Genomic DNA, 72,089 nt, shown 5'->3' on the forward strand with positions numbered 1-72,089 from the left:
TGGGGAATTCTTTACATAAGATTATACAGGGATAACTCCTATCTTCCGGTGAGACCCCCGCCCTCTCCCTCATGTCACCAAGTTCAAGGACGGGGTGTCAAGGGGAGACCACAACCTGTGAAATCACTAGATCTCCCCCAGCCGTGATCAAACCCTCCACAGTACTTATTAGAAGCGAGCCCGCTTTTCAGCAGCACTCACCCTATTAAATTAATGCATAGCCCCCAAAACACCAATTGGCATCCCTGCGCGCCAGATGTTACTCCTACTATAACATATATCATTATTAACTCTTGCTGTCTTGGTTCCCCATGGTTAATGCGATCCTCATCCACATATATCAAATGTCCACTAAATCAAAAGACATACAAATATACGCCTGAAAAGGTGGTATGCAGAAGCAAACTCGCTGCACATTTATTGATACAGTAAAAAATTACAATTAATCATAAGATCCATATCACTAATCTTTATTGAAATATCTTTGAGACACAGGTATAGCGTGATGTATTGAATCCTCCCTCCTTCATCATCATCATTTTTGAACCAAAAAATCTGAAAAAGATTAATAAAAAAGAAAACAATAAATGTCAAATCATATATAACATACATTTCACAAGAACTGTGTATTAATCCCAATGTTTCAGATAGAGGCCAGTGTACCTCAAGCGTCAGTAGGGGGACCTATCGGACCTGCCAGTCAACATCAATGTCTCCATTATTTGATCTATATGTATCCAAATTAAACTTGTTGACCAGACTACTCTATAAAAAAGCCATTATACCACATTAAATTCCACATTCACTCCCTCTGGACGTAATGAATTTAATTGATAGATCCACCACATCTCTCTTCTTTTGAGAGTGGCCAATCTATCCCCCCCCCCCCTTTTGGGCATCGGTACATGATCCAAGGCCATGAACCTCAGATATCATGCTCCGTGTAGCCAGTCTCACAAAAATATTTGGAGACTGGCAGGTCCATTTTTCTCTTCCTAATACTATATCTGTGGTTATTCACCCTTGTTTTAAGGCTCCAAGTAGTCTGACCAACATAAAGTAGTTTGCAAGGACACATAAGTACGTATATGACCCATACTTAATCACATGTTAAGAAGTGTTTTATCTCATATATCTTGTTGTTACCAGGGGTGTTACGCCGAGCGCTCCGGGTCCCCGTTCCTCCCCGGAGCGCTCGCCTCATCCTCGTTGCTGCAGCGCCCCGGTCAGATCCACTGACCGGGTGCGCTGCGGTACCGCCTCCAGCCGGGATGCGATTCGCGATGCGGGTGGCGCCCGCTCGCGATGCGCACCCCGGTCCCCGTACCTGACTCACTCTCCGTCGGTCCTGTCCCGGCACGCGCGGCCCCGCTCCCTAGGGCGCGCGCGCGCCGGGTCTCTGCGATTTAAAGGGCCACTGCGCCGCTGATTGGCGCAGTGGTTCTAATTAGTGTGTTCACCTGTGCACTCCTTATATATACCTCACTTCCCCTGCACTCCCTTGCCGGATCTTGTTGCCCTTGTGCCTAGTGAAAGCGTTCCCTTGTTTGTTCCTAGCCCGTGTTCCAGACCTCCTGCCGTTGCCCCTGACTACGATCCTTGCTGCCTGCCCCGACCTTCTGCTACGTCCGACCTTGCCTTTGTCTACTCCCTTGTACCGCGCCTATCTTCAGCAGTCAGAGAGGTTGAGCCGTTGCTAGTGGATACGACCTGGTCACTACCGCCGCAGCAAGACCATCCCGCTTTGCGGCGGGCTCTGGTGAAAACCTGTAGTGACTTAGAACCGGTCCACTAGCACGGTCCTCGCCAATCCCTCTCTGGCACAGAGGATCCACCTCCTACCAGCCGGGATCGTGACAGTAGATCCGGCCATGGATTCCGCTGAGGTGCCGCTGTCAAGTCTTGCCGACATTTTCACGATGATCACCCAACAAAATCACCAGCTGGCATACTTGTCCTCCGTGAAACAGCAACTGAAGTCACAGTTACAGCAGCTGCTGCCACTGACACAGCAGCTGCAACTGCAACAACCATCTCCTCCGCCGTCTCCTGCAACTCCTCCGCAGCGTCCGGCCATGGATTCCGCTGAGGTGCCGCTGTCAAGTCTTGCCGACATTTCCACGATGATCACCCAACAAAATCACCAGCTGGCATACTTGTCCACCGTGACACAGCAACTGAAGTCACAGTTACAGCAGCTGCAACTGCAACAACCATCTCCTCCGCCGGCTCCTGCAACTCCTCCGCAGCAACCGGCCGCTCCTAACCCCTGCTTGTCCCTGCCGGACAAATTTGATGAGGACTCTAGACTCTGCCGTGGTCTCCTTTCTGGAAAGGCCTTGTCTGGGGCCACACCACTCTGGGACCGCAATGATCCTGCCACAGCCACAGTCCAGTTGTCACGATGCCGGCTGGCAGGTAGTGGACCCTCTGTGCCAGAGAGGGATTGGCGTGGACCGTGCTAGTGGACCGGTTCTAAGCCACTACTGGTTTTCACCAGAGCCCGCCGCAAAGCGGGATGGTCTTGCTGCGGCGGTAGTGACCAGGTCGTATCCACTAGCAACGGCTCACCTCTCTGGCTGCTGAAGATAGGCGCGGTACAAGGGAGTAGGCAGAAGCAAGGTCGGACGTAGCAGAAGGTCGGGGCAGGCAGCAAGGATCGTAGTCAGGGGCAACGGCAGAAGGTCTGGAAACACAGGCAAGGAACACACAAGGAACGCTTTCACTGGCACTAAGGCAACAAGATCCGGCAAGGGAGTGCAAGGGAAGTGAGGTAATATAGGGAAGTGCACAGGTGAAAACCCTAATTGGAACCACTGCGCCAATCAGCGGCGCAGTGGCCCTTTAAATCGCAGAGACCCGGCGCGCGCGCGCCCTAGGGAGCGGGGCCGCGCGCGCCGGGACAGAACAGACGGGGAGCGAGTCAGGTAGGGGAGCCGGGGTGCGCATCGCGAGCGGGCGCTACCCGCATCGCGAATCGCATCCCGGCTGGCAGCGGGATCGCAGCGCCCCGGGTCAGAGGACGTGACCGGAGCGCTGCAGCGGAGGGAGTGAAGCGAGCGCTCCGGGGAGGAGCGGGGACCCGGAGCGCTCGGCGTAACAGTACCCCCCCCCTTGGGTCTCCCCCTCTTCTTGGAGCCTGAGAACCTGAGGAGCAGACTTTTGTCAAGGATGTTGTCCTCAGGTTCCCAGGATCTCTCTTCAGGACCACAACCCTCCCAGTCTACTAAAAAAAAATTTTTCCCTCTGACCTTTTTGGCAGCCAAAATTTCCTTGACCGAGAAGACGTCCGAGGAGCCGGAAACAGGAGTGGGAGGAACAGATTTGGGAGAAAAACGGTTGAGGATGAGTGGTTTGAGAAGAGAGACGTGAAAGGCATTAGGGATACGAAGAGAAGGAGGAAGAAGAAGTTTATAAGAGACAGGATTAATTTGACACAAAATTTTGAAAGGACCAAGATAGCGTGGTCCCAACTTGTAGCTAGGGACACGGAAGCGGACATATTTAGCGGAGAGCCATACCTTGTCTCCAGGGGAAAAAACGGGGGGAGCTCTTCTTTTCTTATCCGCGAACCTCTTCATGCGTGAAGAAGCCTGTAAGAGAGAATTTTGGGTCTCTCTCCATATAATGGAAAGGTCACGAGAAATTTCATCCACAGCGGGCAGACCAGAGGGCAAGGGGGTAGGGAGGGGGGGAAGAGGGTGACGGCCGTACACCACGAAAAATGGGGATTTGGAGGAAGATTCAGAGACCCTGAAGTTATACGAGAATTCGGCCCATGGAAGGAGATCTGCCCAGTCATCCTGGCGGGAGGAAACAAAATGTCGCAAATAATCACCCAGGATCTGGTTAATTCTTTCTACTTGTCCATTGGACTAGGGATGATATGCAGAGGAAAAATTTAATTTAATCTTGAGTTGTTTACAGAGAGCCCTCCAGAATTTAGACACGAATTGGACCCCTCTATCCGAGACAATCTGCGTAGGCAACCCGTGAAGACGAAAAATGTGTACAAAAAATTGTTTAGCCAACTGAGGCGCAGAAGGAAGACCAGGAAGAGGGATGAAATGTGCCATTTTGGAGAATCGATCAACGACCACCCAAATAACGGTGTTGCCACGGGAAGGGGGTAAATCAGTAATAAAATCCATACCAATCAGGGACCAAGGCTGTTCGGGGACAGGCAGAGGATGAAGAAAACCAGCGGGCTTCTGGCGAGGAGTCTTATCCCGGGCACAGATAGTGCAGGCTCGCACAAAGTCCCCAACATCCGTCTCCAGAGTCGGCCACCAATAGAAGCGGGAGATGAGTTGCACAGATTTCTTGATGCCCGCATGACCTGCGAGATGGGAGGAGTGACCCCATTTGAGGATTCCGAGGCGTTGGCGTGGAGAAACAAAGGTCTTTCCTGGAGGAGTCTGCCTGATGGAGGCAGGAGAAGTGGAGATCAGGCAGTCAGGTGGAATGATGTGTTGCGGAGGGAGATCAACTTCTGAGGCATCCGAGGAACGAGAGAGAGCATCGGCCCTAATGTTCTTATCGGCAGGACGAAAGTGAATCTCAAAATTAAATCGGGCAAAGAACAGAGACCACCGGGCCTGGCGAGGATTCAGCCGTTGGGCAGACTGGAGGTAGGAGAGGTTCTTGTGGTCGGTGTAGATAATAACAGGAAATCTTGATCCCTCCAGCAGATGCCTCCATTCCTCAAGTGCTAATTTAATGGCTAGAAGCTCTCGATCCCCGATGGAGTAGTTCCTCTCCGCTGGAGAGAAGGTCCTAGAGAAAAAACCACAAGTGACAGCATGCCCGGAAGAATTTTTTTGTAGAAGAACAGCTCCAGCTCCCACTGAGGAGGCATCAACCTCCAATAGGAAGGGTTTGGAAGGGTCAGGTCTGGAGAGCACGGGAGCCGAAGAAAAGGCAGACTTGAGTCGTTTAAAGGAGTCTTCTGCTTGAGGAGGCCAGGACTTGGGATCAGCATTTTTTTTGGTTAAAGCCACGATAGGAGCCACAATGGTAGAAAAATGTGGAATAAATTGCCTGTAATAATTGGCGAACCCCAAAAAGCGTTGGATAGCACGGAGTCCGGAGGGGCGTGGCCAATCTAAGACGGCAGAGAGTTTGTCTGGATCCATCTGTAGTCCCTGGCCAGAGACCAAATATCCTAGAAAAGGAAGAGATTGGCATTCAAACAGACATTTCTCAATTTTGGCATAGAGTTGGTTGTCACGAAGTCTCTGAAGAACCATACGGACATGCTGGCGGTGTTCTTCTAGATTGGCAGAAAAAATTAGGATATCGTCCAGATATACAACAACACAGGAGTATAACAGATCACGAAAAATTTCATTGACAAAGTCTTGGAAGACGGCAGGGGCATTGCACAGTCCAAAGGGCATGACCAGATACTCAAAGTGTCCATCTCTGGTGTTAAATGCCGTTTTCCACTCGTCCCCCTCTCTGATGCGGATGAGGTTATAGGCGCCTCTTAAGTCCAATTTAGTGAAGATGTGGGCACCTTGGAGGCGATCAAAGAGTTCAGAGATGAGGGGTAAGGGGTAGCGGTTCTTAACCGTGATTTTATTAAGACCGCGGTAGTCAATGCAAGGACGTAGGGAGCCATCTTTTTTGGACACAAAGAAAAATCCGGCTCCGGCAGGAGAGGAGGATTTACGGATAAAGCCCTTTTTTAGATTCTCCTGGACGTATTCGGACATGGCAAGAGTCTCTGGGGCAGAGAGAGGATAAATTCTGCCCCGGGGTGGAGTAGTACCCGGGAGGAGGTCGATAGGGCAATCATAAGGCCTGTGAGGAGGTAGAGTCTCAGCTTGTTTTTTGCAGAAAACATCCGCGAAGTCCATATAGGCCTTAGGGAGACCGGTTACTGGAGGAACCACAGAGTTACGGCAAGGGTTACTGGGAACCGGTTTTAGACAGTTCTTGGAACAAGAGGACCCCCAACTCTTGATCTCCCCAGTGGACCAATCCAGGGTTGGGGAATGAAGTTGAAGCCAGGGAAGTCCAAGGAGAATCTCCGAGGTGCAATTGGGGAGGACCAAAAGTTCAATCCTCTCATGATGAGATCCGATGCTCATAAGAAGGGGCTCCGTGCGGAAACGTATGGTACAGTCCAATCTTTCATTATTTACACAATTGATGTAGAGGGGTCTGGCGAGACTGGTCACCGGGATGTTGAACCTGTTGACGAGAGAGGCCAAAATAAAATTTCCTGCAGATCCAGAGTCCAAGAAGGCCACTGTAGAGAAGGAGAAGGCAGAGGCAGACATCCGCACAGGCACAGTAAGACGTGGAGAAGCAGAGTAGACATCAAGGACTGTCTCACCTTTGTGCGGAGTCAGCGTACGTCTTTCCAGGCGAGGAGGACGGATAGGACAATCCCTCAGGAAGTGTTCGGTACTAGCACAGTACAGGCAGAGGTTCTCCATACGGCGTCGTGTCCTCTCTTGAGGTGTCAGGCGAGACCGGTCGACCTGCATAGCCTCCACGGCGGGAGGCACAGGAACAGATTGCAGGGGACCAGAGGAGAGAGGAGCCGAGGAGACGAAACGCCTCGTGCGAACAGAGTCCATATCTTGGCGGAGTTCCTGACGCCTTTCAGAAAAACGCATGTCAATGCGAGTGGCTAGGTGAATAAGTTCATGTAGATTAGCAGGAATTTCTCGTGCGGCCAGAACATCTTTAATGTTGCTGGATAGGCCTTTTTTGAAGGTCGCGCAGAGGGCCTCATTATTCCAGGACAATTCTGAAGCAAGTGTACGGAATTGTACGGCATACTCGCCAACGGAAGAATTACCCTGGACCAGGTTCAACAGGGCAGTCTCAGCAGAAGAGGCTCGGGCAGGTTCCTCAAAGACACTTCGGATTTCCGAGAAGAAGGAGTGTACAGAGGCAGTGACGGGGTCATTGCGGTCCCAGAGCGGTGTGGCCCATGACAGGGCTTTTCCGGACAGAAGACTGACTACGAAAGCCACCTTAGACCTTTCAGTGGGAAACAGGTCCGACATCATCTCCAGATGCAGGGAACATTGGGAAAGAAAGCCACGGCAAAACTTAGAGTCCCCATCAAATTTATCCGGCAAGGATAAGCGTATCCCAGGAGCGGCCACTCGCTGCGGAGGAGGTGCAGGAGCTGGCGGAGGAGATGACTGCTGAAGCTGTGGTAGCAACTGTTGTAGCATAACGGTCAGTTGAGACAGCTGTTGGCCTTGTTGCGCTATCTGTTGTGACTGCTGGGCGACCACCGTGGTGAGGTCAGCGACAACTGGCAGAGGAACTTCAGCGGGATCCATGGCCGGATCTACTGTCACGATGCCAGCTGGCAGGTAGTGGACCCTCTGTGCCAGAGAGGGATTGGCGTGGACCGTGCTAGTGGACCGGTTCTAAGCCACTACTGGTTTTCACCAGAGCCCGCCGCAAAGCGGGATGGTCTTGCTGCGGCGGTAGTGACCAGGTCGTATCCACTAGCAACGGCTCACCTCTCTGGCTGCTGAAGATAGGCGCGGTACAAGGGAGTAGGCAGAAGCAAGGTCGGACGTAGCAGAAGGTCGGGGCAGGCAGCAAGGATCGTAGTCAGGGGCAACGGCAGAAGGTCTGGAAACACAGGCAAGGAACACACAAGGAACGCTTTCACTGGCACTAAGGCAACAAGATCCGGCAAGGGAGTGCAAGGGAAGTGAGGTAATATAGGGAAGTGCACAGGTGAAAACCCTAATTGGAACCACTGCGCCAATCAGCGGCGCAGTGGCCCTTTAAATCGCAGAGACCCGGCGCGCGCGCGCCCTAGGGAGCGGGGCCGCGAGCGCCGGGACAGAACAGACGGGGAGCGAGTCAGGTAGGGGAGCCGGGGTGCGCATCGCGAGCGGGCGCTACCCGCATCGCGAATCGCATCCCGGCTGGCAGCGGGATCGCAGCGCCCCGGGTCAGAGGACGTGACCGGAGCGCTGCAGCGGAGGGAGTGAAGCGAGCGCTCCGGGGAGGAGCGGGGACCCGGAGCGCTCGGCGTAACACCAGTCCTTCTTCGCTGAGGTCCGTGGTGTCTTCGAGGAGCCTGCCCGAGCTTCTTCTGCCGAGACTGCCCTGCTGAACCTGGCCCAGGGTGTTTCTTCCGTTGGCGAATACGCCATTCAGTTCCGTGCTCTTGCTTCCAAGTTGTCCTGGAATAGTGAGGCTCTCTGCGCGACCTTTAAAAAAGGCCTATCCAGCAACATTAAAGATGTTCTGGCCGCACGAGAAACTCCTGCTAACCTACATGAACTCATTCATCTTGCCACTCGCATTGACATGCGTTTTTCCGGATGGCGTCTGGAGCTCCGCCTGGATATGGACTTTGTTCGCACGAGGCGTTTTTTCTCCCCGGCTCCTCTCTCCTCTGGTCCTCTGCAAACCGTTCCTGTGCCTCCCGCCGTGGAGGCTATGCAAGTTGACCGGTCTCGCTTGACACCTCAAGAGAGGACACGACGCCGCATGGAGAATCTTTGCCTGTACTATGCCGGTACCGAACACTTCCTGAAGGATTGTCCTATCCGTCCTCCCCGCCTGGAAAGACGTACGCTGACTCCGCACAAAGGTGACACAGTTCTTGATGTCAACTCTGCTTCTCCACGCCTTACTGTGCCTGTGCGGATATCTTCCTCTACCTTCTCCTTCTCTACTACGGCCTTCTTGGATTCCGGATCTGCAGGAAATTTTTTTTTGGCCTCTCTTATCAACAGGTTCAACGTCCCTGTGACCAGTCTCGCCGGACCCCTCTACATCAATTGTGTTGACAATGAAAGATTGGACTGTGCCGTGTGTTACCGCACGGAACCCCTCCTAATGTGCATCGGACCTCATCACAAAAAAATTGAGTTTTTTTTCCTCAGGTTCTTTGGCCCCAAGAAGAGGGGGAGACCCAAGGGGGGGGGGTACTGTTACGCCGAGCGCTCCGGGTCCCCGTTCCTCCCCGGAGCGCTCGCCTCATCCTCGTTGCTGCAGCGCCCCGGTCAGATCCACTGACCGGGTGCGCTGCAGTACCGCCTCCAGCCGGGATGCGATTCGCGATGCGGGTGGCGCCCGCTCGCGATGCGCACCCCGGTCCCCGTACCTGACTCACTCTCCGTCGGTCCTGTCCCGGCACGCGCGGCCCCGCTCCCTAGGGCGCGCGCGCGCCGGGTCTCTGCGATTTAAAGGGCCACTGCGCCGCTGATTGGCGCAGTGGTTCTAATTAGTGTGTTCACCTGTGCACTCCTTATATATACCTCACTTCCCCTGCACTCCCTTGCCGGATCTTGTTGCCCTTGTGCCTAGTGAAAGCGTTCCCTTGTTTGTTCCTAGCCCGTGTTCCAGACCTCCTGCCGTTGCCCCTGACTACGATCCTTGCTGCCTGCCCCGACCTTCTGCTACGTCCGACCTTGCCTTTGTCTACTCCCTTGTACCGCGCCTATCTTCAGCAGTCAGAGAGGTTGAGCCGTTGCTAGTGGATACGACCTGGTCACTACCGCCGCAGCAAGACCATCCCGCTTTGCGGCGGGCTCTGGTGAAAACCTGTAGTGACTTAGAACCGGTCCACTAGCACGGTCCTCGCCAATCCCTCTCTGGCACAGAGGATCCACCTCCTACCAGCCGGGATCGTGACAAGGGGGTATAAATTGTGTGCCTTTCATCATTTTGTTACAGTTCACACAAGATAGACATGGGAATGAACCTAATTTTTTAGCGCCCAAAAATGTTAGAGGTTCTATCCTCTCACTGTGTACTTCTGTTTTTACAAGCCTATCCTTTAAGTTTCTACATCTTCTGTAGGACATCAAAGGATTTAGTGCAAACTCCTGAATATTAGGAAAACGTTGTTTCATAATGTACCAATGTTTGTTAAGTACTTTAGAAATTAGGTTGCTATATTGGTTGTATGTAGATACAAACGATATTCTCATCTGTGTTGTTTTAACCTTAGTGGTAAGTGTAGCTTTCCTGTCTAGGGCTTCTACCTTGGATCTATGTTCCTCAATGATATTTCTAGGATATCCTCTCTTTAAGAAATTGTCTGTCATATGACCTAATGTCAAAGTCATAGCACTATCATCATCTACCACCCACCTAACCCTCAACATTTGGTTATAGGGAAGAGAATTAGTCATTCTTCTCGGGTGACAACTATGCAACAGCGTATTACTGTCTTTCGGTTTGGTGTATAAACTGATGTATAGTTTTTGATCCCTTTTGGTTATATTTACATGGTAAAGGATAGGTCATGTCATGGTAAAGGATATTTTGGAGACTATATTGTTAAGGAAATCATAAAAAGTAGCAACTCTTCAAATGTACTGGTCAAAAGGAGGAAGATGTCGTTGATATATCTCCACCAGCCCAGACAATGTACATGGGCGCCACATTTGTCCCCATGGCGGTTCCAACCAACTGTAAATAATATTTATTTCAAAAACAGAATAATTGTTAGTAAGAATCAAATGTAAAAGTTGTAAAAATGAATCTTGAACCGCCATGGGGAACTATGATGTAGATAGGACCTTTTGTACTGCTGCTATACCCCGATTATGGTCTAGAGAGGTATATAAGCTAGTAATGTCAAATGACACTAGAATGGTGTGGTTTGGTAAATCCCCGATTTTAACTAAAAAGGTCACTAGTGTCTCTAATGTAAGATTTTGCTGAAAAAACAAAAGGTCGCAAAACCTTGCCCGGCAGGATAGAGGTATTGCTCAGAATCGAGTTCCTCCCCGAAACAATGGGTCTGCCCGGAGGGCTGGACAAGGATTTGTGAATTTTTGGCAAGATGTATATAGCTGGTGTAACTGGATATTTGACAACAAGAAACTCTCTCAACTGTTCATCTATTGTTTTTGTAATCAGGTGTATCCATGACCATGACAGCACCACCCTTAAGGCTGGTTTGATGGTGAGGTCGCGGTTATGGACCATGTGTTCCAAAGCTTATTTCTCAGAAAGTGTAAGGTTATGCGTCAAAGTCATACCTTTGAAGTTAGTCTCTCTAAGAATATCAAGGTCCCGCCGGACTAGAGACATATATGTCTTTAGTGGATGCACAGAGATAACAGGATTAACTATACTCTTGTTACATAAATCCAAATCTTTAAGACATAATATACTAGATCTAAATTGTGTTGACTGCAAATCACCCGTTTCTTGGGTATCAAACCATACCTAAAAAATGCTTGAATGTTACATCCCACATTAAACCAATTGATAGAGACTAATGGACAAAATGTTAAGCCTTTCGCTAACACAGATAACTGCATATCAGACAAGGTATATGAGGAAATATTTACCACTGTGTTTTTTGAGTCTTTTTCTTTATCCTCTGTGGTTATCCCTGAGGGAACCACTTCTGACTTCTGGTTTTTCCTTGTTCTGTTCCTTTTTAGTCCACCCCTTCTTGATGGCTTTCTGTAGGGGTGTGTGGAGGCAGCCCTTGTTCAAAAAATCTTTATTGGGTAAAGAAAATTTATCAACATTAGAAGTTTGCTTATTCCTCTTAACTCATCTGGAGTTTTCACCCTGGTACATAAACTTATTCCAGGTATACACTTTGACTTTAGTATAATCATTGAAGTCCCGAAACCATTTTTTCTTTTTAACATCCATAATTTCCTTTCTAAACTTCTCCAAAAATGTCTTGTTTCTATCCATTTAGCTAGCAAATTTCTCCGCCAGCAGCATAGTATTAAAGGGGTACTCCGGCGCTTAGACATTTTATCCCCTATCCAAAGGATAGGGGATAAGATGCCTAATCGCGGGGGTCCCGCCGATGGGGACCCCCGTGATCTTGCAAGCCGCACCCCGTTAGAATCAGTCCCCGAAGCGTGTCGATCACAGGGACGGATCATTGTGACATCACGGCTCCGCCCTTGTGTGGCGTCATACTACGCCCCCCTCAATGCAAGCCTATAAGGGGGCGGAGCATGATGTCAGTTGTCACGCCCCCTCCCATAGGATTGCATTAAGGGGGTGGAGCATGATGTCACACGGGGCGGAGCCGTGACGTCCTAATGCTCTGTCACCTTGATCGACAGTAATCAGACCCGGAGCGAACACGCTGCGGGGACCGATTCTAACGGGGTGCAGCGTGCAAGATCACGGGGGTCCCCAGCAGTGGGACCCCAGCGATCAGGCATATTATCCCCTATCTTTTGGATATGGGATAAGATGTCTAAGCGCCGAAGTACCCCTTTAAGGCTCAATTCCAACTCAGACAGTCTATTCTTAACACAGACAATTTTTTGTTGTAAGTAATCTAGTATTGTAGTATGAGTTGGCGTTGTGCAGTTACAGTTCCGTTTTTCATATTTAGAGATTTAAAGTTAGCGTCGGTGGTTGTCATGAAGCTGCTTATACGTGACCGCTGCAGAACAGGCAATGTTTGCCATGTGACCATTGCGATCCACGTGATTTGCATCATGTGACCTTCCACAACAGGTAGCTTTTACTACACAGGCGCAGTAACATTGTTACACGCCGACGCCACCATGACATATGTATGCAAGCGGTAAGAATCCTCCTCTCGTATATTGGCAATATGTTAATGTGATTATAACATTCAGTTGTATACAACAAGTGTTATAAATTACCAAATTACAAATTAATGTAAAGGGTTGTTTTCAAGCACTTTATTAATTATGCAGAAATGAATTTGTTTGCACTGGGAAAATATATGTATTGATTATTGTATGTGTTTTATATTATATTATGAGATGATTGATTGTATAACATGATGATGATTATTGTATCACCTGTTTTGGGTATATATACCCCTTCTTGCACTGTGTATCACCAGCTTGAAAAAGGCTCTTTGTGATCTGAAACGTTGGTGCTGTTTTTCTGCCATGAGTGAATAAATCACCATTGTTTTTTGCATCATATATATATTTTTTTTATTTAGGAAGTTTAACTGGGCAAATGGAAGTAAACAGCAGTCTGAGACAAGGATACAGATCAAATGCAGGGCTTCTCATGCTCTTTATTTTTAATCACAAAATTAATAAAACACTATATCAGTGGCTTACAACTGGCCACCCAACAAAACAAACTTTAAATGTGTAAACTGTCAATTATCCTAAAGTCTGCTTTTTGAGGCAGTTTTCTTCTAACCTCTCTAGACAGACTGACTCTGAACTATTATTATTGCCCAATGAAGAACAGTCTACTGCACCTGTTCTGCTTTGGCCTTGTCTTAAAGGGGTACACCACATTTTTTTTTTAAATCAACTGGTGCCAGAAAATAACCTGATTTGTAAAGTACATCTATTAAAATATCTTAATCCTTCCAGTAGTTATCAGCTGCTGTATGATCCACAGGAAGTTCTTATATTTTAGAATTTCTTTTCTGTCTGATCACAGTGCTCTCTGCTGACACCTCTGTCCATTTTAGGAACTTCCAGAGTAGGAGCAAATCCCCATAGAAAACCTATCTTACTCTGGATAGTTCCCGACCTGGACAGAGGTGTCAGCAAAGAGCACTGTGGTCAGAAAGAAAGGAAATTCAAAAAGAAAAGAACTTCCTGTGGATCATACAGCAGCTTATAAGTACTGGAAGGGTTAAGATTTTTTAATAGAAGTAATTTACAAATCTGTTTACATTTCTGGCACAGTTGATTTCCAATGGAGGACCCCTTTAAATTGTCTTAAACCTAGAGTGCTCCTGGAAGCGGAATGAAAGGACCCACTACCGATTTTGCTTTCCATTTCATAAAAAATCCAGTGCCAAAAGTAGGATATTTAGATAAATAAATTATATATATATATATATATATATATATATATATTATATATATATATATATAGTTATGTTGGCAATTTGTCAGCTGTATTTGTTGCTAAGAGCTCCAGACACTGTTGGATAGCTCCCCCTTGATTAATGTACAGGACTTTATGATGAAGACAACAAACTTGTCCCAAGCGCACGGTAATCTCCACAGGAAACAGACAATGAAAGAGCAGGAACCTGCGCTGGAATGTCTTCAGATTTACTGGAGGTTAAAAACACAGGAATGGATAAGCACACATACCGACATGGAATGGATAAGCACACATCCCCGCGTGTCGGTATGTGTGCTTATCCATTCCTGTGTTTTTAACCTTCAATAAATCTGAAGACATTCCAGCGCAGGTTCCTGCTCTTTCATTGTCTACAGGACTTTATGTCAGTCAAGTAGGTGCTGGGAGTTTGGAAGTGTGTCAGGATGTGGCACTTGATCAGCTTGGCACTACCTCTTTGACACTTTACCACCATCATCTTCAGGAAAGGTATAGTTTATCTTTCCACCTGAACTCCCATTCAATTGTGTCTTAGCAGCAAATAAAGCAGACAGATTCCCTTTAACCCCTTAAAGACCAAGCCCATTTTCACCTTAAATGGGCACTGTCAGATACAAAAACTTTTGATTTGTTATAAAGCATGCAAAAACAATAGGCATACTGGCAACAGCATACTGAGGGAGGGGGCGGAGACCTGCACAGTGAGGCCACGCCCCTCCCTTTGAGAGGAATTCAGACTAATGAGCTAAATTAAAAGTGTAATAAAAAAACAAATAAAGGTTCTAGACACATAAAAATTAGATGTACATGGTTAGGTACTGATATATTTAAAAAAAAATTTTTGTTGGATCTGATGGCTACATTTTAAAGGGGTTATCCAGGAAAAAACTTTTTTTTATATATCAACTGGCTCCAGAAAGTTAAACAGATTTGTAAATTACTTCTATTAAAAAATCTTAATCCTTTCAGTACTTATGAGCTTCTGAAGTTAAGGTTGTTCTTTTCTGTCTAAGTAATCTCTGATGACACGTGTCTCGGGAACCACCCAGTTTAGAAGAGGTTTGCTATGCGAATTTGCTTCTAAACTGGGCGTTTCCCGAGACACGTGTCATCAGAGATTACTTAGACAGAAAAGAACAACCTTAACTTCAGAAGCTCATAAGTACTGAAAGGATTAAGATTTTTTAATAGAAGTAATTTACAAATCTGTTTAACTTTCTGGAACCAGTTGATATATATAAAAAAAAAAAGTTTTTTCCTGGAATACCCCTTTAACCCCTTAAGGACACATGACGTTCTCATACGTCTCCATTTTCGAGTCCTTAAGGACACATGACGTATGAGAACGTCATGTGTTTTACCGGCCCCCCGCAACCATCTGGAGCGGAGCCGGTGCCCGATGCCTGCTGAAATCGTTCAGCAGGCATCGGGGCATATCGCCCAGGGGGGTCATTATGACCCCCCATGTCGGCGATGGCCGCAGATCGCTGGACAATTCAGTCCAGCGATCTGCGGCAGATTCCGGGTCAATCGGGTCTCCAGTGACCCGGTCACCCGGAATTATTGGCTAATCGGGGCCATCAGAGACGGCCCCGAACAGCCAGAGGCAGCAGGGGTGAGGTGGCACTGGTGCCACCTCACGATCGCCCTGATTCGTCGGCCGGATTACCGGCCGACCAATCAGGGCGCCTGCTGCGGGTGTCACTCCCGCAACCCGCTCCGCCCCTCTTCCGGAGGACGTGAGCGGGTGCGGGACGTGCACCACGGGTGCTGGGGACCCCGATCCCCGGCGCCCCTGTTGGGATCGGGGCCCCAGGAGCAGCGGCGGCGGCGGAGACGACGAGGGACTGACCTGGTGCAGCGAGGATCGTTGGAGGTGAGTGACAGCCTCCTGCTGCAAAAAGGGCATGCTGGGAGCTGTAGTTATGCAACAGCAGGAGGCAGACCACCACAACTCCCAGCATGCCCTTATGGGCATGCTGGGACTTGTAGTTTTGCAACAGCTGGAGGCACATTCTTTCTATGGAAAAGTGTACCTTCAGCTGTTGTGTAACTACAACTCCCAGCTTGCACGATCAGCTAAAGTGCATGCTGGGAGTTGTAGTGGTGCATCTGGTGGTTGCATAACTACAACTCCCAGCATGCCCGTTGGCTGTCGGTGACTGCTGAGAGTTGTAGTTTTGCAACAGCTGAAGGCACACTGAGTTAAGTAGCAAACCAGTGTGTCTCCAGCTGTTGCATAACTACAATCCCCAGCATCCCCAGCCAAAGTAGTATGCCTCCAGCTGTTGCATAACTACAACACCCAGCATGCCCTTCCGCTGTCCGTACATGCTGGGGGTTGTAGCTTTTGCAACAGCTGAAGGCACACTGGTTGCAAAACACTGAGTTTGTTACCAAACTCGGTGTTTCACAACCAGTGTGCCTCCAGCTGTTGCAAAACTACAACTCCCAGCATGCACTGATAGACCGTACATGCTGGGAGTTGTAGTTTTGCAACAGCTGGATGTTCCCCCCCCCCCCAATGTGAACGTACAGGGTACACTCACATGGGCGGAGGATTACAGTAAGTATCCGGCTGCAAGTTTGAGGTGCGGGAAAATTTCTGCCGCAGCTCAAACTGCCAGCGAGAAACTACTGTGAACCCCCTGCCCGTGTGACTGTACCCTAAAAACACTACACTACACTAACACACAATAAAATAAAAAGTAAAAAACACTACATATACACATACCCCTACACAGCCCCCCTCCCCTCCCCAATAAAAATGAAAAACGTCTGGTACGCCACTGTTACCAAAACGGAGCCTCCAGCGGTTGCAAAACTACAACTCCCAGCATGCACTGATAGACCGTACATGCTGGGAGTTGTAGTTTTGCAACAGCTGGATTTCCCCCCCCCCCCCCCCAATGTAAACGTACAGGGTACACTCACATGGGCGGAGGATTACAGTAAGTATCCGGCTGCAAGTTTGAGCTGCGTCAAATTTTCTGCCGTAGCTCAAACTGCCAGCGAGAAATTACTGTGAACCCCCGCCCGTGCGACTGCACCATAAAAACACTACACTACACTAACACAAAATAAAATAAAAAGTAAAAAACACTACATATACACATACCCCTATACAACCCCCCTCCCCAATAAAAATGAAAAACATCTGGTACGCCACTGTTTCCAAAACGGAGCCTCCAGCTGTTGCAAAACAACTACTCCCAGTATTGCCAGATAGCCGTTGACTGTCCAGGCATGCTGGGAGTTTTACAACAGCTGGAGGCACCCTGTTTGGGAATCACTGGCGTAGAATTCCCCTATGTCCACCCCTATGCAAGTCCCTAATTTAGGCCTCAAATGCGCATGGCGCTCTCACTTTGGAGCCCTGTCGTATTTCAAGGCAACAGTTTAGGGCCACAAATTAGGGCTTCAAATTTTGGGGGGTATTTTCTGCTATTACCCTTTTAAAAAATGTTAAATTTTTGGGAAAACAAGCATTTTAGGTAAAAAAATATATATATTTTTTTACATATGCAAAAGTCGTGAAACACCTGTAGGGTATTAAGGTTCAAATTACCCCTTGTTACGTTCCCCGAGGGGTCTAGTTTCCAAAATGGTATGCCATGTGGTTTTTTATTGCTGTCCTGGCACCATAGGGGCTTCCTAAATGCGGCATGCCCCCAGAGCAAAATTCGCTTTCAAAAAGCCAAATGTGACTCCTTCTCTTCTGAGACCTGTAGTGCGCCAGCAGAGCACTGTTCACACCCATATGGGGTGTTTTCTGAATCGGGAGAAATTGGGCTTCAAATTTTGGGGGGTATTTTCTGCTATTACCCTTTTTAAAATTGTAAAAATTTTGGGAAACCAAGCATTTTAGGTAAAAAAAATATATTTTTTTTTACATATGCAAAAGTCGTGAAACGCCTGTGGGGTATTAAGGTTTACTTATCCCCTTGTTACGTTCCCCGAGGGGTCTAGTTTCCAAAATGGTATGCCATGTGTTTTTTTTTTTGCTGTTCTGGCACCATAGGGGCTTCCTAAATGCGGCATGCCCCCAGAGCAAAATTTGCTTTCAAAAAGCCAAATGTTACTCCTTCTCTTCTGAGACCTGTAGTGCGCCAGCAGAGCACTTTTCACCCCCATATGGGGTGTTTTCTGAATCGGGAGAAATTGGGCTTCAAATTTTGGGGGGTATTTTCCGCTATTACCCTTTTTAAAAATGTAAACATTTTGGGAAAACAAGCATTTTAGGTAAAAAAAATTTTTTTTTTTTACATATGCAAAAGTCGTGAAACACCTGTAGGGCATTAAGGTTCACGTTACCCCTTGTTACGTTCTCCGAGGGGTCTAGTTTCCAAAATGGTATGCCATGTGGTTTTTTTTGCTGTTCTGGCACCATAGGGGCTTCCTAAATGCGGCATGCCCCCAGAGCAAAATTTGCTTTCAAAAAGCCAAATGTGACTCCTTCTCTTCTGAGACCTGTAGTGCACCAGCAGAGCACTTTTCACCCCCATGCGAGGTGTTTTCTGTATCGGGAGAAATTGGGCTTCAAATTTTGGGGGGTATTTTCTGCTATTACCATTTTTAAAAATGTAAAATTTTTGGGAAACCAAGCATTTTAGGTAAAAAAAATATATATATTTTTTACATATGCAAAAGTCGTGAATCACCTGTAGGGTATTAAGGTTCACTTTACCCCTTGTTACGTTCCCTGAGGGGTCTAGTTTCCAAAATGGTATGCCATGTGTTTTTTTTTTGCTGTCCTGGCACCATAGGGGCTTCCTAAATGCGGCATGCCCCCCAAAAACCATTTGTCGCTCCTTCCCTTCTGAGCCCTCTACTGCGCCCGCCGAACAATTAACATAGACATATGAGGTATGTGCTTACTCGAGAGAAATTGGGTTTCAAATACAAGTAAAAATTTTCTCCTTTTTATGCCTTGCAAAAATTCAAAAATTGGGTCTACAAAAACATGCGAGTGTAAAAAATTAAGATTTTGAATTTTCTCCTTCACTTTGCTGCTATTCCTGTGAAACACCTAAAGGGTTAATACACTTACTGAATGTTTTTTTGAATACTTTAGGGGGTGTAGTTTTTATAATGGGGTCTTTTATGGGGTATTTCTAATATGAAGACCCTTCAAATCCACTTCAAAACTGAACTGGTCCCTGAAAAATAGTGAGTTTGAAAATTTTGTGAAAAATTTCAAAATTGCTGCTGAACTTTGAAGCCCTATGGTGTCTTCCAAAAGTAAAAACTCATAAATTTTATGATGCAAACATAAAGTAGACATATTGTATATGTGAACCCAAAAAAATATATTTTGAATATCCATTTTCCTTACAAGCAGAGAGCTTCAAAGTTAGAAAAATGCTAAATTTTCATTTTTTTCATCAAATTTGGGGATTTTTCACCAAGAAAGGATGCAAGTTACCATAAAATGTTACCACTAAGTTAAAGTAGAATATGTCACGAAAAAACAATCTCGGAATCAGAATGATAACTAAAAGCATTTCAGAGTTATTAATGTTTAAAGTGACAGTGGTCAGAATTGCAAAAAACGCTCCGTTCCTTAAGGTATAAAATGGCCTGGTCCTTAAGGGGTTAAGGACAAGAGCATTTTTTTGCACATCTGATCACTGTCACTTTAAGCATTAATAACTCTGGGATGCTTTTACTTATTAATTTGATTCCGAGACAGTTTTTACATGACAAATTCTACTTTATCATAGTGGTACATTTTTATCGATACTTGCATCATTTAAAAATCATAATTCCAAAATGTCATGAAAAATTTGAAAATGTAGCATTTTTCTAACTTTGCTAGTTAACCACTTAAGGATGCAGGGTGTATGGACATGCCCCCATTCCAAAGTCCTTAAGCCCTTAAGGACCCAGCCAAGTTTCAATGTAGGACCCGGCCATTTTTTGAACATCTGACCACTTTCAATTTAAGCATTAATAAGTCTGGGATGCTTTTACCTTTCATTCTGATTCCGAGATAGTTTTTTCGTGACATATTCTACTTTATATTAGTGGTAACATTTTGTCAATACTTGCATTGTTTCTTGGTGAAAAATTGCAAAATGTGATGAAAAAATTAAACATTTTGCATTTTTTTTTATTTTGAAGCTCTCTGTTTATAAGAAAAATGAATATTCCAAATAAATTATATATTGATTCACATATACAACATGTATACTTTATGATTGCATCATGAAGTTGACATGTTTTTACTTTTGGAAGACATCAGAGGGCTTCAAATTGTAGCAGCAATTTTCCAATTTTTCACAAAATTTTCTAAATCGAAATTTTTCAGGGACCAGTTCTGTTTTGAAGTGGATTTGAAGGGCCTTCATATTAGAAATACCCCACAAATGACCCCATTATAAAAAACTGCACCCCTCAAAGTATTCAAAATGACATACAAAAGGTTTGTTAACCCTTAAGTTGTTCACAGGAATAGCAGCAAATTGATGGAGAAAATTCAAAATCTTCATTTTTTACACTGGCATGTTCTTGTAGACCCAGTTTTTGAATTTTTACAAGGGGTAAAAGGAGAGAAATCTTCCTAAAATGTGTAACCCAATTTCTCTCGAGTAAGGAAATACCTCATATGTGTATGTCAAGTGTTCAGTGGGCGCAGTAGAGGGCTCAGAAGGGAACGAGCGAAAGTGGGATTTTAGAGAGTGAGTTTTTCTGAAATGGTTTTTGTGGGGCATGTCGCATTTAGGAAGCCCTATGGTGCCAGAACAGAAAAAAAAAACATGGCATACTATTTTGGAAACTACACCCCTCAAGGCACGTAACAACTGGTCCAGTAAGCCTTAACACCCCACAGGTGTTTCACGACTTTTTGTTAAAGTTGGATGTGTAAATGATTTTTTTTTTCACTAAAATGTTGATTTTCCCCCAAATGTAACATTTTTACAAGGGATAATGGGACAAAATGCCCCCCAAAATTTGTAACCCCATCTCTTCTGAGTATGGAAATACCCCATGTGTGGAAGTCAAGTGCTCTGCTGGCGTACTACAATGCTCAGAAGAGAAGGAATCACATTTGGCTTTTGAAAAGCGAATTTTGCTGAAATGATTTTTAGGAAGCCCCTAGAACAGCAAAAAAAACAACACATGGCATACTATTTTGGAAACTACACCCCTCAAGGAACGCAACAAGGGGTACAGTGATACAATACAGAAATTTAGGTACACTACTGTGGTAGATGTATACAATGACATTGGCTATCTCTCAACACTGATGTTAAAATTGAGACATTTGCCAGTGTATCCTTATATGAAGGACACACCAGAGCCCGCACACCAACGCCAAGGTTTCTCAAATGGCGCGGGACCTAACGCTAACCTACCTGTGCGTAATAAGCAAAAACCAGGGGCCAGTGAGCAATTACAGTAGCACTAGGCCGACATGCAGCCTGCTCCCAGTTCCCTCCAGTGTGACTGAGCACACATACAATGGGAGGAGGGAGAGACAGGCTACAAGCCCCACCCAAGTTGGCTGATATAGGTGCATGGCCTCACAGGTGGAACATTAATGCTGCCTGGAAAATGTTTAAGGCGCATTAACATATGGAGTTTACACACCTCCAAGTATAAATTTTAAAACAACAACAAAAAACGTGGTCTCAAATGGGTGGAGGTGCTCAACCCAAATGCAGTTGTGCATTTAAACTGGGGGAGCAAATCCTGCCCTTGTAGTACATTGCTAGGGGCGATCCCCAGCATAAAAATGCATACAATGGAGGATGCCTGCAGCGGACTACAAGTGCCACAATAGAATCCTACACCAGATAAACAGTGTGGATGTGTAACAATTAGAATAATACAATACAGAAATTTAGGTGCACTACTGTGGTAGATGTATACAATGACATTGGCTATCCCTCAACACTGATGTTAAAATTGAGACATTCGCCAGTGTATCCTTATATGAACACACCAGAGCCCGCACACCAACGCCAAGGTTTCTCAAATGGCGCGGGACCTAACGCTAACCTACCTGTGCGTAATAAGCAAAAACCAGGGGCCAGTGAGCAATTACAGTAGCACTAGGCCGACATGCAGCCTGCTCCCAGTTCCCTCCAGGGGTACAGTGAGCCTTTAGACCTCACAGGTGTTTGACGACTTTTTGTTAAAGTCGGATGTGTAAATTTTAAATTTTTACAAGGGGTAATAGGAGAAAATGACCCCCAAAATGTGTAACCCCATTTCTTCTGAGTATGGAAATACCCAATGTGTGGATGTCAAGTGCTCTGCTGGCGTACTACAATGCTTGGAAGAGAAGGAGCGCCATTGAGCTTTTGGTGAGTGAATTTGTTTGGAATGGAAGTCAGGGGCCATGTGCGTTTACAAAGCCCCTCGTGGTGCAAGAACAGTGGACCCCCCACATGTGACCCCATTTTGGAAACTGCACCCCTCACAGAATTTAATAAGGGGTGCAGTGAGTATTTAAACCCCTCTGGCGTTTGACAGATCTTTGGAACAGTGGGCTGTGCAAATGAAAAATTACATTTTACATTTTCACGGACCACTGTTCCAAAAATCTGTCAGACACCTGTGGAGTGTAAATGCTCACTGCACCCCTTATTACATTCCGTGAGGGGTGTAGTTTCCAAAATGGGGTCACATGTGGGGGGGGGGGGGTCCATTGTTCTGGCTCTATGGGGGCTTTGTAAACACACGTGGCCTTCAATTCCGGACACATTTTCTCTTCAAAATCCCAATGGTGCTCCTTCTCAGCAGGTGCACTATAATGCTTCTCTGAGCATTGTAGTGCACCTGCTGAGCAGTTTACATCCACATATGGGGTATGTTCTTACTCAGAAGAAAAGGGGTTACAAATTTTGGGGGGGATTTTTTCCTATTTTCCCTTTTGAAAATGAAAAATGTTGGGTAACACCAGCATTTTAGTGAAAAAGATTTTTTTTCTAATTTCTCCATCCAACTTTGAAGAATTTTCATTAAACACCTATGGGGTGTTAAGGCTCACTATACCCCTTGTTACGTTCCATGAGGGGTGTAGTTTCCAAAATGGGGTCACATGTGGGTATTTCTTTTTTTGCATTTATGTCAGAACCGCTGTAAAATCAGCCAACCCTGTGCAAATCACCAATTTAGGCCTCAAATGTACATAGTGCGCTCTCACTTTTGAGCCTTGTTGTGCGCCCGCAGAGCATGTTACGCCCACATATGGGGTATTTCCGTACTCAGGAGAAATTGTGTTACAAATTTTGGGGGTCTTTTTTTCCTTGTACCTCTTGTGAAAATAAAAAGTATAGGGCAACACCAGCATGTTAGTGTAAAATTTTTTATTTTTTTACACTAACAGGCTGGTGTAGCCCCCAACTTTTCCTTTTCATAAGGGGTAAAAGGAGAAAAAGCCCCCCAAAATGTATAGTGCAATTTCTCCCGAGTACAGAAATACCCCATATGTGGCCCTAAACTGTTTCCTTGAAATACGACCGGGCTCTGTAGCTCTCCAGATGTTGCTAAGCAACTTACCGGCTTCCGTCGGATCCAGGGAGCCGTCCTCTTCTGGCGCATGACATGCCACCCGTGCCGATCACCGCAGCTGATCGCGTCCCGCAGCCTCCACCGATCGGTAAGTGGACTTCGGCGCCCTCTCCCCTTCAGTTCCCCGTCCTGCCCGGCCCATTGAGGCTGGGCAGGACGGGGAAAACGAAAGTTAACCCCGCCGCCCCAGATCTGCTATTGGTCATAGCTTTTGACGACCAATAGCAGGGATAGGAGGGGTGGCACCCCTGCCACCTCACTCCTTTCCCTTCAGGGGATTCGTAGGTGTCTTGGACAACCGCGATCCCCCTTATATTCCGGGTCACTTGCGATTCACTTGCGATTTGCCGCGATCGCCGACATGGGGGGTCTAATGACCCCCCTGGGCATTTGCGCGGGGTACCTGCTGATAGATATCAGTAGTCACCCCAGTTCGATCCCTGCCCACTGCGCGACAGGGACCAAAATTCCCATGCCCGTACATGTACGTCATGGGTCCTTAAGTTCCAGAGTCCCATGACGTATCGGTACGACATGTATCCTGAAGAGGTTAAGGACTCAGGGCGTACCTGAGTATTTCCGGTCCCCGCTGCTCGCTGGGCGGGGACCAGACCGGGATACCTGTTGAAATCGTTCAGCAGGCATCCTGTGCAGATGCCTGGGGGGGGGTCCTGACCCCCCCCCCCCCCATGTCAGATTGGCGATTTGCAATGATTTTGGGCTGATTGGGTCTCTGGTGACCCAATCGCCCGAAAAATAGGAATGATCAGATACAGCCCTGATCAACCTAGAGGATAGGAGCGGGGTAGCAAGGGTGCCACCTCCTCCTATCCCTTGCCATTGGTCGGTTAGGACTGACCGACCAATGGCAGTTGAAGGCGGGGGGGGGGGGGGGTAAAGTTAATTTCCCCTGCTCTGACCGGCCCTGGATGTCCGGGAAGAGCGGGGGAAAATGGCGGCGGGTGTCGGAGGGTCCGGCGATTGCGGCGGGACGGCGGCAGGCAGTGGCGGATCGGCGGCAGTAAGGAGGTGGCAAGGGAGACAGCGGTGGAGGCAGCAGTGAAGATCAGTGGTAAGTGATCTTCACTGCTGCCTTCTAGGAGTTGCCAAACTAAAACTTCCAGCATGCCCCGACTGCCAAAGGCTGTCTGGTGATGCTGAGAATTGTACTTTTGCAACATCTGGAGGGCCACATTTTGGAGACCACTATACAGTGGTGCCCAAGCTGTAGCCCTCCAGATGTTGCAAAACTACAACTCCAAGCATGCCCAGACTGCCCAGGCATGCTGGGAGTTGTAGTTCTGTAACATCTGGTGCTTCAGATGTTGAAGAACTACAACTCCCAGGATGCCTGGACAGTCTCAGCATGCTGGGAGTTGTAGTTTTGCAACATCTGGAAGAGCACAGTTTGGAGACCACTATACAGTGGTGCCCAAACTGTAGTGCTCCAGATGTTGCAAAACTACAACTCCAAGCATGCCCAGACTGCCCAGGCATGCTGGGAGTTGTAGTTTGGCAACATCTGGCCCTTCAGATGTTGTTGAACTACAACTCCCAGCGTGCCTGGGCAGTCTGAGCATGCTTGGAGTTGTAGTATTGCAACATCTGGACGGCTACCGTTTGGACACCACTACACAGTGGTCTCTAAACTGTTATCCTCCAGTTGTTGCATAACTACAACTCCCAACATGCCCTTCGGCTGTCTGGGCATGCTGGGAGCTGTAGTTTTGCAACAACTGGAGGCACACTGGTTGGGAAACATTGTCTGTTTTCTAACTCAGTGTTTCCCAACCCGTGTGCCTTCAGCTGTTGAAAAGCTGTAATTCCCAGCATGCAGTGACAGACCATGCATGCTGGGAGTTGTAGTTTTGCAACAGCCTGAGACACAAAGGTTGGGAAACTCTGAGTTAAGTAACAAATTCTCAGTATTTAGCAACCAGTGGGCCTCAAGATGTTGCCTAACTACAACCCTCAGCATGCACGGACAGGAAAAGGGCATGCTAGGAGTTGTAGGTTTTCAACAGCTGGAGGTTTGCCCCGCCCCCCATGTTAATGAACAGGCTACATTCACATGGTCGGGTTTACAGTGAGTTTCTCGCTGCAAGTTTGAGATGCAGCTCAAACTCCCAGTGGGAAACTCTTAGTGAACCCCCTCCTGTATGAATGTAACCTAAAAACACTACACTATACTAACACAAAATAAAAAGTAAAATACTACATATACACATACCTCTACACATTTACCCCCCTCCACTCAATAAAAATGAGAAACGTCTGGTACGGCACAGTTTCTAAAACAGAGCCTCCAGCTGTTGCAAAACAACAACTTCCAGTGTTGCCGGACAGCCATTGACTGTCCAGGCATGCTGGGAGTTTTGCAACAAACAAACACGGCCGTAGGGAAACACTGCTGTAGGGTAATTTTGGTATCGGAGGCAAGTGTAATTCTTGCCACCCCCAAGCAAATCCCTAATTGAGGCCTCAAATGCGCATGGCGCTCTCTCACTTCTCTCACCTTGTCATATTTCAAGGCAACAGTTTAAGGCCGCATATGGGGTATTTCCGTACTCGGGAGAAATTGTCTAACAAATTTTGGGGGGCTTTTTATTCTTTTACCCCTTATGAAAAGGTTAAGTTGGGGTCTACTCCACATATGAGGTATTTTGTTACTTGAGATAAATTGCGTTACAAGGTTTAGGGCGATTTCTCCCCTTTTACCCCAATTCAAAAACTGGGTCTACAAGAACATGCGAGTGTAAAAAATGAAGATTTTGAATTTTCTCCTTCACATTGCTGCTATTCATCTTAAAGGGTTAACACACTTTCTTAATGTCATTTTGAATACTTTGAGGGGTGCAGTTTTTATAATTGGGTCATGTATGGGGTATTTCTAATATGAAGGCCCTTCAAATCCACTTAAAAACTGAACTGGTCCCTCAAAAATTACGATTTTGAAAATTTTGTGGAAAATTGCTGCTGAACTTTGAAGCCCTCTGATGTCTTCCAAAAGTAAAAACATGTAAACTTTATGATGCCAACATAAAGTAGACATATTGCATATGTGAATCAATATATCATTTATTTGGGATGCTCATTTTCCTTATAAGTAATTTTTCATAAAATTTTTGAATTTTTTACCAAGAAATTATGCAAGTATAAACAAAAATTTACCACTAACATTAAGTAAAATATGTCACAAAAAACAATCTTAGAATCAGAATGAAAAGTAAAAGCATCCCAGAGTTATTAATGCTTAAAGTGACAGTGATCAGATGAGCAAAAAATGCCCGGGTTCTTTCAGGTGAAAATGGGCTGAGTCCTTAAGGGCTTAACTCAGTGTTTCGCAACCAGTGTGCCTCAAGCTGTAGCAAAACTAAAACTCCCAGCATGTACGGTCTTTCAGTGCATGCTGGGAGTTGTAGTTTGCAACAGCTCGAGGCACACTGATTGTGAAACACTGGGTTAGGTAACAAACTCTCTGTTTAGCAACCTGTGTGCCTTCAGCTGTTTCAAAAACTACAAATCTCAGCATGCAGTGACAGCCAAAGGGCATGCTGGGACATACTACTAAAACTTCCAGCATGCCCTTTGGTTGTCCGTGCATGCTGGGGGTTGTAGTTATGCAACAGCTGGAGGCACACTGGTTGCAAACCACTGAGAGTTTGTTACTTAACCACTTACTCAGAGTTTCGCAACCAGTGTACCTCCAGCTGCTGGAAAACTACAACTCCCAGCATATACTGTCTTTCAGTGTATGCTGGGACCTGTAGTTTGAAACAGCTGGAGGCGCACTGATTGCGAAACACTGAGTTAGGTAACAAACACTGTGTTTCGCACGGTGCCTACAGCTGTTGCAAAACTACAACTCTCAGCATGCACAGATAGTTGAATGGCATGCTGGGACTTGTGGTTATGCAACAGCTGGAGGCACACTGTTACAACCCCCAGCATGCTCTTTGGCTATCTGTGCATGCTGGGTGTTGTAGTTATGCAACTGCTGGAGGCACACTTTTTCATAGAAAAAATTTGCCTCCAGCTGTTGCATAACTACAACCCCCAACATGCACAAACTACCAAAGGGCATGCTTGGAGTTGTAGAAGTGCCTTCAGCTGTTGCATAACAACATCTCCCAGCATGTCCTTTTGTGCATGTTGGGAGTTGTTGCTAAGCAACAGCAGGAGGCCAACCTTACCTCCTGCTGTTGCGCTCTGTCCCTCCTGCCTGCCGCCGCCACTATATCCGCTCTGGGGGGCCCATTCCTGCTGCTGATGCTGGGGATCGGGGACCCCCGCATCAGGTGAGGACTACCAGCACCCGCTCTCACCCTCCAGAATAGGGGCAGAGCGGGTGCTGTTAGGGACACTCCCACAGCAGGAGTCTTGATCGGCCGACGAATCAGGACGATCATGAGGTGGCACCAGTGCCACCTCACTCCTGCTGCTAAAGCATGATAGCTGCCATCTCGGACTGCACCTATCACCCTTTTAGCCACAAATCGCTGATCTGAATTGATCGGCAATTTGGGGCCAACATGGGGGGGGGGGGGTCTTAGGACTCCCCCAGGGGTTTGCACAGGGTGCCTGCTGAATGATTTCAGCAGGCATGCCAGTCCGGCCCCAGCGGGACAAAGGTACGCCCTTGGTCCTTAAGTACCAGGACGTCAGGGCATATCTGTACGCCCTTGGTCCTTAAGGGATTAAAGATGACATCAAAGTCAAATGTGTTCAGTATTAGATAGATGAAGAGATCTCTGGTGCAAGCTAGGCTAAGGGTTATGACTCAGTGGCGTCGCTAGATCAGGCCGTGCCCCGCCCCTTGTGCCCCCCCTTGTGCCCCCCCAATTTAAAATAAATAGGGATGTCCCGATACTAGTATCGGGGCCAGGGGCGCACTGACCGGCTGGGTAAAGAGCCCGCTGCAGCTGCTGGGGATGAAGGTACCTGATGATGGCTCCGCCCCCAGCACTGGAGAGGACGGGGCCGGGAGCTGACAGGCCTCCGGAATACAGAGCAGCTTCATGTGAGGTGAGTGGTGTCCCGTGTCCTCCCTCTGTCCCCACTGATCAGCAGTCTATCCTGGGGCTGGGTGATGTGTATAGTAGCAGTCCAGAGGGGTCACTTTCCCTCCTTCAGTGTCCACAGGTCACATTATCAGAACAATTTTTGGGAAAAATCGCGGCAAAAGTGACCCCTCTGGAAGGACAACATGTGAACACATTGCTAGTTTATCATTAACCCCATTAAATCACATGTGAACTTATGGAACAGTCTACCTCAGGAACTGGTCATAGCAGGAAAAATTTACAGCTTTAAAACAGGATTAGATACATTCCTGGAACAAAATAACATTAATGCTTATGAAGAAATATAAAATCCCATCCCTTCCCCAATATCGCGCCACACCCCTACCCTTCAATTCCCTGGTTGAACTTGATGGACATATGTCTTTTTTCAACCGTACTAACTATGTAACTACTATGTAACTATGTACAGGATCAGCTGCATATTTTTGATGCATATTTTGTGCAGCTGATTTTCCAACCCATAAGCTTCAATAGGTAGCAAAATCAGCTGTAGAAAATATACAGCAGATCCTGTACGTGTGAACATACCCTAAGGGCTCATTCAGGGGTGGATCCCCAGCATATTTTACGCTGCGGATCCCCAGACAATGGACCTTATAGTGCTGCCTCCATCCGTGCCTGCTCATAACGGCAATCCTCTGCTACGAGCAGACACACTTTGATGTGTGTACTCGCACACATCATGGCTGCTCCTCCTGCTCTCTGAGCTAGGCCGAGAGCAGCCGCGATGTGTGCGAGGATTGCCGTTATGAGCAGGCACAGATGGAGGCAGCACTGTAGGGTCCATTGTCGGGGGATACGCAGCGTAAAATATGCTGGGGATCCATCCGTGTATATGAGTCCTAAGGACACAAGGCGTATGTGTACCCACAGTGCCTGCTCCCACTGTGTTGTATAAATCATTAGCTAGAACCCTCAGCTAATGCCAGCCATCACCAATCAGGCTGATGTCTGACATTAACACTTTAGATGCCGCTATCAAAGTGGTGTCCAAAAGTTTTAACGCCTTAAGGACATAGTGTTTTTCCGTTTTTGCACTTTTGTTTTTTCCTCACCTTTTAAAAATCATAACCCTTTCAATTTTGCACCTAAAAATCCATATGATGGCTTATTTTTTGCGCCACCAATTCTACTTTGTAATGACATAAATAATTTTACCCAAAAATCTACGCCAAAAAGGGAAAAAAAAAAAATATATATGTATGTATGTATTTATTTATGATATATATATATATATATATATATATATATAAAAATATACCGTATTTATCGGCATATAACATGCATTTTTTAGGCTAAATTTTTTAGCCTAAAGTCTACCTGCAGTGGCTTTTTCAGGTGCAGAGACCGCCACCGCTGCCGGCTTCTCTGCCCCTGCCTGTCCTGGGGTCCCTGCTGCTGCCGCTTCTCTTCCCCTGTCTATCGGCGCCGCTGCCCCTTCTCTCCCCCTGTCTATCGGTGCCGCTGCCCCTTCTCTCCCCCTGGCTACCATTGCCGGCGCCGATAGCCAGGGGGAGAGAAGCGGCGCCGGCAATGGGGCACCATTGCCGACAGACAGGGGCAGCGGCACCCATTGCCGGCACCGCTGCCCCGTTGCCTCCCCCATCCCCAGTTGTATAATTACCTGTTGCCGGGGTCGGGTCCGCGCTGCTTCAGGCCTACGGTGTGCGTCCCCTGCGTCGTTGCTATACGCTGCACGGCGCGACGCAATGAGGAGTGACGTCACTTGTCATTGCGTCTCGCAGCGCATAGCAGAGCGGACCCGACCCCGGCAAAAGGTAATTATACAACTGGGGATGAGGGAGGCAACGGGGCAGCGGCACTGGCAATGGGTGCCGCTGCTCCTTTTCTCCCCATGTCTGTCGGCGCCGGCAATGGGGCAGTGGCGCCGATAGCCAGGGGGAGAGAAGCGGCAGCAGCAGGGCTCTAGACCCCAGGAAAGGCAGGGGGAGAGAAGGGGCAGCGGCGCCGATAGCCAGGGGGAGAGAAGCGGCAGCAGCAGGGCTCCAGACCCCAGGGAAGGCCTCTCTCCCCCTGCCTTTCCTGGGGGCTTCTGCAGGGTAAGAAACAGTGTATCAGGGTATACACACGTACACACACGCACCCTCATTTTACCAAGGATATTTGGGTAAAAAAATGTTTTTACCCAAATATCCTTGGTAAAATAAGGGTGCGTGTTATAGGCCGGTGCGTGGTATACCCCGATAAATACGGTGTGTATGTGTATATATATATATATATATATATATATATATATATATATACACACGCTTTTTAAAATTGCCCCCCCACTTTTGTCACTGGCCCCCCATGTGCCCCCCCTAAATATGAATGCTAGAGACGCCACTGTTATGACTGTCTGATATAGTTTGTTCACATAGCTGGCCTTTTTAATATTTTATTAACTATGTGTATAAAGTATATACTTAACATGCAATGTGCACACTGACCCATGTAAGTTTAAGCTTGAGATGACATAAAAGTTATTAAACTTTAACACCATTACTGTTAGTGTCAACAACTCATTCACCTTTGGTAACGTGTGATCCTAGTGTCAAACATAGTTGACTAATCATGATTTGGCACTTTTCATTGTAAAGCTTATTAAGTATATGAGTCTGTGTTTTCACTATATTGTAACTGTACAGAAAAGGAAACTGTAGTTTACAGACCAAACTTGCAGCCTTAAAGAGGTACTCTACCCCTAGACATCTTATCTCCCATCCAAAGGAAATTATCTTTTATTAAAAAGCAGTGAACAATTTTTGTGAGGGAACTGAGAGACAGTACTATATTTAATAGTGGTACTTTTAGTCACTATACCCCCTTCTTAAAATTTTTTTTAGCAAAATAAATCCATCCTGGCAGAACTGTACAACAGGCTGATTCAATCTTCTGCACACGGCAGTGTAAACTATTTCTGCAGAACATCGCAGCTAGAAATATTGAATGCTATATATTTAAAGCACCAGTCTTAGAATATTATTTGTCTATTCTAACCTATACTGGAATACTATATTACAGTATTCTATTCATTTTCACAGGCTTCTTTGCATGTTAATATCAGCTGGCTGGCACTCTCAGTTCCCTGCCCCCCTCACAAAAATTGTTCACTGTTTTTTGATAAAAATAATTTCGTTTTAAAACATTTAAATTTTGTTGCCTACAAATTCAGGCATGGTCACAGTATCAGTTTTACATCTTTAATTTTTTTAATTTTTGTGATACACAAGGAAATTATTGAAATCCACATAGCATACCTTTTTTCTTTTTATAGCGCAGAGCTGAAACAATCATTATCAATAAACAGTAGCTACAAAGGTCACAGGTTAATATGTGGTAAACCACAATCAATTGACCTACTTATTATGAAAAATAATTGTGGTTAACCACATTTTTTACCTGTGACCTTTGCAGCTACTGTGGTCTAGTTAATGATTTTCTCTGCTCTGGCAGAATAGAATAAAATTTAGACTCCATTCTTGGGTGTTTAAAAAAATGATAAAGCCACCAAAAAAAAAAAAAATGTGACAAAAAAAAAAATTAAATATAATTCCTGCATTTTTTTTTATTTTTGTGGTACCCAACTAAAAAATGCCTGCAGGGAAACTGCCAAAGGGGTAAAAATGCAATTTCCACACAAAGGTAAAAACACCAGACAATGCCAAAAACGCAGGAAAAAGCTGTTGCAGTTTTCCCTCGCATATTGGCTGGTGGGAAAAAACCTCAGTGGGATCCTAGCCTTATAGTGTATTACACGCCTGAGAATAGCCTATACTAGCCTCTGCAGAGGCGGGGGTGAAAGAATTTCCGCTGTTAGTCCCGATCATTAGTTGTTCAATTCAATGTCAACCTGTGGAAAAGAAAACTGTCAGTAAATAGAACAACTTATGACCCCTACTGATAGAGTTGCTGTGAATTGGGGGCAGCTGTCTGCAGTTTCAGCTCATGGGGCGGCCAGATACACAGAGATGCCAGCTGTTTCCCCTATTCCAGAAATATATTATTCCTTCACAATGTATTATCATTTTGTTATATAACTTTTAGCTATATTACAGAGGGGTGCCGGTCAGGAAAGGGCATAGAGAGGCCAGCAACATCTCTTCTTCCAAACAAAATTGTTCTGCCATTTTTAACTACGGCAAAGCTTCATATATTCCACACTGAAGAGGGATTGGCAAATAAAGTCATATGCTCTATTCTGACTAATCTAAAAATACTTTCCCCTAACTGTCAATCTTAATAGGCAATTAGAATATTTATGTGTAATTGAACAGAGAATATTGCAAATGAATATGAAGTTGACAGTTAGGGTAAAGTATCTGTCAATTGGCCAGATATATAAACCTCTGCTAGTGTTCAAAATGGCAGAACGATTTGCTATAGAAGAAGGAATGCTTCTGACTAGAAATGAGCGAATCGAAGCTGACGAACCCAAATTCGTTACGAATTTCATGAAATATTCGGTTAGCAACGAATGCAAATATCGCCGCGATTCGATTGCGCGAATCGTTTCATTAAACTTCATTTTACAGCGTTCCAGGCTATTGGAGACTAGAGATGTCGCGAATTGTTCGCCGGTGAACAGTTCCCCGGTGAACTTAGCATGTTCTCGTTCGCATCGCCGGGCGAACATATGTGAAGTTCGATTCGCCCCCTATACTTTAACATTGCGGTAAACTTTGACCCTGTGAGTCAGAGTCAGCAGACACATTACAGCCAATCAGCAGCAGTCCCTCCCTTCCAGACCTTCCTACCTCCTGCAAGGATGCCATTTTACCTTCATTCGGCATGCTGCAGGCTTAGAAGGTCGAGGAACAGAGAAGCTGCTCCTGCTGTAATAGGGAAAGCGATAGCTAGGTTGCTGCTAGGTGGTGTACTCCTAAAGCACTAGTGTAACATCTGCTTTAAGGACAGCACCCAAAAAAGCCCTTTTTAGGGCTCAAATATCAGTCCGTGTGTCTGGCAACAGCTGGAGGCACCCTGGTTGGGAGGGAACCGCTGGTTAAAAGGGGTACTCCAGAATCAAACTTAAGTTCCTTCAAGCAACTAACTACAGTATTAAAAGGGCTATAAGTTCAGTCCGTGTGTCTTGCAACTGCTGGAGAGACCCTGGTTGGGGACCTCTGCTTAAAAGGGGAACTCCACTGGCAACCTTTTTTGCTCGTTGTCACACTAGTGCAAATCACATTTGGTGTGACAGTTGTTCAAATAAAAAATAAAAAATTAACTTTTTTGGCTGTGAAATAAAACGAGTGCTGCCTAAAGGGGGGCTCTAACTATGTGCTGCCTAATATGGGGGAATCTATGTGCTGCCTAATATGGGGGAATCTATGTGCTGCCTAAAGGGGGGATCTAAATATGTGCTGCCTAAAGGGGGCTTTATGTGCTGCCTAAAGGGAGGCTCTAACTATGTGCTGCCTAATATGGGGGAATCTATGTGCTGCCTAAAGGGGGCTCTATGTGCTGCCTAAAGGGAGGCTCTACCTATGTGCTGCCTAAAGGGGGCTCCAACTATGTGCTGCCTATTGTGGGGGAATCAATGTGCGGCCTAAAGGGGGGATCTAACTATGTGATGCCTAAAGGGGGACTCTATGTGCTGCCTAAAGGGGGCTAAAGCACGTTATTCCAAAGAATTTAGGAATAATAGGTGATTTATGCCCTTTATGGATTAAAACCAGACCCTGCATCAACTATGTAATTTTCCATGGGAGTTTTGCCATGGATCCCCCTCCAGCACGCCACAGTCCAGGTATTAGTCAACTTGAAACAACTTTTAAATCACTATTGTGGCCAAAAAGAGTCCCTGTGGGTTTTAAAATTCGCCTGCCCATTGAAGTCAATGGCGGTTCGCCCGGTTCGCCAGTTTGCAAACATTTACGGAAGTTCGCGTTCGCCGTTCACAAACCGAAAATTTTATGTTTATGTTTTATGTTCGAAAATTTTATGTTAAGTATGTCAGGCAGAGAAGTGCCAGGATGTGCACAGAGGAGTGGAAGAGGCCTAAATACTTCAGGCAGAGTTGGTAGCAGACTAGGGGGGAGTGGCAGCAGGAGTCGCAGCGAGAGGCCTGAGTTCCCGTTGTCAGCCAACAGTCGTGTCTCCACCAGCAACCCATCTGCCGTCGTCGATTGGTTAGCACACTCATCCACAGTGACATCTGACACCCCCAGTCAACAGTCGGTTCCTCAGACACAACCCTCAGTTGGCATGGCCCGGGAGCAGTCCCTGTCCTCCCATTGCCTTTGTCCTATGCTGTTCCCTCTCCTAAAGAAGTATCTTTAATGAGGACGATCTAATAGAGGACAGTCGGCAGCTCCTGGCTAGCCAAGAAGGGGAGGAGACATGCATAGCTTGCTCCGCTAGGTGGCCAAGTAGTGATGCGGAAATTGACGTGCGAGGCGGTGTTGCAAGGGTTCAGGGTCCTGAAGCTGACACTGTTGGGGAACCTGAGGAGGACATCAGTGACGTGCACACACCTTTTGATGATGATGGTGCAGAAGGGGCTTCATCATCATCAGGAGAAGAGAGTTGCAGGTTGCCCACCTGCTTCGCGGCAGGGGTTCCTGGAGATGGCGCCAGTAGCAGTCAATTAGTGCGGACTGCAGGTGGGAAAATCAGCTACTCGGCGGTGTGGCAGATTTTCATCAGGCATCCGGAGGAAGTTCACGTAGCCACATGCAAGATCTGTCGGCAGAAGGTGAAGCGTGGCCAGGGTCCCAATGCCGGCACCATGGCCCTGCGTCAACACATGCTTTGCCACAATAAAGCGGCCTGGGAGAACCGTGGCTCCGATGTAGTGGTCCAGCCTGCTGCATCACCCAGTGGCCATCTGCTCCCTCCTTCATCCCGCCAAGGCTCCACCACCTTAGCCGAAGGGAGCTGTGTGTCAAACTCTCCTTCTGTCGCTCCTGCTGCTCCCGCTTTTAGTCAGCCATTCTGCCAACAATCCTTCGGCGAAGCCATGTCCAAGAGACAACAGTATGCGCCCACTCATCCAACGGCACAGAAGTTGAATGTGCTCCTGTCCAAGTTGCTGGAGATGCAGTCCCTCCCTTTTCAAGTGGTGGACTCTGCACCTTTCAGAGAATTGATGGCTTGTGCTGAGGCGAGGTGGAGAGTCCCAAGCCGTCATTTCTTTGCGAAGAAGGCAGTACCAGCCCTGCATAAGTTTGTACAAGGGAAGATGGGCCAGTCCTTGAGCCTGTCGGTGTGTTCAAAAGTGCGCGGCAGCGCCGACGTGTTGAGCTGTAACTACGGGCAGGGACAATACTTGTCTTTTACAGCCCAATGGGTAAATGTGGTTCCGGCACAGCCACAACAGCAGCTTGGACAGGTCACACCGCTTCCACCTCCACGCTCTCACTCTCAGGCAGTTGGTCCTGTTACAGTGGTCCGCCTCCTCATCCTCCACTGTGTCCTCGGCCTCTACTGCACGACCAAATCTCGGTGGCCCTTCATCATACCATGTGTGTAGGGCACGGCGGTGTCAAGCTGTTCTCCACATGGTTAGCCTTGGCGAATGGAGTCACACAGGGGAGGAACTGCTAAAGTTCATTCGTAAAGAAATCCAAGTGTGGCTTACTCCACGAAATCTGGAAATGGGAACCATGGTGACCGACAATGGGAAGAACATCGTGTCCGTGCTGCGACAAGGAAGTGTGAAACATGTGCCCTACATGGCACACGTTAGAGATGAGCGAACTTTTCAAAAATTTGATTCGCCGAATTTTCCAATAAAGTTCATTTCGATCCAAATTTTTTCGCGGCAAATCTATATTAAAAAAAGGCTATTTCTAGCCTACATACAGCCTCTATAGGGGTATAGAACACTTTGCTGTGTTCTAAAATGCATATGGAGTGTGCTGGTTTAGTGAAATAATACTGTTATTCAGAATAACATGCAGATTACCGGCATCGCTTTTAGAATCACTGCCACACAGTAGCACAATTACAGAGCCTGGTGGTGGCATCAGTGTCAGGAGACCATATAGTGACTGAATGACACAGCGTGGAGGTGTTGGCAGCATGAGGAGACCATATAGTGGCTGAATGGCACAGAGTGGAGGTTTTGGCAGCATGACAAAGCTTGGATGAGGCTGAAGCATGAGGACACCATATAGTGGCTGAATAACACAGCGTGGAGGTGTTGGCAGCATGAGGAGACCATATAGTGGCTGAATGGCACAGCGTGGAGGTGTTGGAGGCATGAGGACACCATATAGTGGCTGAATGGCACAGTGTGGAGGTGTTGGCAGCATGAGGACACCATATAGTGGCTGAATGACACAGCTTGGATGAAGCTGAAGCATGAGGACACCATATAGTGGCTGAATGGCACAGTGTGGAGGTGTTGGCAGCATGAGGACACCATACAGTGGCTGAATGACACAGCTTTGATGAGGGTGAAGCATGAAAACACCATATAGTGGCTGAATGACACAGCGTGGAGGTGTTGGCAGCATGAGGAGACCATATAGTGGCTGAATGGCACAGTGTGGAGGTGTTGGCAGCATGAGGACACCATATAGTGGCTGAATGACACAGCTTGGATGAAGCTGAAGCATGAGGACACCATATAGTGGCTGAATGAGACAGCGTGGAGGTGTTGGCAGCATGAGGAGACCATATAGTGACTGAATGGCACAGTGTGGAGGTGTTGGCAGCATGAGGACACCATACAGTGGCTGAATGACACAGCTTTGATGAGGCTGAAGCATGAAAACACCATATAGTGGCTGAATGACACAGCGTGGAGGTGTTGGCAGCATGAGGAGACCATATAGTGGCTGAATGGCACAGCATGGGTGTGTTGGCAGCATGAGGTCACCATATAGTGGCTGAATGACACAGCTTGGATGAGGCTGAAGCATGAGGACACCATATAGTTGCTGATTGACACAGCATGGAGGTGTTGGCAGCATGAGGAGACCATATAGTGGCTGAATGGCACAGCGTGGAGGTGTTGGCAGTATGAGGACACCATATAGTGGCTGAATGGCACAGTGTGGAGGTGTTGGCAGCATGAGGACACCATATAGTGGCTGAATGACACAGCTTGGATGAGGCTGAAGCATGAGGACACCATATAGTTGCTGATTGACACAGCGTGGAGGTGTTGGTAGCATGAGGAGACCATATAGTGGCTGAATGGCACAGCGTGGAGGTGTTGGCAGTATGAGGACACCATATAGTTGCTGATTGACACAGCATGGAGGTGTTGGCAGCATGAGGAGACCATATAGTGGCTGAATGGCACAGCGTGGAGGTGTTGGAAGCATGAGGACACCATATAGTGGCTGAATGACACAGCATGGAGATGTTATCAGCATGAGGAGACCATATAGTGGCTGAATGACACAGCATGGAGGTGTTGGCAGCATGAGGAGACCATATAGTATATGAATGGCACAGCCCGGAGTTGCCAGCAGCATGAGTAAGCACTAGGCCTTCACAATCCCTAAGATTAAAAGATGAATTAAGAAATTTAAACCGAAGATTTCGGATAGCGGGTGCTACCTATGAGAAAAATTCCCAGACCCAGGCCCAACAGCGGCATCAGTAACCCATATATTGCCTGAATGACACAGCCTGGAGTTGGCTGATGCACAAGTACACAGCAGGGCTTCACAACCCCCCCCCCCCCCCAAAAAAAACACAACAATTTTAGAAATTTTTTGAAAAAGATTTTGGATAGGGGGTGCTACCTATGAGAAAATTTGAAATTCCCAGACCCAGGCCCCACAGCGGCATCAGTAACCCATATATTGCCTGAATGACACAGCCTGGAGTTGGCTGATGCATGAGTACACACCAGGGCTTTACAATCCCCCCAAAAAACACCACAATTTTAGAAATTTTTTTAAAAAGATTTTGGATAGCGGGTGCTACCTATGAGAAAATTTGAAATTAGCAGACCCACGCCCCACAGCGGTATCAGTAACCCAAATATTGCCTGAATGACACAGCGTGGAGTTGGCTGATGCATGAGTACACAGCAGGGCTTCACAATCCCCCCCAAAAAACACCACAATTTTTGAAATTTTTGAAAAAGATTTTGGATAGCGGGTGCTACCTATGAGAAAATTTGAAATTCCCAGACCCAGGCCCCACAGCGGCATCAGTAACCCATATATTGCCTGAATGACACAGCCTGGAGTTGGCTGATGCACGAGTACACACCAGGGCTTCATAATCCCCCCCAAAAAACACAACAATTTTAGAAATTTTTGAAAAAGATTTTGGATAGCGGGTGTTACCTATGAGAAAATTTTAAATACCAAGACCCAGGCCCCACAGCGGCATCAGTAACCCATATATTGCCTGAATGACACAGCCTGGAGTTGGCTGATGCACGAGTACACACCAGGGCTTCACAATCCCCCCCAAAAAACACCACAATTTTAGAAATTTTTGAAAAAGATTTTGGATAGCGGGTGCTACCTATGAGAAAATTTGAAATTCCCAGACCCAGGCCCCACAGCGGCATCAGTAACCCATATATTGCCTGAATGACACAGTCTGGAGATGGCTGATGCACGAGTACACACGAGGGCTTCACAATCCCCCCAAAAAACACCACAATTTTAGAAAATTTTAAAAAAAGATTTTGGATAGCGGGTGCTACCTATGAGAAAATTTGAAATTACCAGACCCAGGCCCCACAGCGGTATCAGTAACCCAAATATTGCCTGAATGACACAGCCTGGAGTTGGCTGATGCATGAGTACACAGCAGGGCTTCACAATCCCCCCCAAAAAACACCACAATTTTTGAAATTTTTGAAAAAGATTTTGGATAGCGGGTGCTACCTATGAGAAAATTTGAAATTCCCAGACCCAGGCCCCACAGCGGCATCAGTAACCCATATATTGCCTGAATGACACAGCCTGGAGTTGGCTGATGCACAAGTACACACCAGGGCTTCATAATCCCCCCCAAAAAACACAACAATTTTAGAAATTTTTGAAAAAGATTTTGGATAGCGGGTGTTACCTATGAGAAAATTTTAAATACCAAGACCCAGGCCCCACAGCGGCATCAGTAACCCATATATTGCCTGAATGACACAGCCTGGAGTTGGCTGATGCACGAGTACACACCAGGGCTTCACAATCCCCCCCAAAAAACACCACAATTTTAGAAATTTTTGAAAAAGATTTTGGATAGCGGGTGCTACCTATGAGAAAATTTGAAATTCCCAGACCCAGGCATCACAGCGGCATCAGTAACCCATATATTGCCTGAATGACACAGTCTGGAGTTGGCTGATGCACGAGTACAGACGAGGGCTTCACAATCCCCCCAAAAAACACCACAATTTTAGAAATTTTTGAAAAAGATTTTGGATAGCGGGTGCTACCTATGAGAAAATTTGAAATTACCAGACCCAGGCCCATCAGCGCCATCAGTAAACCATATATTGCCTGAATGATACAGGCTGGAGTTGGCTGATGCATGAGTACGCACCAAAGCTTCACAATCCCTAATAAAATGACAACATTTTTGACTAAAAATGTTAACGAAAATTTAGGACAGCGAGTGCTCTTTATATATTACCAGAATGACGCAGCCTGAAGTTGGCTGCAGCATGAGGAGACCATTGAAATGTGTGATTTTTTTATTTGAAATTTAAATCAAAATTTGTGTCCCGGACCCCGCCGTGTGGGTACAAAGGACCTAATCTCACAAGCACCCAAAGGGCTCATGTGGCCATAAGATGTAGGCGCAACGTCTCCATAGCCCTGACTGTCCATTTTTGGTTTTTGTACCTTTGTTTAAGAACAAGCGCATATCCAAGAGTCCAGAAGACTCTATAATGCAGGACGGTGCACCACCATTGGGACCCTGGCAACGCTTCACCTTCTGCCGACAGATCTTGCCTGTGGCTACGTGAACCTCCTCCGGATGCCTTATGAAAAACTTCCACACCGCCGAGTAGCGTATTTTCCCACCGCAGTCCGCACTAATTGACTGCTACTGGCGCCGTCTCCAGGAACCCCTGTTCCACTACCTCCCGGAAAGGTAGGCTGCCGCGAAGCAGGTGGTCTCTCCCGGGCACGTTTGGCTCTTGAATTTCCACTACTGCCACCACGCTGACTGCCAACCGTGCTACCGCCTTGCTGCCTCAAGGGCAACCTGCAACTCTCTTCTCCTGATGATGATGAAGCCCCTTCTGCACCCGGCTCCCAATTGCGATCGGCTTCATCATCATCAACAGTTGTGTGCATGTCACTGATGTCCTCCTCAGGTTCCCCAACAGTGTCTGCTTCACTACCCTAAACACTTGCAACACCGCCTCCCACATCACTCTCCGCATCACTACTTGGCCACCTAGCGGAGCAAGCGGCGCATGTCTCCTCCCCTTCTTGGCTGTCCAGTAGCTGCTTACTGTCCTCTATTAGATCGTCCTCAGTAAATAGTGGAGCTGAACTCACAGCATAAGATACTTCTTTAGGAGAGGGAACAGCATAGGACAAAGGCAATGGGAGGACAGGGACTGCTCCCGGGCCATGCCAACTGAGGGTTGTGTCTGAGAAACCCACCGACTGTTGACTGGGGGTGTAAGATGTCACTTGGGATGATGTGAATGAGCGTGTTAACCAATCGACGACGGCAGATGGGTTGCTGGTGGAGACACGACTGCTGGCTGATAACGGGAGCTCAGGCCTCTGGCTGCGACTTCTGCTGCCACTCGCCCCAAATCTGCTGCCAACTCTGCCTGAAGTATTTAGGCCTCTGCCACTCCTCTGTGCAGGTCCTGGCACTTCTCTGCCTGACGTACTTAAGGCGTATATGAGGGTATTACAATACGCTACACTAAAACTAAAAGAAAAGAAAAACTAGACCGCGGACACGCCTCCTTTCTTGTACACTCCACCACAAAAATAATTTTATATCACAAAGGCTTTCACTTACTTTACCGAGGGGAGTCTATCAGCTGTTTTAAACTCCCCCTCGTGCCGGCAAGCTAGACGTCCCACTCCGGAGCTCCAGAGGTTTCAAGCAGGTAAATTCCTTTTTGTTTCCTTTGTTCCCAGATTAATTTACTACTATTACTTTGTTATATTTAAATAACAGACTGTCTCTCAAAATTTTCATACAAGAGACCACATTTATTACATAAAACATATAAAACAATAAAACACGAGTTCCGACGCGTTGCAAAGGGGCTCCTCCTTCCTCAGGGAATACTAACACATGAAAACCTCACCCTATTAACCTTTTCAAATCCGGAAGTGACATCAGTTTACTTAGATACCTCCTACCTACATAGCAGTACTGCAATACTTATTATCTAACATAAAAATGAATTAAATTATTACATGCTACACTACTCTTTAAACAGTATTTGTCTAGAACAGCAGCAGGTGATTACTTATGGCTGTCCTTTCACAGTATGTAGGCCCTTGACAGATTAACAGGTACTAGATGGTACAATACTTGGATGTACCTATGCGGTATGCACTGATGAGGGCAGTAATATGCCTAACTATATGCAGAAAAAAATCTGTATTTTTGTAAAACACCAGCTGGTGAATACCATTGTTTGAACTTTGACGGTATGGAGCACCTTGACAGCTTAACAGGTACTAAATGGTACAATAGTTGGATGTACCTATGCGGTATGCACTGATGAGGGCAGTAATATACCTAACTATACGCAGAAAAAAATCCGTATTTTTGTAAAACACCAGCCGGTGGATACTATTGTTTGGACTTTGAGGGTTTGGAGCACCTTGACAGATTAACAGGTACTAAATGGTAAAATACTTGGATGTACATATTCTGTATGCACTGATGAGGGCAGTAATATGCCTAACTATACGCAAAAAAACCTCTGTATTTTTGTAAAACACCAGCCGGTGAATACTTTTGTTTGGAATTTGACGGTAGGGAGCACCTTGACAACTTAACAGGTACTAAATGGTACAATACTTGGATGTACCTATGCAGTATGCACTGCTGAGGGCAGTAATATGCCTAACTATATGCAGAAAAAAATCAGTATTTTTGTAAAACACCAGCCGGTGGATACTACTGTTTGGACTTTCACGGTATGGAGCACCTTGACAGCTTAACAGGTACTAAATGGTACAATACTTGGATGTACCTATGCGGTATGCACTGATGAGGGCAGTAATATGCCTAACTATACGCAGAAAAAACTCTGTATTTTTGTAAAACACCAGCCGGTGAATACTATTGTTTGGACTTTGACGGTTTGGAGCACCTTGACATATTAACAGTTAGTAAATGGTACAATACTTGGATGTACTTATGCGGTATGCACTGATGAGGGCAGTAATATACCTAACTATACGCAGAAAAAAATCTGTATTTTTGTAAAACACCAGCCGGTGGATACTATTGTTTGGACTTTGACGGTATGGAGCACCTTGACAGCTTAACAGATACTAAATGGTACAATTCTTGGATGTACCTATGCAGTATGCACTGCTGAGGGCAGTAATATGCCTAACTATATGCAGAAAAAAATCAGTATTTTTGTAAAACACCAGCCGGTGGATACTACTGTTTGGACTTTCACGGTATGGAGCACCTTGACAGCTTAACAGGTACTAAATGGTACAATACTTGGATGTACCTATGCGGTATGCACTGATGAGGGCAGTAATATGCCTAACTATACGCAGAAAAAACTCTGTATTTTTGTAAAACACCAGCCGGTGAATACTATTGTTTGGACTTTGACGGTTTGGAGCACCTTGACATATTAACAGTTAGTAAATGGTACAATACTTGGATGTACTTATTCGGTATGCACTGATGAGGGCAGTAATATACCTAACTATACGCAGAAAAAAAATCTGTATTTTTGTAAAACACCAGCCGGTGGATACTATTGTTTGGACTTTGACGGTATGGAGCACCTTGACAGCTTAACAGATACTAAATGGTACAATACTTGGATGTACCTATGCGGTATGCACTGATGAGGGCAGTAAAATGCCTAACTATTGGCAGAAAAAAATCTGTATTTTTGTAAAACACCAGCCGGTGGATACTATTGTTTGGACTTTGACGGTTTGGAGCACCTTGACAGCTTAACAGGTACTAAATGGTACAATACTTGGATGTACCTATGCAGTATGCACTGATGAGGGCAGGAATATGCCTAACTATACGCAGAAAAAAATCTGTATTTTTGTAAAACACCAGCCGGTGAATGCTATTGTTTTGACTTTGACGGTATGGAGCACCTTGACAGCTTAACAGGTACTAAATGGTACAATACTTGGATGTACATATGCGGTATGCACTGATTAGGGCAGTAATATGCGTAACTATACGTGGAAAAAACTATTTAAAAAAAAAAAAACAGCCGGTGAATACTATTGTTTGGACTTGCACAGTATGTAGCCCCTTGACAGATTAACAGGTACAAAATGGTACAAATGCACTACAGTCCACTGAACAATCACGTATTTCTGAACAGCAGCAGGACCCAACAGTGCAGCACCACAAAAAAAAAATCCAGGTATTAAACCCTAAATTACACTAAATTGTGGAGCAAAAAAAATAAACTCAATTGGGATGAAAAATGAGGAGATAAGATGCTTCAGAAAGTTCAGGCAGCTTGGAGATCTGTATGAGGCAGCTGACAGCTATCTGCCCCTCTCTGCTGCAATGCTCAATAACGTGAATAGGAGGTTTAGCTATCAATGATCCTTCTCAGTGTTAACAGCAAAGCACTCTGCACTCCTGTCTTTCCCTAATGCTGATGTGACTAGCAGTTGCAGTGTAAGGCTGGGTCCACACTACGTTTTGTCCCATACGGGAGCGCATACGGCAGGGGGGAGCTAAAAGCTCGCGCTCCCGTATGTTACCGTATGCGCTCCCGTATGTCATTCATTTCAATGAGCCGACCGGAGTGAAACGTTCGGTCCAGTCGGCTCATTTTTGCGCCGTATGCGCTTTTACAACCGGACCTAAAACCGTGGTTGACCACAGTTTTAGGTCCGGTTGTAAAAGCGCATACGGCGCAAAAATGAGCCGACCGGACCGAACGTTTCACTCCGGTCGGCTCATTGAAATGAATGACATACGGGAGCGCATACGGTAACATACGGGAGCGCAAGCTTTTAGCTCCCCCCTGCCGTATGCGCTCCCGTATGGGACAAAACGTAGTGTGGACCCAGCCTTACACTGTGGTATGAGCTATTCACACACACGTACTCCAGTCCTCTCTATCTGAGTGAATAGATGAAATGAAGAGGGGCAAGATGGCCGCCGATTATATAGGGGCTGTGACATCACAGGGGTCAGTGAACACTGATAGGCTGCATCTCACATGTGATTCAGGGTCAGCCCGCCTACCTTCATTCCCGCCGCTGTTTCCCGCCCTCCCATAATCCCCTGCCCCATGTACTCACATGTGGATCCACCATCTTAGGTCTCCAATAGCCTGAAACACTGTAAAATGGAGTTTAATGAAGCGATTCGCGCAATCGAATCGTGGCGATATTCGCATTCGTTGCAAATCGAATTTTTCATGAAATTCGTAACAAATTCGGGTTCGTCAACTTCGATTCGCTCATCTCTAGCACACGTGTTGAATCTGGTTGTAAAGCACTTCCTCAAGTCTTTACCCCATTTGCAAAACATCCTGTAAATGGCAAGGAAACTGTGCATTCACTTCAGCCACTCGTACACAGCCAAGCACACCTTCATTGAGCTGCAGCGTCAGAACGGTATCCCACAACATAGTCTTATTTGTGACGTTGCCACACGTTGGAATTCCACCCTCCTTATGTTGGACAGACTATGCGAACAAATAAAAGCCAATCCCCGATTTCTTGATGATCCAAGCAGATAGGAGTACTCCCCTGTGTAACTTCAATGTGAACCAGTGGCAGCTCATACGTGACACCTGCCGTTTGCTGAGGCCCTTTGAGGAGGCCACATTATTTGTAAGTCGCCTGGATTACGCCATGAACGACGTAATTCCACTCCTACATTTCCTACAACAAATGATTGAAACCATGGCTGGTCACGGCAATGGAGACGTTGCGCCTACATCTCAAGGCTACATGAGCCCTGTGGGGGCTGAACTGGAAGAGATGGATGATGAGGGGCAGAGCGGAGCACAGTTTAGGTTGGATGAGATGGCCGGTGTTTCTAGTCATCGGACAGGAGAGGAGGAGCAGCCAGAGGAGCTGGAGGGTTATGAGGAAGGCGAGACAGAGGACCCAGACACACCGTATGGCAGTATGCAGTGGAGGTGGTGGCAGGTAGACCCTCTGAGTCACTTGCACAAATGGCACAATGCATGCTCAGTTGCTTGCATAGTGACCCCCAAATTGTCAAAATTCGTCAGCGGGATGACTTCTGGATCTCCACCTTATTGGACCCTCGCTACCGTCCCAGAATGGGGGCCTTTTTTACACCCACTGAGGGAGGACAAATTGACCTACTACAGAGAGATCCTACGTAGTCAGTTGGCCGATGCTTATCGGCGACATGGTCCATCCACTCGCAGGTCTGACTCGGGGGGCCCTCTGCGCTCACCTTCCACTGCCATGGCTGCTGGGGAGGGGAGGGGTGGCAGGAGCAGAACCAGCTCAATCAGCAGCAGCCTGAGTCTACAGTTGCTGATGAGTAGCTTTCTTCACCCGCATAGTGAAGCAACTCATCAGCAGCAGGTAGACATGGAGCAGGACCTGAACCAGCAGGTGGTGGCATACCTTGATATGGCCATGCCAACAACCATTGAAGATCCGCTGGACTTCTTTGCAGCCAAACTTGATTTATGGCCGCAACTAGCAGAATTTGCCCTGGAAAAGCTGTCCTGCCCGGCCAGTAGTGTGCAATCAGAGCGGGTGTTTAGTGCGACTGGGGCCATAGTCACCCCAAGGCGAACTCGTCTGTCCACTAAAAATGTGGAGAGACTGACATTTGTCCAGATGAATCAGGGATGGATCAGCCAGGATTTCCAGCCACCAAAGCCAGATGCCTCAGAGTAGATTGACCATGCTGCTACACCAACATTTCCCAATTATGGTTGGTTATGAAACCCTCTTGGGTTATCAATTAGGGTTATGAAAACCTCTTTGGTACTGCGATTGCCTGCTCCTGGCTCATCCTGTGTCTTTCAGGGACTACTTGCCTCACAGATACTTCTGGCCTTGGGCCTTTAATTTTTAGAAGTTTAGCAGTATCTAAATACATGCCTAATGCAAATTTCAACATTGATTTTTAAATGTAAGGGGTTATGAAACCCTCTTGGGTACTGCGAATGACTGCTCCTGACTCATTCTGTGTCTTTCAGGAACTACTTGCCTCCCTGATGCTTCGGGCCTTGGGCCTTTAATTTTTGGATGTTTAGCAGTAGCTAAATATATGCTTAATGCAAATCTCAACATTGATCTTTAAATGTAAGGGGTTATGAAGCCCTCTCGGGTACTGCAAATGCCTGCTCCTGATTCATCCTGTGTCTTTCAGGAACTACTTGCCTCTCTGATGCCTCGGGCCTTGGGCCTTAAATTTTTTCATGTTTAGCAGTTGCTGAATATATGCTTAATGCAAATTTCAACATTGATTTTTAAATGTAAGGGGTTATGAAACCCTCTTAGGTACAGCAAATGACTGCTCCTGACTCATCCTGTGTCTTTCAGGAACTTCTTGCCTCACTGATGCTTCTGTCCTTGGGCCTTTAATTTTTGGAAGTTTAGCAGTAGCTAATACATGCTTAATGCAAATTTCAACAATAATCTTTAAATTCTCTGTGCTCTGCCAGGGCCTTCATCTACCCCGCCGGGGCCAATCCGAGGACCTCACTAAACCATCTAATCGGTAGTAGAGACATGCGGTTTGTACAAAGGGCAGGGACTTAATGAACCCGAGCTTATGACCCGCACTTAGTTGGGATTCTTCTTTCCTGGCAAATAATTGCAATCCCTGATCCCTATCACAAACGGGGTTCAGCGGGTCACCCGCACCTGTCGGTGAAGGATAGACACACGCTGGTCCGTTCAGTGTAGCGTGCATGCAGCCCCGGACATCTGAGGGCATAACACACCTGTTATTTCTCGATCTCACGATTGATCGTGCAATGTAAGGGGTTATGAAAGCCTCTTGGGTACTGCTGAAGCCTACTCCTGACTGCTCCTGTGTCTTTCAGGAACTACTTGACTTCATGATGCTTCTGGGCTTGGGCCTTTAATTTTAGGATTTTTGAAAAACATACATGCATAATTAAAATTTCAACATTTCTGGTGCAATGTATGGGCTTATTAAACACTCTTGGTTTTTTTTTTTTCAAATTCTCTGATAATTTTCACAGTAATAAACTTGAATTTTCCAGAATAATAACCATTACACCATTGAACACTTGTTACGTGTGATTTTTTAATAAAAATGTTCTAAAATAATATGGAGAGGGATGAACTCTGCTCCTTTATTTCATAAAAAATTATTTTAGAGAAGAATGTCTTTTGGTGGTCCACCGTCCTCCATTATAGTGTCTTCTGGGCTCTTGGATATGCGCTTGTTCCTAAACAAAGGTACAAAAACAAAAAATGGCCGGTCAGGGCTATGGAGACGTTGCGCCTACATCTTACGGCCACATGAGCCCTGTGGGTGCTTGTGAAATTAGGTCCTTTGTACCCACACGGAGGGGTCCGGGACACAAATTTTGATTTACATTTTTTTTTTTTAAATCAGACATTTCAATGGTCTCCTCATGCTGCAGCCAACTCCAGGCTGCGTCATTCAGATAATATATAGGTAGCACCCGCTCTCCTAAATTTTCGTCAAAATTTTTCTTCAAAAATGTTTGTCTTTTTTTATTAGGGATTGTGAAGCTTTGGTGTGTACTCATGCATCAGCCAACTCCAGGCTGTGTCATTCAGGCAATATATGGTTTACTGATGCCGCTGCTGGGCCTGGGTCTGGGAATTTCAAATTTTCTCATAGGTAGCACCCGCTATCCAAAAATCTTCTTCATAAATTTCTACAATTGTTGTGTTTTTTTGGTGGGATTGTGAAGCCCTGGTGTGTACTCATGCATCAGCCAACTCCAGGCTGTGTCATTCAGACAATATATAGGTTACTGATTAGTGTTGCTCACGAATATTCGCAATGCGAATTTTATTCGCGAATATCGCATATTCGCGAATTCGCAAATACTATTTTTTTTTTTTCACAGTACACATCACAGTGATCATCCCTCTCTGCTTCCAGCTTGTGTGGTCTAAAGAAGGCTCTAATACTACTGTGTGAGACTGGCGTATGAATTTTCGCTTATGCAAATTTTTCGCATATAGTAATTTTAGCACATGCAAATTTATGCTAATATGCTAATTTTTGCATATGCGAAAATATAACACGAATATTATGAATATGCAAATTTTGCAAATATATGACGAATATTCGTCCATATATACGCGAAATATCGCAAATTCGAATATGGCCTATGCTGCTCAACACTAGTCAACATCTGGCCAGCGAGCCAGGGCCCCGTACAGGAGATCACGGGGCCCCCCAGCGGTCGAACCTCCCGCAATCTGAAACTTATCCCCTATCCTTGGGATAGGGGATGTTTTTCAACACTGGACTACTCCTTTAATAGCCTCCAAAATGAAGTTCCTCTGATGTATGGGCCTCAAGGGATCTTCCACTAAAAAAGATCACACAGCTTCCACTCCTCTGTCATGTGGTATGTTACTATATAATGAAGCAACACATATAGTCCTCTTCCCGTATGATATCTTTCAATAGGGTTAATAAACGCCCTTTTATTTCTGAGGTATGCTGGTAAAGACACCACACATTTCTGTAACTGATGGTCTATATATTCAGATAAACATCTGGCAACTATCGGACGACCAGGTGTTTTCTTTTTGGTTTTTATGTACCTTAGGTAGAAAATAAAAATAAGGTACATTTGGGTTGGGGTTAAATATATATCATGTTTTTCCCTCTTAAAGGGGTACTACGCACCAAGACATCTTATCCCCTCTCCAAAGGACCCCTGTGATCTCGGTTGCGGCACCCTGCTGTCATCACTGCACAGAGCAAACTTACTCTGTGTGTAATGACGGGTGATACAGGGGCCAGCACATCGGCATAGCCATTGACTGTCCTGGCATGCTGGGAGACACCCTATTTGGGAAGCACTGCCGTAGGGTAATTTGGTGGTGGATGCAAATCCCTAATTTAGGCCTCAAATGCACATGGTGCCCTCTCGCTTTGGAGCCCTCTCATATTTCAAGGCAACAGTTTTGGGTTACAAATTTTTTTCTCTTCTTTTACCCCTTAAGAAAAGGTAAATTTGGGGTCTACACCAGCATGTTAGTGTACACAGAGTGTACCATATACATTTGAGGCCTAAACTGGTGATTTGCACAGGGGTGGCTGGTAGTTACAGCAGTTCTGACATAAACATAAAAAACACCCATATGTGACCCCCATTTTGAAAACTACACAAGGGGTATAGTGAGCCTTAACATCCCACAAGTGTTTGACAAATTTTAGTTAAAGTTGGAGGTGAAAATAAAAAAATGTATATTTTTTTTTCCCTAAAATGCTGTTGTTACCCCAATTTTATCATTTTCACAAGGGGTAATAGGAGAAAAAGCCCCACAAAATTTGTAACCCCATTTCTTCTGAGTCAGAAAATACCCCACATGTGGATGTAAAGTGGTCTGCAGGTGAACTACAGGGCTCAGAAGAGAAGGAGCACCAATGGGCTTTTGGAGAGAGAATCTGGCTGAAATTGAAGGCCATGTGCGTTTAGGCCTCCATGATGCCAGAACAGTGACCCCCCCCCCAGATGTGACCACATTTTGGAAACTACACCCCTAATAAGAAGTGCAGTGAGCATTTACATCTCACAGGTGTCTGATAGATTTTTTTGAACAGTGGTCTGTCAAAATGAAAAATGAAAATTTTTCATTTGCACAGCCCACTGTTCCAAAGATCTGTCAAATGCCAGTGGGGTTTAAGGAACCCTTAAGGAACCAGCCCATTTTCACCTTAAGGACCCAGCCATTTTTTGCACATCTGACCACTGTCACTTTAAGCATTAATAACTCTGGGATGCTTTTACTTTTCATTCTGATTCTGAGATAGTTTTTTCATGACATATTCTACTTCATGGTAGTGGTAAATTTTTGTTGAGGCTTGCATCATTTCTTGGTGAAAAATTCCAAAATTTTATGAAAAAATTGAAAATTTAGCATTTTTTTTTTTAACTTTGAAGCTCTCTGCTTGTAACAAAAACAGACATTCCAAATAAATGGTATATTGATTCACAGATACAGTATGTCTACTTTATATTTTCATCATAAAGTTGACAGGTTTTTACTTTTGGATGACATCAGAGGGCTTCAAAGTTCAGCAGCACTTTTCCAATTTTTCACAACATTTTCTAAATTGGAATTTTTCAGGGACCAGTTCAGTTTTGAAGTGGATTTGAAGGGCCTTCATATTAGAAATACCCCACAAATGACCCCATTATAAAAACTGCACCCCTCAAAGTATCCAAAATGACATTTGGGTAAGTGTGTTAACCCTTTAGGTGTTTCACAGGAATAGCAGCAAAGTGAAGGAGGAAATTCAAAATCTAAATTTTTTACACTCGCATGTTTTGTAGACCCAGTTTTTTTATTTTTACAAGGGGTAATAGGAGAAAAAGCCCCCAAAATTTGTAATCTAATTTCTCTAGAGTAAGGAAATAACTCATATGTGTATGTCAAGTGTTCGGCTGGTGCAGTAGAGGGCTCAAAAGGGAAGGAGCAACAATGGGATTTTGGAGAGTGAATTTTTGCTGAAATGGTTTTTGGGAGGCATGTCACATTTTGGAAGCCCCTATGGTGCCAGAACAGCAGAAAACCCCCACATGGCATACCATTTTGGAAACTACACCCCTCAAGGCATGTACCAAGGGGTCCAGTGAGCCTTAACACCCCACAGGTCTTTGACGACTTTTCGTTAAATTCGGATGTGTAAATGAAAAAAAAAAAAGTTTCACTAAAGTGAATTCACAGAGAGGTGGTTGTGATAAATATAAAGCAAATACACTATGTTGAGCTAGCGATTGTTTGTCTGTATACAAGAGTGTGAAGCATACAAGTGAGTGAGTATAAAAGTGAGGAGACTTAAAATTAAGGGACTTTAAATTCAGGAAGTTTAAATTGAAATATTTGATTTTTTTTTTCTTTTCTGTTAATTTTTGCAATCCCCAAATCTAGTATGACCTCCATGTTGGAAAAGGCAGTCCAGTGTGCATCTTGCACAATGTATGCAATCCTTGAACAACAGTTTGAGGGTGCATATTGTTGTGCAAGATGTGTGCGAGTTGCTCATTTGGAAGCCCAGATCCTGGATCTAGAGGAGCAACTGGCAACACTGAGATGCATTGACAACCCGGAGAGGAGTTTCCTGCTCACTGAGCAGGTACTCTCTGGGGTAGAGGTGGGGGAGGATAGTGGGACGGAGGTGCAGGACAGTCAGGCAGTTAGCTGGGTTACAGTTAGAAAACGGGGTAGAGGGAAAAGTGTCAGGGAGGCTAGTCCTGAACTGGCACACCCCAACAAGTTTGCCCTGTTGGCAGATGAGGGGGAGCTAGCGGTACTGCAGCAGGACTCTGCCTCTGACCGCCAGGGGGGTGTCTGTTCCAGTAAGGAGGGAGGGAGGAGAGCAGGCCATACAGGTACTGGTAGTGGGGGACTCAATTATTAGAGGGACAGACAGGGCGATCTGTCACAAAGACCGGGATCGCCTAACAGTGTGTTGTCTTCCTGGCGCTTGAGTTCGGCACATCGCGGATCGGGTTGACAGGTTGCTGGGTGGGGCTGAAGAAGACCCAGCAGTCATGGTACATATTGGCACCAATGACAAAGTAAGAGGTAGATGGAGTGTCCTTAAAAAGGATTTCATGGACTTAGGCTGCAAGCTTAAGGCAAGGACCTCCAAGGTAATATTTTCTGAAATATTACCTGTATTACGAGCCACACCAGAGAGGCAGCGGGAGATTAGGGAGGTAAACAAGTGGCTCAGAAGCTAGTGTAGGAAGGAGGGGTTTGGGTTCATGGAGAACTGGGCCGACTTCGACTTTAAAGGAAACAGGTTTCTGACTATAGCTAAAGACAATTATCTGTCCCAAATGGTGCAGGGCCCGACCAGAGGAGGCACCATACTAGACTTAATATTTCCCAACGTACTGTACCTAACAGAGTAATTAATGTGCAAGTAGATGGACACCTAGGAAATAGTGATCATAATTTAATACATTATAACTTGTTCTTCAATAATGGAATCTCTCGAGGGGCCACAAAAACAATGAACTTTCGGAAGGCAAAGTTCGATCAACTCAGAGAAGCCCATAACAATATAAAATGGGATAATGTCCTCAAAAAGAACAATACTGACACTAAATTGGAGACTTTTATAAATATCTTAAATTTTCACTGTAAGATGTATATACTTTATGGGAATAAAAGGGTCAGAAATAAAAGAAAACCAATATGGATGAATAAAAATGTTAAGGGGGCAATAAATGACAAAAATAAAACATTTCAATTACTAAAACAGGACAGCAGTGAAGAAGCATTAAAAAGCTATAGAGAAAAATGTAAAATATGTAAAAAAACGATAAAAGCCGCAAAAATAGAGACAGAAAGACTAATTGCCAAAGAGAGTATAACTAACCCCAAAATGTTCTTTAATTATATAAAAATGAAAGTGTAGGCCCTTTAAAAAATGATGAGGAAGAAATTATAAACGGGGATCAGGAAAAAGCAAATATACTAAACAAATTCTTCTCCACTGTATTCACTGAGGAAAATGAAATGCCAGGTGAAATACAGTGTGATAAGGTAAACTCCCCAGTACAGGTCACCTGTCTAACCCAGGAAGAAGTACAGTGCCACCTACAAAAAATCAAAATAGACAAATCACCAGGTCTAGATGGCATTCACCCCCATGTTCTAAAGGAATTAAGTAATGTAATAGACAGACCCCTATTTTTAATATTCAGGGACTCTATAGTGACAGGGGCTGTTCCCCAGGACTGGCGCATGGCAAATGTGGTGTCAATATTTAAGAAGGGGTCAAAAGGTGACCCCGGGAATTATAGACCTGTTAGTTTAACCTCGGTTGTATGTAAATTGTTTGAGGGTTTCCTAAGAGATGCTATTTTGGAATATCTTGATAAAAATAAATGTATGACTCCATATCAGCATGGCTTTATGAGGGATTGATCCTGTCAAACTAACCTGATCAGCTTTTATGAGGAGGAGAGCACCAGACTGGACCAGGGGCAATCACTGGATGTCGTATATCTGGATTTTTCCAAAGCATTTGATACGGTTCCTCATTAAAGGTTGGTGCATAAAATGAGAAGGTTTGGGCTGGGGGAGAATGTGTGTAAGTGGGTAAGTAACTGGCTCAATGATAGGAAACAGAGGGTGGTTATTAATAGTACTTATTCTGATTGGGTGACTGTTACTAGTGGGGTACCACAGTGGTCCGTCTTGGGTCCTGTCCTATTTAATATATTCATGAATGACCTTGCAGAGGGGTTGAATAGTAAAGTAGCAATCTTTGCAGATGACACCAAACTCTGTAAAGCGGTAAACACTATAGAGGACAGTGCACTGTTACAAATGGATCTGGATAGGTTGGAGGTTTGGGCTGGGAAGTGGCAGATGAGGTTCAACACTGATAAATGTAAGGTAATGCACATGGGGAAGAAAAATCCGAGCTTGGATTATGTATTAAATGGGCGAACACTTGGGACGACTGACATGGAAAAGGACTTAGGAGTTTTAGGTAACAGTAAACTTAGCTGTAGTGACCAGTGTCGGGCAGCTGCTGCCAAGGCTAATAAAATCATGGGGTACATCAATAGGGGCATAGATGCCGACGACAAGGAAATAATTCTACCGCTGTAAAAATCACAAGTCAGACCTCACATAAAATACTGTGTACAGTACTGGGCACCAGTGTACAAGAAAGATATAGTGGAGCTGGAGAGGGTTCAAATCCCACTAAGGACAACAATAAGTAAATAAAGGCTTATTATTTTTATAATAACGTCAGCAGAGAGCACTGGGCTCGTGATGTCATCAGAGAGCATTCCAAAAAGAAAATAATTTCCTCTGTAGTGTTCAGCAGCTAATAAGTACAGGAAGGATTACGATTTTTTAATAGAAGTAATTTACAAATCTAAAACCACTGGAGGAGGAGAGAGCACACCGTGCAGCTGAAAATGCAGATATACGATACCGCTGGTGTGCACTGGCAGCCTCCGGACCCGATAAGTTACAAAGCAGCACCTGCGGGGTGCACACACTAGATAAAGTATCTAATAATACAATGAAAAAGAGGTAGAGTGCACTCACCGCGGGTAAACAGCTGCAGGCCCAAGGTCCGGGATCACCACGGCATAGACGGGGACGGTAAGGGGCGCTCAGAGCCTCTGAGCGCCCCTTACCGTCCCCGTCTATGCCGTGGTGATCCCGGACCTTGGGCCTGCAGCTGTTTACCCGCGGTGAGTGCACTCTACCTCTTTTTCATTGTAATTTACAAATCTGTTTAACTTTCCGGAGCCAGTTGATTTAAAAGAAAAAATGTTTTCACCGGAGTACCCCTTTAATGGTATAGAGAACTGTGTCTAGTGCATTAACTCTGTGAATTTTTGCCCATTGAAACCAGTAGGCCCATTGTGGTCTATGGGGAAAAGCTGCTGAGTTGTCCATAGCAACCAATCAGATCGCTTCTTTCATTTTTGAAAAAGCCTCTGAAAAATGAAGGAAGTAATCTGATTGGTTGCTATGGGCAACTCAGAAACTTTTCCAGGAAAATCTGCTGAGTTGCCCATAGCAACCAATCAGATCGCTTCTTTCATTTTTGAAAAAGCCTCTGAAAAATTAAGGAAGTAATCTGATTGGTTGCTATGGGCAACTCAGAAAATTTTCCTCTGGACAGGTTTTGATAGATCTCCCTCTATGGGGGAGATTCATCAAAACCAGTGTAGAGGAAGAGTTGTGCAGTTGCCCATAGCAACCAATCAGATTGCTTCTTTCATTTTTGAAAAGGCCTCTGAAAAATGAAGGAAGCAATCTGATTGGTTGCTATGGGCAACTCAGAAACTTTTCCAGGAAAATCTGCTGAGTTGCCCATAGCAACCAATCAGATCGCTTCTTTCATTTTGCGAAAAATGAAAGAAGCAATCTGACTGATCAAACCTATCAAAACCTATCCAGAGGAAAATCAGATCGCTTCTTTCATTTTTGAAAAAGCCTCTGAAAAATGAAGGAAGCTATTTGATTGGTTGCTATGGGCAACTCAACAGCTTTTCCAGGAAAGTAAAGTTTAACCACAACACTGTAACACTCTGTCCACCCTGGGACTCGAACCAGTGACGGTCTCCCATCCCACTGTGCTGCTGAGATGGTCCTGCTTATCTTACATGCAGTGAGATCCCCATAGACCACAATTAGCCTATTGGTTTTAATGGGCAAAAAATCACAGAGTTGATGCACTAGTCACAGTTCTCTATACCATTAATGAAGGGAGGGCTCAATATTCGCAAATTTGCGCATATGCGCACAAATTTTCACATAAGCACAAAAAAAGCGAATATTCGTAATTATGAATATATAGTGCTATATTTGCAATATTCGCGATTAAAATTCGAATTGCGAATATTCGTGAACAACACTAGTCGCTGCAAATACAGTGAAGGAGTTTAAACATGCATGGGATAGGCATAAGGCTATCCTTCATATAAGATAGGGCCAGGGACTATTCATAGTATTCAGATTATTGGGCAGACTAGATGGGCCAATTGGTTCTTATCTGCCGACACATTCTATGTTTCTATACTGTATGGATATCAGAAAAATGGTTCCAAGCTCTTATTTCTTTATTAAATTCACTACTTTGGGGCAGGAAAGCACGAGAATGAAATATGTTTCTTTAACGTTAGCTGAGCATGATGGGGGTTGGGCACTTTTTTTTAGGTACTTTTTAGCACTAAAATTGCAGACTATTATGAGAAGGAGGGAAAATGTAGTCCTATTTTTTCTCTCTAAGGGTATGTTCAAACTACGGAATTCCCGCGGAATTCCACGGGCGGAATTCCGCAAGCCGAATTCCGTGGTGTGAACTTAACATTAGTGTGAATGGGTTCCCGCGAGACCCGTTCACACTGCGGAATTTCAGCGCCGCTGAAATTGTTCCACGCAAAAAAAGAACATGTTCATTCTTTGTACGGAAGTCCGCGAGCACTGCATAGCTGTCAATGGTGACGGCTCAGTGCCGCCCGCTTCTACCGCTGCCGCCGGCTGCCAGTCTGAATCTCCGCTCGCTGAATTCAGCGAGCGGAGCGGAGATTCCGTTCACACACTGTAGAGATTTTGGAAGCTGGGATACTCACTACACCCATGCATATTTAAATAATAAAGTATGGGAGGAACTTAAATTTTTTTTTAAATCACATGGAGTTTTGACTTTACTTCATTATGGTCGAATAAAGCACTTAAAGAATTGCTTAGAATTAAAGATTCACTCTTTTGGATGAAAAGGGGCTTATTTATGTAAATCAATTATACGCTTTAGGTCAAATAAAGTTGTTTGAAGAGATAGCCCATAAGTATGGGGTGGCAGACAATCAGAAACATTGTTTTTTACAAATAAGTAATGCAGATCATAAACCAATAAAAGGAGAGATTGGAGATTTCAGGGATTCTATATATAAGAAAAGTTTAATTAGACTATTTCCTTATGCGAAGTTGCTGTCTGGGCATGCTGGGAGTTGTGGTTCTGCAGCGGTTGGGGGTTCACAGCTTGAAGACCACTGCTATAGAGGGTGCAAATGTATCTGAGCCCTGGAACTCAAATAATGTGAAATATGAGATGATCAAAATGGAGCCCCTGCACTAATTACTTGGTTTCTGGGGTCTATAAGGTCCATAGTAAAAACATCAGGTTCTGTCTATAGCAGATACTAAACCATGGTAGCTCCAAGAAACAAGCAGTCATTCTGACATGTCACATGTGATGTCATAGACAGCTGGAGTCCTGACATTCCACTGACAGCCGCCCGAGCCTTTAGTCTGTAGATTTTTCCAGTGAGATTAGTGAGATTAGTGAGGTTAGCGTCTTCTTCTTCTACTTGTCTGAAATGAAGCTAAAAGGTTTGGGGTTCATCCCCCTCCTGTTGGCGTTTTGGTGTGCGGCCTGGCTTGCCACCAGCTACATCATGACGGTCGTCCTCGGCCATGCCGCCTCGCCACTGATGAGCATCAGGTAAGATAAACAAGCACGTGATTCTTATTTCATGGGTTGGGAGTGAGGAAATATCCATAATAACATTGGTTTCTTTTCCTTCACAGTGACGTGGGACATTTCTTTCCCGAAAGCATATTATTCAGAATTGGATTCATAGGGACGTCCATTGGCACTTTGGTACTAACCTTTCTTATTTATAAGTATATGGTTATGCATACTGAAGAGTTCAGGGGTCATCAGGTCCTGATCCAGAGGATCCTGCTGGCCATTGTGTGGGCCTCCTGTTTTGGCACAGCTGTCATGCATGTATTTTCCCCCAAAGAATATCCCAGGATACACTTTGTCAGCACGATAATTTCAATTACATGTGAAGCCTTATACTACCTTGGGCAGTCCATCCAGATGTATAAATTACCAGGAGCAAAAAATGTCATCCACCATAGTAGATGCACCTGCTGTGGCCTGACTTTTGTCTGTGTAATTTTCTATTTTGGATATGAAACATTAACCCCTTCATGACCCAGCCCATTTTCACCTTCATGACCTGGGCATTTTTTGAAAATCTGACCACTGTCACTTTAAACATTAATAACTTTGGAATGCTTTTACTTATCATTCTGATTCCGAGATTGTTTTTTCGTGACATATTCTACTTTATGTTATCGGTAAAATTTCACTGATATTTGTATCCTTTCTTGGTAAAAAATCTAAAAATTTCATGAAAATTTTGAAAATTTAGCATTTTTCTATCTTTGAAAGTCTCTGCTTGAAAGGAAAATGGATATTCCAAATAAATTACATATTGATTCACATATACAATATGTCTACTTTGTGTTTGCATTAAAAAATTGACAAGTTTTTACTTTTGGAAGACACCAGAGGGCTTCAAAGTTCCGCAGCAATTTTCCAATTTTTCTCAAGATTTTCAAAATCGTAATTTTTCAGGGCCCAGTTCAGGTTGGAAGTGGATTTTAAGGATCTTCATATTAGAAATACCCCATAAATGACCCCATTATAAAAACTGCGTCCCCCAAAGTATTCAAAATGACATTCAGTAAGTGTTTTAACCCTTTAGGTGTTTCACAGGAATAGCAGCAAAGTGAAGGAGAAAATTCTAAATCTTCATTTTTTACACTCGCATTTTCTTGTAGACCCAATTTTTGAATTTTTACAAGGGGTAAAAGGAGAGAAATCACCCTAAAATTGGTAACCCAATTTCTCTTGAGTAAGGAAATACCTCATATGCGTATGTAAAGTGTTCGGCGGGCGCAGTAGAGGGCTCAGAAGGGAAGGAGCAACAATAGGATTTTGGAGAGTGAGTTTTTCTGAAAGGGTTTTTGGGGGGCATGTCCCATTTAGGAAGCCCCTATGGTGCCAGAACAGTGGACCCCCCCCACATGTGACCCCATTTTGGAAACTATACCCCTCATGGAATTTAATAAGGGGTGCAGTGAGCATTTATACCCCACTGGCGTTTGACAGATATTTGAAACAGTGGACTGTGCAAATATTTTTCATTTTCACAGACCACTGTTCCAAAAATCTGTCATACACCAGTGGGGTGTAAATGCTCACTGCACCCCTTATTACATTCCGTGAGGGGTGTAGTTTCCAAAATGGGGTCACATGTGGATATTTATTGTTTTGCGTTTGTCAGAACTGCTGTAACAATCAGCCACCCCTGTGCAAATCGCCTCAAATGTACATGGTGCACTCTCCCTTCTAGGCCTTGTTGTGCGCCCCCAGAGCACTTTGCGTCCACATATGGGGTATCTCCGTACTCACGAGAAATTGCGTTACAAATTTAGGTCTTTTTTCCCTTTTACCTCTTGTGAAAATGAAAAGTATAGGGCAACACCAGCATGTCAGTGTAAAAAATTTATTTTTTTACACTAACATGCTGGTGTAGACCCCAGCTTCACCTTTTCATAAGGGGTTAAAGAAGAAAAAGCCCCCCAAAATTTGTAAGGCAATTTCTCCCGAGTACAGGGATACCCCATATGTGGCCCTAAACTGTTGCCTTGAAATACGACAGGGCTCCAAAGTGAGAGAGCGCCATGCGCATTTGAGGCCTGAATTAGGGATTTGCATAGGGGTGGACATAGGGGTATTCTACGCCAGTGATTCCCAAACAGGGTGCCTCCAGCTGTTGCAAAACTCCCAGCATGCCTGGACAGTCAATGGCTGTCCGGCAATACTGGGAGTTATTATTTTGCAACAGCTGGAGGCTCCGTTTTGGAAACAGTAGCGTACCAGACGTTTTTCATTTTTTGGGGGGAGGGGGGCTGTGTAGGGGTATGTGTATATCTAGTGTTTTTTACTTTTTATTTTCGGTTAGTGTCAGTGTAGTGTAGTGTTTTTAGGGTACAGTCACATGGGCAGAGGTTCACAGCAAGTTTGCCGCTGGAAGTTTGAGCTGCAGCGCAAAATTTGCGCCATCTCAAACTTGCAGCACTCACTGTGAACCTCCGCCCATGTGAGTGTACCCTGTACATTCACATTGGGGGGAGGGGGCAAACATCCAGCTGTTGCAAACTCCGAGCATGCCCTTTGGCTGTCCGTGCATGCTGGGAGTTGTAGTTTTGCAACAGCTGGAGGAACACTGGTTTGGAAACACTAAGTTAAGTAATAAACTTTCAAGTGTTTTGCAACCAAACTTAGTGTTTCCAAACCAGTGTGCCTCCAGCTGTTGCAAAACTACAACTCCCAGCATGCATGGTCTGTCAGTGCATGCTGGGAGTTATAGTTTTGCAACAGCTGGAGGCACTGAGGTAGGAAACGGACAATGTTTCCCAACTAGTGTGCCTCCAGTTGTTGCAAAACTACAACTCCCAGCATGCCCAGACTGCCAAGGCATGCTGGAAGTTGTAGTTCGGCAATATCTGAAGGATCAGATGTTGCCGAACTACAACTTCCAGCATGCTTGGGCAGTCTGGGCATGCTGGGAGTTGTAGTTTTGCAACATCTGGAGGTCCACAGTTTGGAGACCACTGTATAATGGTCTCCAATCTGTGCTCTTCCAGATGTTAGAGAACTACAACTCCCAGCATGCCTGGACAGACTGAGCATGCTGAGATTTGTAGTTTTGCAACATCTGGAAGAGCACAGATTGGAGACCATTATACAGTGGTCTCCAAACTGTGGACCTCCAGATGTTGCAAAACTACAACTCCCAGCATGCCCAGAAAGCCAAAGGCTGTCTGGGCATGCTGGGAGTTGCAGTTTTGAAACTCTCAGAGGCAGCAGTGAGATCGCTTTACGGCGATCTCACTGCTGCCAATGAAGATGCCGCACTGCTGCCGGAAACTCACCTCCGGGACGCAGCGCCGCCGGGACCGCATGGAGGACGTCGCTCGCGCCGGGACCGCTCGGGACACCGCTCGGACGGGTAAGTGACGCCGGGGGACGGGTCAGGGACACTTAGCAGAGCGGTGTGTGTCCCGATCCCTGTGATCGGGACTCACACACCGCGCTGCTAAGTATTCTCATAGTGAAACGCTGCTATCAGCTAGTCAGATTTGATCAGCTGATAGCAGCGATCGCTGGGGGGGGGGGTGGGGGACGAAACCCCCCGTGGTCGCACGGTAAGATGGCTGGCTATCAGTGATAGCCACCATCTTTCCGGGCGCTGCGGGATGCCGCGAGTAGCGGCAGTAATGTCCATGACGTACCTGTATGTCATGGGTCGGGAACACCTTGCCACCCATGACGTACAGGTATGTCATAGGTCGGGAAGGGGTTAAAGGAATTATTCTATAATGATGAAGACTGGGACGAGATCCGTGAAATCCCCATCATAATCATCGAGTGGGTGATGCTTCTACTGATCCTGATAAACATCGTGACCTATTATTCCACCATGCAAAGGTTATTGTTGACCGTCTCCAGAAACAGCTGCACACTCTCTCTTAGAGTAAAAATTGATGACTTCGGGGTGTAGACCACCACGTGGGCCATCAAGTGGACTTCTGGGAGAAATACTGCACAGGATACGGAAAAACATCTAAAGAAGAATAACTGAGGGACTATATATGGTGCCAGTAATAATATGAGCTGTGGCACAATAATATGAGCTGGTGATATTACCTATACAAAAAAATAAAAATAAAATATTGGTGAGTGTAGTGTAATACCTAGTTAGAAAAACAGAATCAAATTCATCATTATAACCCCCCTCTGCATTACCCTGTTTATTATTTTTCAAGCAAGCACTTTGTTCTAATTCATCCACTCTCTGGCGTGCTCCTTGTATAAGGGGTTTGGGATACCCTTTTTGTTTAAAACGATCCTCCAGGTTATCTAGTTGTTGTAGGCATTTTTGTGTGGAAGAACAATTCCTTCGGATTCTTTTCATTTGACCGAATGGAATGTTCTTCTTCCATTATTTAAGATGGCAACTGTTAAAGTCGAGATAGCTGTTTGCATCCACCTCCTTAAAATAGGTGGCAGTATGCAAACAGCCATCCTGAATATAGATATTTAAATCCAGGAACTCAAATTTTTTGGGGACTAATGCAGCGCTGCCTTTGGCAATCTCTGGCTCTGCCATAGCGCTTTTTTTGAGGGGGCGTGTCGGCTGCCCCTTCGTCTGGTGGTCAACACTAGTGTTGCTCGCAAATATTCACAATTATTTGTGAATATCGCATATTCGCGAATTCGCAAATATTCGCCAATATAGCACTATATATTCGAAATTCCGAATATTGTTTTGTTTTTTTTCACAGTACACATCACAGTGATCATCCTTCTCTGCTTTCAGCCTGTGTGGTATAAAGAAGGCTCTAATACTACTGTGTGAGACTGGCGTACGAATTTTCGCATATGGGAAAATTAGCATATGCAAATGTTCGTTTATGAAAATTTTTCGCATATGGTAATTTTCGCACATGCAAATTTTCGTTTATGCTAATTTTCGCATATGCGAAAATATAACGCAAATATTACGAATATGCGAATTTAGCGAATATATGACGAATATTTGTCCATATATTCGCGAAATATCGCAAATTCGAATATGGCCTATGCTGCTCAACACTATTACTGATGCCGCTGTGGGGCCGGGGTCTGGGAATTTCTAATTTTCCCATAGGTAGCACCCGCTATCCAAAATCTTCGTTTAAATTTCTTAATTCATCTTTTAATTTTAGGGATTGTGAAGGTCTAGTGCATACTTATGCTGCTGTCAACTCCGGGCTGTGCCATTCATATACTATATGGTGTCCTCATGCTGCCAACACCTCCACGCTGTGTCATTCAGCCACTATATGGTCTCCTCTTGCTGCCAACACCTCCACGCTGTGTCATTCAGCCACTATATGGTGTCCACATTCTTCAGCCTCATCCAAGCTGTGTCATTCAGCCACTATATGGTGTCCTCATGCTGCCAACACCTCCACACTGTGCCATTCAGCCACTATATGGTCTCCTCATGCTACCAACACCTCCACGCTGTGTCATTCAGCCACTATATGGTGTCCTCATGCTGCCAACACCTCCACGCTGTGCCATTCAGCCACTATATGGTGTCCTCATGCTGCCAACAGCTCCACGCTATGTCATTCAGTCACTATATGGTCTCCTCATACTGCCAACACCTCCACGCTGTGCCATTCAGCTACTATATGGTCTCCTAATGATGCTAGCACCTCCATGTTATGTCATTCAGTCACTATATGGTCTCCTGACACTGATGCCACCACCAGGCTCTGTCATTGTGCTGCTGTGTGGCAGTGATTCTAAAAGTGATGCCGGTAATCTGCATGTTATTCTGAATAACAGTATTATTTCACTACCCCAGCACACTCCATATGCGTTTTAGGACACAGCAAAGTGTTCTATACCCCTATAGAGGCTGTATGTAGGCTAGAAATAGCCTTTTTAAATATAGATTTGCCGCGAAAAAATTTGGATCGAATCGAATTTTTGAAAAGTTCGCTTATCTCTACTTCTGACCTCTCCATGCTTTCTTTTTCTTCTACCATGCGTGCACCCGCCCCCAAATTATAGGTCTCCTATTCAACATAGACAAAAAATATAATAAAATCTTATTAAAATTATATATATATATACATATGTCTATATATATATATATATATATATATATATATATATGCTGTTATATATATATATATATATATATATATATATATATATATATATAAATCCGCATTGAATTGGGCTAATTCCTGGGCAAAAATCAACTGGCCCAATATTTTGATCAACAAACTCAGTTGTCCTAAGGATAACAGTGCAACCTGCTTCATGAGCTGGTAAGGATCAGAAGATTTACCACCATGTTGTTGGATCAGGGTTTCCCAGTGGGGCAGTTGTTACCAAAGATTTGCTTGTTGAACCATTAAAACCCCACAGGATCTGGGTTTAGACTGGAGAAATTCAGGTAATTTTGCTATCTATATGGAGATTTTTCTAGTACACCAGGACCGAAAAATTGCAGTCTTTTTTTTTGCAAACTGTGCCCACCAATTTATGATTTAAACTTTATAAATAATTGACCTTCTATCAGAATCTTAACAAGAGCAGTTAGCATAGCAAATTCTGTCATTACAAAAGACCTGGAGGGAAGGGAATTAAAAACTGTGCAGAGGAAAATGGGTGTAGTTGCCCATAGCAACCAAATTACCTCTTTAACTTTAACCCCTTAAGGACACATGACGTACTGGAACGTCATGTGTCCACTCCCGATCTATAACGGGTTGTGCCCGGCCTCTAACAACGGCCGGGACCCGAGGCTAATAGCGCGCTGCATTGATCGCTGTGCCGTGCGCTATTAACCCTTTAGACACGGTGTTCAAAGTTGAACGTCGCGTCTAAAGTAAAACTGAAACCATGCCGGTTAGCTCAGTGGGCTGTTTGGGATAGCCGCGGCGAAATCGCGCATCCCGAACAGCTTACAGGACAGCGGGAGGGCCCCTACCTGCCTCCTCGCTGTCCGATCGCCGAATGACTGCTCAGTGCCTGAGATCCAGGCATGAGCAGTCATGCGGCAGAATCATCGATCACTGTTTTTTTTAAGAGAAACCAGTGAACAATGATAAAGATCAGTGTGTGCAGTGTTATAGGTCCCTATGGGACCTATAACACTGCAAAAAAAAAAAGTGAAAAAAAAGTGAATAAATATCATTTAACCCCTCCCCTATTAAAAGATTGAATCACCCCCCTTTTCCCATTAAAAAAAAAAACACAGTGTAAATAAAAATAAAAATAAACATATATGGTATCGCCGCATGTGGAAATGTCCGAATTATAAAAATATATCGTTAATTAAACCGCACAGTCAATGGCGTGCGCGCAAAAAAATTCCAAAGTCCAAAAATAGTTCATTTTTGGTCACTTTTTATATCATGAAAAAATGAATAAAAAGCGATCAATAAGACCTATCAATGCAAAAATGGTACCGTTAAAAACTTCAGATCACGGCGAAAAAAATGAGCCTTCATACCGCCCCATAAACAGAAAAATAAAAAAGTTATAGGGGTCAGAAATGACAATTTTAAACGTATTAATTTTCCTGCATGAAGTTATGATTTTTTCCAGAAGTATGACAAAATCAAATCTATATAAGTAGGGTATCATTTTAACCGTATGGACCTACAGAATAAATATCAGGTGTCATTTTTACCGAAAAATGTACTACGTAGAAACGGAAGCCCCCAAAAGTTACAAATCCGCGTTTTTTTTTTCAATTTTGTCTCACAATGATTTTTTTTCCATTTTACCGTAGATTTTTGGGCACAATGACTGACGTCATTACAAATTAGAATTGGTGGCGCAAAAAATAAGCCATAAAATGGATTTTTAGGTGCAAAATTGAAAGAGTTATGATTTTTTAAAGGCAAGGAGCAAAAAACGAAAATGCAAAAACTGAAAAAACCCCGGTCCTTAAGGGGTTAAAAAATTAAGCAATTTGATTGGTTCTATGGGCATCTGCACCACATTTTCTATGCACAGATTTTGATAAATCTCCCACCTGAACCCTTTTCCTAGAGGTTCTAATGCCTTTGTTAAATTTCAACCCAATCTACCTCAATCCTTGCGCTTATTGCAGGAAAAGTGTTGGGCTACATGTAATATCATAAAGGCCCCAATGTAGTAGGGCCCCTAGGTCTCCTTTAACAATTAACAACAGAGTTAAACTCTTCATCTAAGAGACTATTTACCCATCTTCCTCTTCGCAAACCCTCTTCCTCCTCGCCCCTATCTTGCCTTTGCATTTTGACACCACTTCAAATTCCCATTTTCCTTATCTGACATAAACCTATGAATTTTCTGTATCTTTTAGCCCTTTATATAAGTCTTATGGAGTCACCTTTGCCCGTATTCTCCGCTGCACAATTTCAACTTCAGATAACATGAAAAAATTTGACTATTTATCCCAATCTGACTCTAGGCCAAAACAGGGTTTATCTTCTTCCTAATAATATCCTTTGTAGTCGTGGCTTAGATGGAACACGTACTTACCAACGTACGTTCTAACAACCTACCCTACGGTCTGAGGTGTGCCAAAACCATAAAGCGTGGGCATGCCTATAGAGGGCATGCCATAATGAAAGCTGAAATAAACGGCAGGATTAGGGTGGGTTTCACACAACTCCACATACGCCCTGATTGCTGCAGGAGGGGGGGTATTTATAGGAGACCGCCCCCTCCCACAAATACAGCCCAAGGGCTTAACACTTGTGGTCGTGGCTTAGATGGAACACGTACTTAGCAACGTATGTTCTAACAACCTACCCTACGGTCTGAGGTGTGCCAAAACCGTAAAGCGTGTGCACTCCTATAGAGGGCAAAAGACAACGTGTTTAGGTAAAGTATTTATTCAGACAGTAAGCAGTTACAAAGCCAAATACATAAACACATGAGCCACCTCGACATGCGGGTTGGGAATGTACCTGGCATATCAGAACGACTTCCACCTTCCAATGGCCTTGATTAAGTGTGCAGGCACTTTGTGCTGGGAAGCAGCTGAGGCTGCCCCCATGCGAAACGAATGACCCGAAATGAGCTTCGGGTCATGCCCTAACACAGCAACTAGAGTGCGGACTTTCTGAACGAAGCAGGAGGTGGACAGCGGCCGCTGACCCACCGGGAGTAGCGGACTGGTAGGAGAGGCATGTGCGATGGCAACTAGGAGGGCGTCCAAGACTGTCACCGGGCACCACTTGTGCCGGTGGGAAAGAAGGTGACCTGAACCTCATGCCGTGACGTCTTGGTGGAGGTGAGTGTGAGGACCCTGGTGTGACCCCTGCTAGACAACTGTCCTCTGACCAACCCTGTCCCTGTGTGGGAGGAGTGTGTGAACTCTCGTAGGAACCCGTAGAAGCCCATGTAAATGGCAGCTTTAATGACTAGGCTAAGAAAGAAATCGAAAGGGGAGGAGTCCAACATATCGGACATGCCCCTAAACAGCTCTCCTGAGACAGAAACCCTGGTGGGTACCTTAGCAGGTGCCACATTGCTGATGCCCTTCAGTATGGCCTTGATAGGATGGGCCACAAACAGTGAGGGAGTACCCGGGTGCTGCATGGCCGTAAAATGTTGAACCCCTGCTAAATACCCCTTGATGGTGCTGTTAGACAGTGCCAAGGTAGAGTGGCAAAAAGCAACGAAGGTAAGTAGGGAAGGGATGTAACCGATATTGTCCTCTTCGTGTGCAGCCAGAAACTGCTGATAAGCGTTCCAAGCTACCTGGTAACGACATTTGGTGCTGGCTGAGAGGGAACTGGTGATGAGGTTATTGGTCAGGCATCTGAACCGAGTTAACTCATCACCAGCAACTGGAACGGGGGTACTGGCGTGCCGACTGGATCCGCCCCTGGTGACACCTGGAAGAAAAGATCTGTGTTAGCCCGTGAGAGAGCATCAGCTGCAATGTTGCGTGACCCCTCGATAAAAGTGGCCGTGAACTGAAAGTTGTAACGCAAGGACAGCCATACCAACCTCCTGAAAAACCTCATGACCAGCGAGGACTTGGACCTACCCTTATTAAGAATCTCCACTGTGGCCTGGTTGTGACACACGAACTTGACCAGTTGGCGAGACCAGCCCTGCCCCCACACCTGAGCTGCCACCACTATGGGGAAAATTTCAAATAAGGCCGAGCACGTAGCAAAGCCCGGGATCTCACAGACCTGCTGCGGCCAACGATCAGCCACCCAGTGAACACCAAAAATAGCAGCGAACCCGATTAAAGAGGACGCATCGGTGAACACCCTGGGCGACCAGTCTGATGCCACTGGAACAAAAAAGGACACGCCATTCCAGGATTTTAGAAATGTGCTGCCACATCAGAAGATCCTCTACCGCCTCATGACCTACCTGAACGAGGCTGTCCTGGCAGGGTGCTGCTGACAACAGAGCCAGCAGCCTGGAGACAAAAGCCCGACTCAGAAGGAATGATCCTCATAGCAAATGCCAGCATGCCCAGTAGACTCTGAAACTCTACCCTAGTAGTAACTTGGGACCGGGTGAACTTACCTATCACCGTCCTGATCCTATCCAACTTCTCCTGGGGCAAACTAGCTTCCCTCTTGGCCCCATCCAACACTACCCCTAGAAATATCAGACAATTGACGGGACCCTCCACTTTCTTAGGAGAAACCGGAACCCCTAGAGACTGGAAAAGCTGCAGACCCTCAGCTAGCTGACATGGGACAACCCCTGGTGGCTCAATTAGCAGAAAGTCATCTAGGTAGTGGAGTACATGTCTGCACCCCACCACCCGCTCGAGAGCCCACTGTAGGGCTATAGCCAGCTGGTCGAAGAGCCAAGAACTACTCTTTGAACCGAACATGAGCCTGACTGCGAAGTAGTACTTGTCCTCCCATTTGATGCCATACCACTGCCACAGTTCCGGCTTGACTGGAAGGAGCTTGAAGGCATCTGCAATGTCGATTTTAGACAAAAACACCCCTGGCCCTAACTGGAGGATCGTTTGTATCGCCTGGTCGATAGAAGTGTACTTCATACCGAACTCTTGGGAGGGAATCAGAGAGTTGAGGCTCGGGACTAAGGAAGAATGAGGCGCTGACAAGTCATAAATGAGACGCCTTTTATTGGAGAATTTTCCATCCACAATGCCAATCTGGCTGACTCTCCATGCCTCAAATGGTGGAATGATGAATGGTCCGATGATGAACCCCTTGCGGAGCGCAGATTGTCACACTCGTGAGTGGACTGGGGTAGGGCCACCAATCCTGTATGGAAGCCCTGACGGAAGCCATCCAGGAGCCACCTCACCCATCCTTGGTCTGGATGTGTCCCCAGAACCCTGCCGAGACCCGGACCACGCCTAGTCACGCCTGGGAGAATTTCTGAGGGCACACTGCCCTCGGATGGGCTCGGTAGTAGTTGAAGTACACATACAAAAGTCTGCACTGGTTGTAGTTGCACGTGGAAATGTTAAAATTGTTGCATATTTGGTTCCGTCCTGGGAACCGAATTGGCCTCCCCATCTTGTCCACACTAGGCACGCTCTTGGGGCCTGCTGCTGCAATCGAGCCAGAGCCTCTACCCACCGGGGCCTCCTTGGGGTCGAGTTCGCACCAAGCCCCCGTGTGGGAGATAGATTGACACGTGGAGCAAGCCGGCGAAGTGTTGGCAAAACAACTCGTGTCCACTCTGGCCCAGTCGGTAGTGTAGTTAAACTGAGCCAAAGCAGCGGCCGCTTTGGCCAAGAAAGACTTGTGAAAGTCATAGAAAGCTGAACCGCCAAACCTGTACCCCAGGTCGGTCACATTCAACAGGTAGGCATCCAACTCCTCTCTCCTGTCTGGACTGACAGTGCAGATCACATCTCGGAACATGCTAAAACCAACAACAAACTCCGGAATGGTAAGCTTCCGGCTGAGTCTGGCGTCCTTGCTCTTAAACATCACCAACAGTTCCCCGCAGGATACCACCTGGGTTTCGGTGACATCATGGGTGGCGATGAGCAAAGACGCCAAGTTGATATCACGGCCCTCCAAAATGTCCTTGCTAAGGGCAGGACTGATGTAGTCCGCCTGACTGACCCTCGGGGGCTCAAGCATCCTACCTGAGGTGCTAGCCTGAGGATCATGTGCCAGGGGCACCAGCTGGAAACTGGGACCCGGGACCGGTTGGACAGGAGCCAGGAACGTGGCGGCCGCCGCGGCCTGAACAGCCTGAGCTTTGTCCCTGTCCATGGAGTCCAATCTGGCCTGAAACCCCGAGACCGCATTCAGGACCGAGTTCATCATGTCATGCAGCTGCGTGACCGGGTTGTCCTCAGCAGTGGTGCCACCAGAGTCCTGACTGGAGCCGGCCTCAGGTTCAGCCCTGAGCAATTTATAGAGCTCCGCCTTTCTGGCGGAGGCCGGGTATGCCACCCCCTTTTTTTGGAGCTCGTCCATGAGCCTCGGGATGGTCCAGTTGCGGTACGCCCAACCACTACCCCTGTCAGAGCCTCTGACAGGAGTCTCTGGCAGAGACCTGGTCTCCTCAATGTCAGACGCATGAGACATGTTGGCACCACCTGTCCGGGCCAACAAGATTGGGTACCGGTGGAGATGGAAAAACATCATGAATAACCCTGCGCAACAGGAATCTACCCCCCCACCAAGCACCATACGCACCTGAAAACAACCAAGCTATCACTGGGGAAACTGAAGGCACTGCAAGCGACCTCTGAGTAGAGAAAATAGTATAATGGCATCATATCCTGTGACCAACTGACCCCTTCCCGTCGCCGCCTGAGTGCCTAAGCCATGAGCGAAGAAAGCTGTTGTCACGATTCGGCTTCCAGGTAGTAGATCCTCTGTGTCAGCGAGGGATTGGCGTGGACCGTGCTAGTGGACCGGTTCTAAGAGGCTACTGGTTTTCACCAGAGCCCGCCGCAAAGCGGGATGGTCTTGCTGCGGCAGTAGCAACCAGGTCGTATCCACTAGCAACGGCTCTACCTCGCTGACTGCTGAGAAGGCGTGGGACAGAAGGACTAGGCAGAGGCAAGGTCAGACGTAGCAGAAGGTCGGGGGCAGGCGGCAAGGTTCGTAGTCAGGATGGGTAGCAGAAGTTCAGGTACACAGGCTTTGGACACACTAAACGCTTTCACTGGCACAAGGCAACAAGATCCGGCAAGGGAGTGCATGGGAGGAGGTCAGATATAGTCAGGGACCAGGTGGAAGCCAATTAAGCTAATTGGGCCAGGCACCAATCATTGGTGCACTGGCCCTTTAAGTCTCAAAGAGCTGGCGCGCGCGCGCCCTAGAGAGCGGAGCCGCGCGCGCCAGCACATGACAGCAGGGGACCGGGACGGGTAAGTGACCTGGGATGCGATTCGCGAGCGGGCGCGTCCCGCTGTGCGAATCGCATCCCCAACGGCCATGACAGTGCAGCGCTCCCGGTCAGCGGGACTGACCGGGGCGCTGCAGGGAGAAAGACGCCGTGAGCGCTCCGGGGAGGAGCGGGGACCCGGAGCGCTAGGCGTAACAGTACCCCCCCCCTTAGGTCTCCCCTTCTCTTTGTCCAGTAACTGCCTCCCCTGGGATGAGGACACCGGGAAAGAACGGAGGGTTTCCTCAACGGCAGGCAGTACAGCAGGAGTGGGAATGGGGAGGGAGGGCAGAGGGCGAGGCCTGGCACGGGGCAGTGTGACACCAGGACGGGGGCCATGGGGAGGCACCGAGGCTTGCCTGACGGGACTGGGAGGGGGGGAGAGGCACTTCCTGTGGCAGGCAGAGTCCCAGTTCCTGATCTCCCCGGTGGTCCAATCAATGGTGGGGGAATGAAGCCGGAGCCAAGGCAGACCGAGGAGGACCTCAGAGGTACAGCCGGGGAGAACGAATAGCTCAATCCTCTCGAGGTGGGGTCCAATAGACATGAGGAGGGGTTCTGTGCGGTAACGCACGGTGCAGTCCAATCTGGCTCCGTTGACCGCGGAAATGTAGAGCGGCTTGACGAGACGGGTCACCGGGATGCTGAATTTATTAACAAAGGACTCCAAAATAAAATTCCCGGAGGCACCAGAGTCCAAGCAGGCCACGGCCGAGATGGAGGAGTTGGCTGTAGGAGAAATCCGCACGGGCACCGTGAGACGTGGAGAAGAAGACTTAGAACCAAAAGATGCCACACCCACGTGAGCTGGGTGCGTGCGTGCGTTTCCCAGGCGTGGAGGACGGATAGGGCAATCCACCAAGAAATGCTCAGTACTGGCACAGTACAGACAGAGGTTTTCTTCTCTACGGCGATTCCTCTCTTCCTGGGTCAGGCGAGACCGATCCACTTGCATGGCCTCCTCGGCGGGAGGCCCAGGCGTAGACTGCAAAGGATGCTGTGGGAGAGGTGCCCAGAGATCAAAGTCTTTTTCCTGGCGGAGCTCTTGGTGTCGCTCAGAAAAACGCATGTCAATGCGGGTAGCCAAATGGATGAGTTCTTGGAGGTTGGCAGGAATCTCTT

At 46.0% G+C, this 72,089-nt stretch overlaps 1 long non-coding RNA gene across 1 annotated transcript; it reads right to left on the reverse strand.

Moving 5' to 3' along the window:
* Nucleotides 1-454: 454 nt before the first annotated feature.
* On the reverse strand, nt 455-54,833 carry LOC130277734 (uncharacterized). Its single transcript, XR_008845555.1, has 3 exons — nt 54,767-54,833; nt 11,307-11,462; nt 455-555 (listed from the first exon to the last, which is right to left on the reverse strand). It is a non-coding gene; the product is annotated as an uncharacterized LOC130277734 (long non-coding RNA).
* Between the last annotated feature and the right edge of the window lie 17,256 nt (nt 54,834-72,089).

Source organism: Hyla sarda, chromosome 6 (assembly GCF_029499605.1).
Source record: "Hyla sarda isolate aHylSar1 chromosome 6, aHylSar1.hap1, whole genome shotgun sequence".
In the NCBI taxonomy this organism is placed as follows: Eukaryota; Metazoa; Chordata; class Amphibia; order Anura; family Hylidae; genus Hyla; species Hyla sarda.